At 42.0% G+C, this 70,115-nt stretch overlaps 4 protein-coding genes across 4 annotated transcripts in view; 3 read left to right on the top strand and 1 right to left on the bottom strand.

Moving 5' to 3' along the window:
• Positions 1 to 16,417, top strand: part of LOC306753204 (rap1 GTPase-activating protein 2-like) — a gene marked incomplete at both ends in the record, with an annotated part of 36,230 nt that extends 19,813 nt beyond the window's left edge. The window contains 15 exons of the mRNA XM_079237067.1: positions 1 to 48; positions 163 to 246; positions 719 to 819; positions 1,004 to 1,133; positions 1,973 to 2,128; positions 2,428 to 2,499; positions 2,576 to 2,662; positions 2,886 to 3,032; positions 3,192 to 3,296; positions 3,491 to 3,582; positions 4,719 to 4,823; positions 5,063 to 5,150; positions 5,443 to 5,500; positions 5,604 to 5,674; positions 16,409 to 16,417. The exon at positions 1 to 48 is cut by the window's left edge and continues 6 nt beyond it. Coding sequence (XP_079093193.1) covers positions 1 to 48; positions 163 to 246; positions 719 to 819; positions 1,004 to 1,133; positions 1,973 to 2,128; positions 2,428 to 2,499; positions 2,576 to 2,662; positions 2,886 to 3,032; positions 3,192 to 3,296; positions 3,491 to 3,582; positions 4,719 to 4,823; positions 5,063 to 5,150; positions 5,443 to 5,500; positions 5,604 to 5,674; positions 16,409 to 16,417 — 1,353 coding nt within the window. The remainder of the gene's footprint in view (positions 49 to 162; positions 247 to 718; positions 820 to 1,003; positions 1,134 to 1,972; positions 2,129 to 2,427; positions 2,500 to 2,575; positions 2,663 to 2,885; positions 3,033 to 3,191; positions 3,297 to 3,490; positions 3,583 to 4,718; positions 4,824 to 5,062; positions 5,151 to 5,442; positions 5,501 to 5,603; positions 5,675 to 16,408) is intronic.
• A 4,381-nt stretch (positions 16,418 to 20,798) lies between these two features.
• Positions 20,799 to 32,456, top strand: ncbp3 (nuclear cap binding subunit 3; the record flags this gene model as incomplete). Its single annotated transcript, XM_079235052.1, has 12 exons — positions 20,799 to 20,981; positions 22,071 to 22,136; positions 22,761 to 22,866; positions 23,721 to 23,846; positions 24,004 to 24,278; positions 27,591 to 27,699; positions 27,795 to 27,894; positions 27,974 to 28,080; positions 30,321 to 30,630; positions 30,741 to 30,892; positions 31,017 to 31,196; positions 32,125 to 32,456. 12 exons carry the CDS (start codon positions 20,799 to 20,801, stop codon positions 32,454 to 32,456), a joined length of 2,046 nt encoding a protein of 681 aa, XP_079091178.1.
• A 5,389-nt stretch (positions 32,457 to 37,845) lies between these two features.
• On the top strand, positions 37,846 to 48,904 carry pcf11 (PCF11 cleavage and polyadenylation factor subunit). The gene is made up of 17 exons (XM_079236836.1): positions 37,846 to 38,084; positions 40,233 to 40,358; positions 40,632 to 40,814; positions 41,670 to 41,906; positions 42,048 to 43,084; positions 43,238 to 43,412; positions 43,514 to 43,862; positions 44,013 to 44,141; positions 44,890 to 46,031; positions 46,203 to 46,269; positions 46,349 to 46,453; positions 46,536 to 46,662; positions 46,907 to 47,090; positions 47,181 to 47,336; positions 47,581 to 47,673; positions 48,194 to 48,229; positions 48,309 to 48,904. The coding sequence occupies exons 1-17, from the start codon at positions 37,857 to 37,859 to the stop codon at positions 48,522 to 48,524; spliced, it is 4,590 nt and encodes a 1,529-aa protein (XP_079092962.1). The 5' UTR covers positions 37,846 to 37,856; the 3' UTR covers positions 48,525 to 48,904.
• Positions 48,905 to 67,053: 18,149 nt separating this feature from the next.
• LOC306753198 (hepatitis A virus cellular receptor 2 homolog) overlaps positions 67,054 to 70,115 on the bottom strand; it is a gene marked incomplete at its 5' end in the record, with an annotated part of 8,617 nt that continues 5,555 nt past the window's right edge. The window contains 3 exons of the mRNA XM_079237060.1: positions 67,054 to 67,176; positions 67,851 to 67,884; positions 68,026 to 68,137. Of these exons, the coding sequence (XP_079093186.1) occupies positions 67,092 to 67,176; positions 67,851 to 67,884; positions 68,026 to 68,137 (231 nt within the window). The 3' untranslated portion in view covers positions 67,054 to 67,091. The remainder of the gene's footprint in view (positions 67,177 to 67,850; positions 67,885 to 68,025; positions 68,138 to 70,115) is intronic.

The raw sequence follows: 70,115 nt of genomic DNA, 5'->3' as shown, positions 1-70,115 counted from the left end.
AGCGACGAGGCTGCTGGTCTGCGCTTCTGCCCGGTCCTGTACCCGAAGGTGAGGCCTGTTGTGTGTGTGTGTGTGTGTGTGTGTGTGTGTGTGTGTGTGTGTGTGTGTGTGTGTGTGTGTGTGTGTGTCTGTGCGTCTCTCTGATTGTCTGTCTCTCCTCAGGCGTCTCAGCTGATCGTAAACTACGATGAGCACGAGGTCAACAACACCTTTAAGTTTGGAGTCGTTTACCAGAGATGTGGACAGGTAACAGCTGACCTTCTCATGGGACATTTGACCTTTTCAGTGGACATTTGACCTTCTCAGGAGACTTTCTGTGGGGACATTTGACCGTGACATTTGACCTTCTCAGGAGACATTTGACCTTCTCATGGGGACATTTGACCTTCTCAGGGGACATTTGATCTTCACAGGAGACCGTTGACCTTTCTGAGGGGACATTTGACCTTCTGAGGAGACATTTGACCTTCTGAGGAGACATTTTTCCTTCTCAGAGGACATGTTACCTTCTCTGGAGACATTTTACCTTCTCAGTGGACATTTGACCTTCTCAGGAGACATTTTACCTTCTCAGTGGACATTTGACCTTCCTGAGGGGACATTTGACCGTGACATTTGACCTTCTCAAGGGACATTTGTACTTCTCAGGGGACATTTGACCTTCTCAGTGGACATTTGACCTTCAGGTCCTCACATGTGGCCCCTGTCTGTCCCCCAGGTGTCTGAGGAGGAGCTGTTCCGAAACAACGAGGAGACGCCGGCCTTCACAGAGTTCCTTCAGCTGCTGGGAGACACGGTGGAGCTGCAGGACTTCAAGGGGTTTTTAATATTTAAATCAATTTAAACATCCGGGAATTTCTCTCATCCAACAAATACATGAATACTCAGTTTTACGTCATACTTTTCATACAATATTGATGTATTAATATTCATTGGAATAAGACAATAATGTGCAGAGCTGGCTTCAGTAGATGAATTCATGAACAAGAGGTAACCTCTGCAGGTTCCGGGGCGGTCTGGATGTGTCTCTCGGGCAGACGGGGTCTCAGTCCGTCTACACCGTCCACCGGCGGCAGGAGATCATGTTCCACGTCTCCACCAAGCTGCCCTTCACGGAGGGAGACACACAGCAGGTAGACGCACTCAACACACAGCAGGTAGACGCACTCAACACACAGCAGGTAGACGCACTCAACACACAGCAGGTAGACGCACTCAACACACAGCAGGTAGACACACTCAACACACAGCAGGTAGACACACTCAACACACAGCAGGTAGACGCACTCAACACACAGCAGGTAGACGCACTCAACACACAGCAGGTAGACACACACGAGTCACGATGTTAACGAGTCACAATGTTAACGAGTCATGACTTTAATGAGTCTTGACTTTAACAAGTCGTGACATTAACAAGTCTTGACTTGAATGAGTCTTGACTTTAACAAGTCTTGACTTGAATGAGTCTTGACTTTAACGAGTCATGACTTTAACAAGTCGTGACATTAACCAGTCAAGGCTTTAACGACTCGTGACATTGAACAAAGAGTCTTGACTTTAACGAGTCTTGACATTAACAAGTCTTGACTTTAACGAGTCTTGACTTTAACGAGCCGTGACTTTAATGAGTCTTTACTTTAACAAGTCGTGACATTAACGAGTCTTGACTTTAATGAGTCTTGACTTCAACGAGTCCTGACTTTAACAAGTCATGACTTTAACAAGTCAAGTCATTAACAAGTCAAGTCATTAACAAGTCAAGTCATTAACAAGTCAAGACATTAACGAGTCTTGACATTAGTCGTTAATGTCAAGACTCGCAACATTTTCAATTTGTATCAGTAACGAGTTGTGATATTAATGAGTTGTGATATTAACGAGTTGTGACTTAAATGAGTGGCTATGTGAACGAGTTGCTAAGTGACATGACACACATTATACCATAACATAACAACAAAGTTGTCTTCAGCTCCAGAGGAAACGCCACATAGGAAATGACATCGTGGCGGTGGTGTTCCAGGAAGAGGCCACGCCTTTCGTCCCCGACATGATCGCCTCCAACTTCCTGCACGCCTTCATCCTGGTGCAGGTGGAGGAGCCGTGCTCTGACCGCACCTCCTACAAGGTGAGCACCAGCATGGTGCATGTGGTCACCTGCTAGCACGTTAAATATGTATTGTATATAGATACTTAGACAAAGTCCACACAAAGAGAACTGCTGCTGTCAAGTGCTAACTTTCCAAGCAGTGTCTCTCTTTGGTTTGCCTTTTCCTGTGCTGATGTTAAAGTTGTTACTAAACATTATTGTAATAAATGCATATTGAAAGCGATTTGTGTTGAGTTGTTTCTTAGCTAAATGCTAAGTATGCAGTAATGTGCTGCTCTGCTCACATGAAACATTGACAACAGCATTATGATTGACAGGTTGCCGTCACAGCACGAGAAGACGTACCTCCGTTTGGCCCCGCCCTCCCTAATCCATCTGTTTTTAAGAAGGTGAGAGGAGGTTCGACTGCAGAGTAGAACACAAATATCAAACAATCTCAGGTAAACCTGCTCTCTGTGTGTTCAGGGTCAAGAGTTCAGAGAGTTCCTTCTCACGAAACTCATTAACGCAGAGCTGGCCTGCTACAAGAGCGACCGCTTCGCCCGGCTGGAGGTACAAACACGACACTTTGTTACTCAAGAAAAGCACAAGTACCTTACAATTGTACTGAGGTACGGTACTCAAGTATATGTACGTAGTTTTGGCGTTCCATAGGGCTCAAGTTTAGGCCCCCTGTTGTTTTCTATCTATATGCTGCTCCTGGATCACTGTGTGTGTGTGTGTGTGTGTGTGTGTGTGTGTGTGTGTGTGTGTGTGTGTGTGTGTGTGAGTGTAGGAGCGTACCCGGGCCGCCCTGCTGGACAGCCTCCATGATGAGCTATACAGACGCTCCCAGAGCATGCTGGGATTGACGTCAGGTCTGGAGGAGGAGGGGCGAGCTGAGAACGGACACGCCCACGGAGGTCTGCTGGAGTCCATCAAGGTGTGTGTGTGTGTGTGTGTGTAACTTTACACCTAGCGGGGCCAGGTACCGTTAGCGTAACAAATGCACCAGCTAACGCTAGCTTGGTCAGCAAGGGGCCTCTGTGATATTATTTGAGGTGCTAATTGTATCGTCCAACTCTCTCTCTCTCTCCACTAGAGGGCTATGCGAGGACGGAGCGTCTCAATGGAGACCATGTCGCGGGGGGGGGCAGGTCTGCCCACCAGTCTGAGCGGGGGGGGTCTGGCACACGTCAGCGCTGAGGTGAGCAGAGGTCAAAGGTCGCTGACGAGGACTGGTTTTATTTGCTGTTGTTATTTATTTGCAAACCAGTTCAACAGTATTTGAGTACCTGAAAGCAACTGCTGATTCAAAACTTTGTATTGCTAGTTTTTATTTATAAATACTGTTTCTTACTGTGATGATTATTGTTAACCACTGCCGTGTGTTGATGTCAGTGTAACGTGAAATCTCCGGTGAAGAGACGGTCCGGACTCTTTCCTCGTCTGCTGAGCGTCGACAGCCAGACAGAGAGACACAACCAGAGGAGGTGACACCACATTACCACAGGGCTCTCAAGTGTCACGCATTGAGCGTGACTGTCACGCATTTCGGTCTTAAGTCCCGCCCTCCCGCCACACATCGTATTTCTCACGCTGAAAAAAATCTCTAGGCTATTTAATGTGCCGCAGCACAAACATGACCTGGTCGCGCTGCCCTCACCATGGAGGAATCAAGCACGTCTCCCCGAATCCCCTGCCAATCAAAAAAAAGAAATGGGATACACAAATAGCCAATCAGAAAAACGTATCTGTTGTATCTGGGTGAAATGTAATTCAGCAACCAATGAAAATAAAGCTAATAATAATATGGGGGGAGGGGGGCTGGTCTGTGGGCATACGGCATGGGGGGGAGGGGGGGGGAGGAGGAGATGGAGGAGATGTCACTCTCACCTGTCTTAAAAACTTGAGAGCCCTGTTACCACTTATGCACCGGGTATATGTTATTTACCATATTCATCTATTGTTCTATATTATCTATGTTTATTGTTTTTATTATATTTTTCTATTTTCATTCTGTCTATGTTTATTGTTATCTACCTTTAACCGAGTAAAATTCCTCGTATGTTCAACGTAGCTGGCAATAAACGTTTCTGATTCTGATCAATACAATACTCCAACATATCAATCTGACAGAGTTGAGCAGTTGGAATGTGACTTTATTTGAGTTAATAGCCCTCTCTGCTTCCGTCTTTGTGCTAAGCTAGGCTAACAGTCTCTCCTGTTTCCAGGCTTTGTGCTAAGCTAGGCTAACAGTCTCTCATGCTTCCAGTCTTTGTGCTGAGCTAGGCTAAAAGCCCCAACTGCTTCCAGTCTCTGTGCTAAGCTAGGCAAACAGCTACCCTGCTTCATGTTTTTGCGCTATGCTAGGCTTACAGTCCCCCCCCCCCCCCCCCCCCCCCCCCTCAGCTTCCAGTCTTTGTGCTAAGCTAGGCTATCAGTTCCCCTCTGTTTCCAGTCTTGGTGCTAAGCTAGGCTATCAGCTTCCCTCTGTTTCCAGTCTTGGTGCTAAGCTAAGCTATCAGTTCCCCTCCGCTTCCAGTTTTTGTGCTAAGCTAGGCAATCAGTTCCCCTCCGTTTCCAGTCTTTGTGCTAAGCTAGGCTAACAGGTTCCCTCTGGCTTCAGTCTCCTCAGTGAGCAGCGGAGCTTCGATAACTGCCACCCGACACTGGAGGTGAGGGCCGAGCTGCCGTCCAATCCCAGCTCTCCAGAGGCGGGGCAACGGGACAGGTGTGTGCGTGAGACTCCTTGTTCAACATGCTAATAACACATTAACATTAGCATGTTGACATGGATCTAAACAATAAAGGGTTCAACATGAATAACAAAGACCTGACGGATGTAAATATAACTTGTGTTTGTTTTATAGAAGACTCTGGTAAGCAATAAGACAACAGAATGAAGTGGTCCAATAAAGAATCAGAGAGGAACCTGAAGATTGTTTTGTTTTGTTTGGTAATCTTTTGCAGGATTCACATGAAGAAGGAGAGCAGCAGGATTTCCAGATCGACGTCCAGCACCTGCAGCTTCAGCGTCTCTGCTGACGACTCACACCTAGTCAGTGAATATTATAATAAATATGAAATATTTAGAATGTGAGTTTGTTCTCTTGCTGAGCAATAAATCAAAACATTACCAAAAATATGAGTCACGTTGTTATGTTTAATAAAAAATATTACCTCATACAGGAAGTGGACTTGCGTAAACTGTTGTGTAATCTATAATACATACTTTATATGTACGTATATATATATATATATATATATATATATATATATATATATATATATATATATATATATATATATAGTGACCTTGAAGCGCATGTTCTTCACAGTTTGTGTCCCAGGCTGCGGCGGTTGAAGGTCAAAGTTCAAGTCCTCTGGTCGTCTGTCGGAGCCCCACAGGTTCAGTACAGCTCCATGTGTTTCATTAAAGAAATATGCACGTCATGATTTTATACATTATTATTTATTATTCAACAAAAAATGTTCCGTCTTCGTCTTTCAGAGCTAAAAAATAAAAACTCTCCCAGGTCCAACCTCAAGTTTCGTTTTGACAAGTTGAGTCACTCTGCTGCAGTAAGTCTATTAGTCTGTCTTTATAAGTCTGTCTTTATTAGTCTGTCTTTATTAGTCTGTCTTTATTAGTCTGTCTTTATAAGTCTGTCATTATTAGTATGTCTTTATTAGTCTGTCATTATTAGTCTGTCTTTATAAGTCTGTCTTTATTAGTCTGTCTTTATTAGTCTGTCTCTATTAGTCTGTCTCTATTAGTCTGTCTTTATTAGTCTGTCTCTATTAGTCTGTCTTTATTAGTCTGTCTCTATTAGTCTGTCTTTATTAGTCTGTCTTTATATGTCTGTCTTTATTAGTCTGTCTCTATTAGTCTGTCTCTATTAGTCTGTCTCTATTAGTCTGTCTTTATTAGTCTGTCTCTATTAGTCTGTCTTTATAAGTCTGTCTCTATTAGTCTGTCTTTATTAGTCTGTCTCTATTAGTCTGTCTTTATAAGTCTGTCTCTATTAGTCTGTCTTTATTAGTCTGTCTTTATATGTCTGTCTTTATTAGTCTGTCTCTATTAGTCTGTCTCTATTAGTCTGTCTCTATTAGTCTGTCTTTATTAGTCTGTCTCTATTAGTCTGTCTCTATTAGTCTGTCTTTATAAGTCTGTCACTATTAGTCTGTCTTTATTAGTCTGTCTCTATTAGTCTGTCTTTATTAGTCTGTCTCTATTAGTCTGTCTTTATAAGTCTGTCTTTATTAGTCTGTCTTTATTAGTCTGTCTTTATTAGTCTGTCATTATTAGTATGTCTCTATTAGTCTGTCATTATTAGTCTCTCTTTATTAGTCTGTCTTTATATGTCTGTCTCTATTAGTCTGTCTTTATTAGTCTGTCTTTATTCGTCTGTCTCTATTAGTCTGTCTTTATTAGTCTGTCTCTATTAGTCTGTCTTTATTAGTCTGTCTCTATTAGTCTGTCTCTATTAGTCTGTCTTTATAAGTCTGTCTCTATTAGTCTGTCTCTATTAGTCTGTCTTTATTAGTCTGTCTCTATTAGTCTGTCTCTATTAGTCTGTCTCTATTAGTCTGTCTTTATAAGTCTGTCTCTATTAGTCTGTCTCTATTAGTCTGTCTCTATTAGTCTGTCTCTATTAGTCTGTCTTTATTAGTCTGTCTCTATTAGTCTGTCTTTATTAGTCTGTCTCTATTAGTCTGTCTTTATTAGTCTGTCTTTATATGTCTGTCTTTATTAGTCTGTCTCTATTAGTCTGTCTCTATTAGTCTGTCTTTATATGTCTTTTTTTATTAGTCTGTCTCTATTAGTCTGTCTTTATTAGTCTGTCTTTATATGTCTGTCTTTATTAGTCTGTCTCTATTAGTCTGTCTTTATTAGTCTGTCTTTATATGTCTGTCTTTATTAGTCTGTCTCTATTAGTCTGTCTTTATATGTCTGTCTTTATTAGTCTGTCTCTATTAGTCTGTCTCTATTAGTCTGTCTTTATTTCCTGTCTCTATTAGTCTGTCTTTATATGTCTGTCTTTATTAGTCTGTCTTTATTAGTCTGTCTTTATTAGTCTGTCTCTATTAGTCTGTCATTATTAGTCTGTCTTTATAAGTCTGTCTCTATTAGTCTGTCATTATTAGTCTGTCTTTATTAGTCTGTCTCTATTAGTCTGTCATTATTAGTCTGTCTCTATTAGTCTGTCTCTATTAGTCTGTCTCTATTAGTCTGTCTTTATTAGTCTGTCTCTATTAGTCTGTCATTATTAGTCTGTCTTTATTAGTCTGTCTCTATTAGTCTGTCTCTATTAGTCTGTCTTTATTAGTCTGTCTTTATTAGTCTGTCTCTATTAGTCTGTCTCTATTAGTCTGTCTTTATAAGTCTGTCTCTATTAGTCTGTCTCTATTAGTCTGTCTTTATTAGTCTGTCTCTATTAGTCTGTCTCTATTAGTCTGTCTTTATAAGTCTGTCTCTATTAGTCTGTCTCTATTAGTCTGTCTTTATTAGTCTGTCTCTATTAGTCTGTCTTTATTAGTATGTCTCTATAAGTCTGTCTTTATTAGTCTGTCTCTATTAGTCTGTCTCTATTAGTCTGTCTTTATAAGTCTGTCTCTATTAGTCTGTCTCTATTAGTCTGTCTTTATATGTCTGTCTCTATTAGTCTGTCTTTATTAGTCTGTCTCTATTAGTCTGTCTCTATTAGTCTGTCTTTATTAATCTGTCTCTATTAGTCTGTCTTTATTAGTCTGTCTCTATTAGTCTGTCTTTATAAGTCTGTCTTTATTAGTCTGTCTCTATTAGTCTGTCTCTATTAGTCTGTCTCTATTAGTCTGTCTCTATTAGTCTGTCTTTATTAGTCTGTCTTTATATGTCTGTCTCTATTAGTCTGTCTCTATTAGTCTGTCTTTATAAGTCTGTCTTTATATGTCTGTCTCTATTAGTCTGTCTCTATTAGTCTGTCTCTATTAGTCTGTCTTCATAAGTCTGTCTCTATTAATCTGTCTTTATTAGTCTGTCTCTATTAGTCTGTCTTTATATGTCTGTCTCTATTAGTCTGTCTCTATTAGTCTGTCTTCATTAGTCTGTCTCTATTAGTCTGTCTCTATTAGTCTGTCTTTATTAGTCTGTCTCTATTAGTCTGTTTTTATTAGTCTGTCTCTATTAGTCTGTCTTTATTAGTCTGTCTCTATTAGTCTGTCTCTATTAGTCTGTCTTTGTTAGTCTGTCTCTATTAGTCTGTCTTTATTAGTCTGTCTCTATTAGTCTGTCTTTATTAGTCTGTCTCTATTAGTCTGTCTTTATATGTCTGTCTCTATTAGTCTGTCTTTATTAGTCTGTCTCTATTAGTCTGTCTTTATATGTCTGTCTTTATTAGTCTGTCTCTATTAGTCTGTCTTTATATGTCTGTCTTTATTAGTCTGTCTCTATTAGTCTGTCTCTATTAGTCTGTCTTTATTAGTCTGTCTCTATTAGTCTGTCTTTATATGTCTGTCTTTATTAGTCTGTCTCTATTAGTCTGTCTTAATTAGTCTGTCTTTATTAGTCTGTCTCTATTAGTCTGTCTCTATTAGTCTGTCTTTATATGTCTGTCTCTATTAGTCTGTCTCTATTAGTCTGTCTTTATTAGTCTGTCTCTATTAGTCTGTCTTTATTAGTCTGTCTCTATTAGTCTGTCTCTATTAGTCTGTCTCTATTAGTCTGTCTTTATATGTCTGTCTCTATTAGTCTGTCTTTATTAGTCTGTCTCTATTAGTCTGTCTCTATTAGTCTGTCTCTATTAGTCTGTCTTTATATGTCTGTCTCTATTAGTCTGTCTTTATATGTCTGTCTCTATTAGTCTGTCTTTATTAGTCTGTCTTTATTAGTCTGTCTCTATTAGTCTGTCTCTATTAGTCTGTCTCTATTAGTCTGTCTCTATTAGTCTATCTCTATTAGTCTGTCTTTATATGTCTGTCTCTATTAGTCTGTCTTTATTAGTCTGTCTCTATTAGTCTGTCTCTATTAGTCTGTCTTTATTAGTCTGTCTCTATTAGTCTGTCTCTATTAGTCTGTCTCTATTAGTCTGTCTTTATATGTCTGTCTCTATTAGTCTGTCTCTATTAGTCTGTCTCTATTAGTCTGTCTTTATTAGTCTGTCTCTATTAGTCTGTCTCTATTAGTCTGTCTCTATTAGTCTGTCTTTATATGTCTGTCTCTATTAGTCTGTCTTTATTCGTCTGTCTCTATTAGTCTGTCTTTATATGTCTGTCTTTATTAGTCTGTCTCTATTAGTCTGTCTTTATATGTCTGTCTTTATTAGTCTGTCTCTATTAGTCTGTTTCTATCAGTCTGTCTTTATTAGTCTGTCTCTATTAGTCTGTCTTTATATGTCTGTCTTTATTAGTCTGTCTCTATTAGTCTGTCTCTATTAGTCTGTCTTTATTAGTCTGTCTCTATTAGTCTGTCTCTATTAGTCTGTCTTTATTAGTCTGTCTCTATTAGTCTGTCTCTATTAGTCTGTCTTTATTAGTCTGTCTCTATTAGTCTGTCTCTATTAGTCTGTCTTTATATGTCTGTCTCTATTAGTCTGTCTCTATTAGTCTGTCTTTATTAGTCTGTCTCTATTAGTCTGTCTCTATTAGTCTGTCTTTATTAGTCTGTCTCTATTAGTCTGTCTCTATTAGTCTGTCTTTATATGTCTGTCTCTATTAGTCTGTCTCTATTAGTCTGTCTTTATTAGTCTGTCTCTATTAGTCTGTCTCTATTAGTCTGTCTTTATTAGTCTGTCTCTATTAGTCTGTTTTTATTAGTCTGTCTCTATTAGTCTGCCTCTATTAGTCTGTCTCTATTAGTCTGTCTTTATATGTCTGTCTCTATTAGTCTGTCTTTATTAGTCTGTCTCTATTAGTCTGTCTCTATTAGTCTGTCTTTATTAGTCTGTCTCTATTAGTCTGTCTCTATTAGTCTGTCTCTATTAGTCTGTCTTTATATGTCTGTCTCTATTAGTCTGTCTTTATTAGTCTGTCTCTATTAGTCTGTCTCTATTAGTCTGTCTTTATTAGTCTGTCTCTATTAGTCTGTCTCTATTAGTCTGTCTCTATTAGTCTGTCTTTATATGTCTGTCTCTATTCGTCTGTTTTTTTTAGTCTGTCTCTATTAGTCTGTCTTTATTAGTTTGTCTCTATTAGTCTGTCTTTATATGTCTGTCTCTATTAGTCTGTCTCTATTAGTCTGTCTCTATTAGTCTGTCTTCATTAGTCTGTCTCTATTAGTCTGTCTCTATTAGTCTGTCTCTATTAGTCTGTCTTTATTAGTCTGTCTCTATTAGTCTGTCTTTATTAGTCTGTCTCTATTAGTCTGTCTCTATTAGTCTGTCTCTATTAGTCTGTCTTTATTAGTCTGTCTCTATTAGTCTGACTCTATTAGTCTGTCTTTATATGTCTGTCTCTATTAGTCTGTCTCTATTAGTCTGTCTCTATTAGTCTGTCTTTATATGTCTGTCTCTATTAGTCTGTCTCTATTAGTCTGTCTCTATTAGTTTGTCTCTATTAGTCTGTTTTTATTAGTCTGTCTCTATTAGTCTGACTCTATTAGTCTGTCTTTATATGTCTGTCTCTATTAGTCTGTCTCTATTAGTCTGTCTCTATTAGTCTGTCTCTATTAGTCTGTCTTTATATGTCTGTCTCTATTAGTCTGTCTCTATTAGTCTGTCTTTATTAGTCTGTCTCTATTAGTCTGTCTTTATTAGTCTGTCTCTATTAGTCTGACTCTATTAGTCTGCCTCTATTAGTCTGTCTCTATTAGTCTGTCTTTATATGTCTGTCTTTATTAGTCTGTCTCTATTAGTCTGTCTCTATTAGTCTGTCTCTATTAGTCTGTCTTTATTAGTCTGTCTCTATTAGTCTGTCTTTATTAGTCTGTCTCTATTAGTCTGTCTTTATATGTCTGTCTTTATATGTCTGTCTCTATTAGTCTGTCTCTATTAGTCTGTCTCTATAAGTCTGTCTTTATTAGTCTGTCTCTATTAGTCTGTCTTTATTAGTCTGTCTCTATTAGTCTGTCTTTATATGTCTGTCTCTATTAGTCTGTCTTTATTAGTCTGTCTTTATATGTCTGTCTCTATTAGTCTGTCTTTATTAGTCTGTCTCTATTAGTCTGTCTCTATTAGTCTGTTTTTTTTAGTCTGTCTCTATTAGTCTGTCTTTATTAGTCTGTCTCTATTAGTCTGCCTCTATTAGTTTGTCTCTATTAGTCTGTCTTTATATGTCTGTCTCTATTAGTCTGTCTCTATTAGTCTGTCTCTATTAGTCTGTCTTCATATGTCTGTCTCTATTAGTCTGTCTCTATTAGTCTGTCTTTATTAGTCTGTCTCTATTAGTCTGTCTCTATTAGTCTGTCTCTATTAGTCTGTCTTTATTAGTCTGTCTCTATTAGTCTGACTCTATTAGTCTGTCTTTATATGTCTGTCTCTATTAGTCTGTCTCTATTAGTCTGTCTTTATTAGTCTGTCTCTATTAGTCTGTCTCTATTAGTCTGTCTTTATATGTCTGTCTCTATTAGTCTGTCTTTATTAGTCTGTCTCTATTAGTCTGACTCTATTAGTCTGTCTTTATATGTCTGTCTCTATTAGTCTGTCTCTATTAGTCTGTCTTTATTAGTCTGTCTCTATTAGTCTGTCTCTATTAGTCTGTCTTTATATGTCTGTCTCTATTAGTCTGTCTCTATTAGTCTGTCTCTATTAGTCTGTCTTTATTAGTCTGTCTCTATTAGTCTGTCTCTATTAGTCTGTCTTTATTAGTCTGTCTCTATTAGTCTGTCTTTATTAGTCTGTCTCTATTAGTCTGCCTCTATTAGTCTGTCTCTATTAGTTTGTCTTTATATGTCTGTCTCTATTAGTCTGTCTTTATTAGTCTGTCTCTATTAGTCTGTCTCTATTAGTCTGTCTTTATTAGTCTGTCTCTATTAGTCTGTCTCTATTAGTCTGTCTCTATTAGTCTGTCTTTATATGTCTGTCTCTATTAGTCTGTCTTTATTAGTCTGTCTCTATTAGTCTGTCTCTATTAGTCTGTCTTTATAAGTCTGTCTCTATTAGTCTGTCTCTATTAGTCTGTCTCTATTAGTCTGTCTTTATATGTCTGTCTCTATTAGTCTGTCTTTATTAGTCTGTCTCTATTAGTCTGTCTCTATTAGTCTGTTTTTTTTAGTCTGTCTCTATTAGTCTGTCTTTATTAGTCTGTCTCTATTAGTCTGTCTTTATTAGTTTGTCTCTATTAGTCTGTCTTTATATGTCTGTCTCTATTAGTCTGTCTCTATTAGTCTGTCTCTATTAGTCTGTCTTTATATGTCTGTCTCTATTAGTCTGTCTCTATTAGTCTGTCTTTATTAGTCTGTCTCTATTAGTCTGTCTCTATTAGTCTGTCTCTATTAGTCTGTCTTTATTAGTCTGTCTCTATTAGTCTGACTCTATTAGTCTGTCTTTATATGTCTGTCTCTATTAGTCTGTCTCTATTAGTCAGTCTCTATTAGTCTGTCTTTATATGTCTGTCTCTATTAGTCTGTCTCTATTAGTCTGTCTTTATTAGTCTGTCTCTATTAGTCTGTCTCTATTAGTCTGTCTCTATTAGTCTGTCTTTATTAGTCTGTCTCTATTAGTCTGACTCTATTAGTCTGTCTTTATATGTCTGTCTCTATTAGTCTGTCTCTATTAGTCTGTCTTTATTAGTCTGTCTCTATTAGTCTGTCTCTATTAGTCTGTCTTTATATGTCTGTCTCTATTAGTCTGTCTTTATTAGTCTGTCTCTATTAGTCTGTCTTTATATGTCTGTCTCTATTAGTCTGTCTCTATTAGTCTGTCTCTATTAGTCTGTCTCTATTCGTCTGTCTCTATTAGTCTGTCTCTATTAGTCTGTCTTTATGAGTCTGTCTCTATTAGTCTGACTCTATTAGTCTGTCTTTATATGTCTGTCTCTATTAGTCTGTCTCTATTAGTCTGTCTTTATTAGTCTGTCTCTATTAGTCTGTCTCTATTAGTCTGTCTCTATTAGTCTGTCTTTATTAGTCTGTCTCTATTAGTCTGACTCTATTAGTCTGTCTTTATATGTCTGTCTCTATTAGTCTGTCTCTATTAGTCTGTCTTCATTAGTCTGTCTCTATTAGTCTGTCTCTATTAGTCTGTCTTTATATGTCTGTCTCTATTAGTCTGTCTCTATTAGTCTGTCTTTATTAGTCTGTCTCTATTAGTCTGTCTTTATATGTCTGTCTCTATTAGTCTGTCTCTATTAGTCTGTCTCTATTAGTCTGTCTCTATTAGTCTGTCTCTATTCGTCTGTTTTTTTTAGTCTGTCTCTATTAGTCTGTTTTTTTTAGTCTGTCTCTATTAGTCTGTCTTTATTAGTTTGTCTCTATTAGTCTGTCTTTATATGTCTGTCTCTATTAGTCTGTCTCTATTAGTCTGTCTCTATTAGTCTGTCTTTATATGTCTGTCTCTATTAGTCTGTCTCTATTAGTCTGTCTTCATTAGTCTGTCTCTATTAGTCTGTCTCTATTAGTCTGTCTCTATTAGTCTGTCTTTATTAGTCTGTCTCTATTAGTCTGTCTTTATATGTCTGACTCTATTAGTCTGTCTTTATATGTCTGTCTCTATTAGTCTGTCTCTATTAGTCTGTCTTTATATGTCTGTCTCTATTAGTCTGTCTTTATTCGTCTGTCTCTATTAGTCTGTCTCTATTAGTCTGTCTTTATATGTCTGTCTTTATTAGTCTGTCTCTATTAGTCTGTCTTTATATGTCTGTCTCTATTAGTCTGTCTTTATTAGTCTGTCTTTATATGTCTGTCTCTATTAGTCTGTCTCTATTAGTCTGTCTTTATACGTCTGTCTTTATTAGTCTGTCTCTATTAGTCTGTCTTTATATGTCTGTCTCTATTAGTCTGTCTCTATTAGTCTGTCTCTAGTAGTCTGTCTTTATATGTCTGTCTTTATTAGTCTGTCTTTATTAGTCTGTCTCTATTAGTCTGTCTCTATTAGTCTGTCTTTATATGTCTGTCTTTATTAGTCTGTCTTTATTAGTCTGTTTCTATTAGTCTGTCTTTATATGTCTGTCTTTATTAGTCTGTCTTTATTAGTCTGTTTCTATTAGTCTGTCTTTATTAGTCTGTCTCTATTAGTCTGTCTTTATATGTCTGTCTTTATTAGTCTGTCTTTATTAGTCTTTTTCTATTAGTCTGTCTTTATGTGTCTGTCTCTATTAGTCTGTCTCTATTAGTCTGTCTCTATTAGTCTGTCTCTATTAGTCTGTCTTTATTAGTCTGTCTCTATTAGTCTGTCTTCATATGTCTGTCTCTATTAGTCTGTCTCTATTAGTCTGTCTCTATTAGTCTGTCTCTATTAGTCTGTCTTTATTCGTCTGTCTCTATTAGTCTGTCTTTATTAGTCTGTCTCTATTAGTCTGTCTTTATGTGTCTGTCTCTATTAGTCTGTCTCTATTAGTCTGTCTTTATTAGTCTGTCTCTATTAGTCTGTCTTTATGTGTCTGTCTCTATTAGTCTGTCTCTATTAGTCTGTCTTTATATGTCTGTCTTTATTTGTCTGTCTCTATTAGTCTGTCTTTATGTGTCTGTCTCTATTAGTCTGTCTCTATTAGTCTGTCTCTATTAGTCTGTCTTTATTAGTCTGTCTTTATACTTCTGTCTTTATTAGTCTGTCTCTATTAGTCTGTCTTTATTAGTCTGTCTTCATACGTCTGTCTTTATTAGTCTGTCTCTATTAGTCTGTCTCTATTAGTCTGTCTTTATTAGTCTGTCTTTATACTTCTGTCTTTATTAGTCTGTCTCTATTAGTCTGTCTTTATTAGTCTGTCTTCATACGTCTGTCTTTATTAGTCTGTCTCTATTAGTCTGTCTTTATACTTCTGTCTTTATTAGTCTGTCTCTATTAGTCTGTCTTTATACTTCTGTCTTTATTAGTCTGTCTTTATTAGTCTGTCTCTATTAGTCTGTCTTCATAAGTCTGTCTTTATTAGTCTGTCTCTATTAGTCTGTCTCTATTAGTCTGTCTTCATAAGTCTGTCTTTATTAGTCTGTCTCTATTAGTCTGTCTTCATAAGTCTGTCTTTATTAGTCTGTCTCTATTAGTCTGTCTCTATTAGTCTGTCTCTATTAGTCTGTCTCTATTAGTCTGTCTTCATAAGTTTGTCTCTATTAGTCTGTCTCTATTAGTCTGTATCTTTTAGTCTGTCTCTATTAGTCTGTCTCTATTAGTCTGTCTTTATTAGTCTGTCTTTATACTTCTGTCTTTATTAGTCTGTCTCTATTAGTCTGTCTTTATTAGTCTGTCTTTATACTTCTGTCTTTATTAGTCTGTCTCTATTAGTCTGTCTTTATTAGTCTGTCTTTATACGTCTGTCTTTATTAGTCTGTCTCTATTAGTCTGTCTTTATAAGTCCGTCTTTATTAGTCTGTCTCTATTAGTCTGTCTTTATACTTCTGTCTTTATTAGTCTGTCTTTATTAGTCTGTCTCTATTAGTCTGTCTTCATAAGTCTGTCTTTATTAGTCTGTCTCTATTAGTCTGTCTCTATTAGTCTGTCTTCATAAGTCTGTCTTTATTAGTCTGTCTCTATTAGTCTGTCTTCATAAGTCTGTCTTTATTAGTCTGTCTCTATTAGTCTGTCTCTATTAGTCTGTCTCTATTAGTCTGTCTCTATTAGTCTGTCTCTATTAGTCTGTCTTCATAAGTTTGTCTCTATTAGTCTGTCTCTATTAGTCTGTATCTTTTAGTCTGTCTCTATTAGTCTGTCTCTATTAGTCTGTCTTCATAAGTCTGTCTTTATTAGTCTGTCTCTATTAGTCTGTCTCTATTAGTCTGTCTTCATAAGTCTGTCTTTATTAGTCTGTCTCTATTAGTCTGTCTCTATTAGTCTGTCTTCATAAGTCTGTCTCTATTAGTCTGTCTCTATTAGTCTGTCTTCATAAGTCTGTCTCTATTAGTCTGTCTCTATTAGTCTGTCTTCATAAGTCTGTCTCTATTAGTCTGTCTCTATTAGTCTGTCTTCATAAGTCTGTCTCTATTAGTCTGTCTCTATTAGTCTGTCTCTATTAGTCTGTCTTCATAAGTCTGTCTTTATTAGTCTGTCTCTATTAGTCTGTCTCTATTAGTCTGTCTTCATAAGTCTGTCTCTATTAGTCTGTCTCTATTAGTCTGTCTTCATAAGTCTGTCTCTATTAGTCTGTCTCTATTAGTCTGTCTCTATTAGTCTGTCTTTATATGTCTTCAGATTCTTCTTCATCTCTATATTTCACTTCTCTTCTGATAAAACTCATGTTTTCTGTGTGCAGGGGAACTGAGGAGTAGGAAGACGAAGAAGAAGAGGAGGAGGACGAAGAAGAAGAGGAGGAGGAGGAGGAGGAGGAGGAGGAGGAGGAGGAGGAGGAGGAGGAGGAGGAGGAGGAGGATAAAACGGGAGAACACTTCGACACATTTGTCTTTCGCTGCTGCATCTTTTCTACTCAGAGGGAATCAAACCCACGAGACTGTGATGTCAACACACACACACACACACACACACACACACACACACACACTCACACACAATTAGTTTGCTTTTGTTGTGCAAATCCCTCAACGGCTTCCCACTGAACACAGCGTCCCTCCTCTGGTTGTGATGTCACGGTAGCCTCACTGTGTGTGTGTGTGTGTGTGTGTGTGTGTGTAATTTTATTTAAGTCACTTTTCATACTTAAATCGTTGCTTTTGAATGTGAGACGACTTTACACAGAATTTAGAAAATACACAAAACAACTTCATATTTTTTGGTTGTACTTGGTGGTTTACTTCCTGCAGTACACTAAGGCAGTATAAGTACACACGCTGCGTAGTATTAGTATGCAGTGTGGACACTGAGCTGAGCTGAAGGCTGATCACTGGAAACTCAAATCATGTGTAATTATTATGTAGTCAATCTAATATGTTTTCAGACTTGTTTTGTCTCTTTCAGCTGGAGATTAAAGTTAATAAAGAGGAGATGTTATTAATATTTCATGTTTTTCAACATTTTGTTATCAGACGACAAATGAGGTGAAATCTGGTTTAATTCATTAATATTTATCTGTTCATCAGAAACATCTTTAAAGCTGAAGACGTAAACGTCATTTTGGATTTAATGAATAAACGTGTTATATTCTGCCGTCAGAGAAAGCTCAAGTTATCATTATAATTATACTTATAATTATAATTATACTTATGATAATACTTATAATTATAATTGGTTTATCCATCTGCTGCTGTTCAGAATCTGAATCCACTTTATTGACGAGTTTATTCATAAACAAGAAACTAATTGAGAAAAGAAAGATGTTATACAATTTAAACATGTCAAATATAATGAAACTGTTGAGCTCTGCAGAAATGTGCTACAGATAAAAAGATGTCATGCAAAGAGATCAAAGTCCAGTAGAGTTAATTATACCATCCTGAAAAAACATATATAAGAATAAATGCTTTTCCCTCTCACTGCTTCTACGTCCAGCTTTCCTTCTTATGATCATAACACATTAAGTGTATTGCTCTTTAAGCCCCACATGGACCTATATAGGTCCTTTTTTAACATTTTAATTAAACTGTGTAAAACATTACAATAATCATGAACAAATATATTGATGCTACACATCAAATTAAACAAGAGAACCTGGGCTACAATAATCAGTCAGCCATTTCAACACAACTCAAACACCAACTAAAATAATTATTAAATTAAAATAGTTATAATTTTGTCTTGGGTCAGCCCACTCTGCATGTTTCCGGAACTTGCAGCCCGTAGCTTGGTGCTATCAGAAAAAGACAAATAGCAAAAAGCAAGACAATTCCACACAGATTCCAACTCTATTCGCCAAATCCATCTGCTGCAAAGCATCACCGAGATACGAACCAAAGAACACAGCAACATAAATCGCTGAGTCAGCACATTTTGAAACTTTATTTTTTTGTGTTGAAAAAATGCATTTCCCCCAGTACATCCACACTGATACAACTTTATTTAACACCATAAGTCATATGAAAGTGAAATATAAGGTTTGCTACATGAAACAATTAAAATGTCACAGAAAATGTCACAGCCCTTGTGGTTGCAGAAATACACCCTTTTTAGTTTTGGTATGCTATTTCGAGCTAAATCCTAAAAAAATGCCTTGGTGCTCAACGGGGCTTAAAAGGTTAAAAGTCTTAAATCTTCCGGCAGCAATAAGAACCTTTAACACTTTGCTCTGAATACGACTAAAAACTGTTGATCTCATGTATTTGTACTTTATTTACTTCTAAAAGTCTGACCTCATCTCAAGGACCGAGACTCTGACCCTGCAGGATGTTTCATGTTCAGATCCCAGACGCTGTGAGGGAACAAGAGACGCTCAGATGGATGTTTTGCACTAAGAAGATGTTATGGACATTAAATATGACTCAGCTGTAAATGTCTTCATTGCACTGGGAGCACCTGATTGCAGGTGTAAATCTATTTGTTTTTCTTTCTGTGTTCAGATTTCACCAAACTAAGATTGGTATTTTATTTTGAAAGGGTGAAAATAGAGATGTCGTTATGGTTTATTCTGCTTCCTGATGGAGATTTGATGACGTAACAGAGTTTGTTCAGGACGAGACTTTTGCACTTTGATGTGTTTCTTCTTCTGTGGTGTTTGTGTTTGTTACCTGATGAATTCAAAATAAACTGCAAAAAGGTAACAAACTTCAATAAAATATTTCTGATACGTTTCGCCTCGGAGTTCGTCCAGCTTGTTTCTAGTTGATTACTTTATTTTGTTTGCTCAAACGCAAGAAACACATGTTTACTGTGAATTCATTATGAAGTTGTAACGGGACCGGCCCTAACCTGGTCAGAACTTAAGGGGAGCGCCTACTCCTTACGCCTGCCGTGTAAGGAGGGCCCGTTTTAGAACCCTGAGGTTTCCCTCTCAATTTGCTTTCGATTACAATTTATAGAGACAATGGCGGATGTTAAAAACCCCATTCGTTCAGTTTTTCCCTGTGGCCTACCTATTTCATTGAGCCACGGTGATCCACCGAACTGTTTCTTCTAACAAGAAAGGAAGATGAACCGTTTTACACACAGTGCAACCCAAACAATTACTTACATTTGTCTGGATCTGGAAACGAGGCAGGATCGTGCTGGATTGTGTTCCCTGGCCAATGGCCTCGGCCCGGTGTTACCTTCTTCGTCTCGAAAAAACCTGGAAGTTATCTTATTCCACTAAACGGGAGTCCTCATTGAGTAGAGTTCTACACTCTTATTTGAGAGTATACATTTTATTTCAACAATAGTTATTATACACACAGTACCATAACCGAGTCTTTGTTTTACTTGGAGGATTTCCCCTCAGTAGCTAAGGGTCAGTTCACCAGGATCATATGTTTAAAAAGCTACAAGAGCAAAAGTCACATTGTAATTCATCAACCGCTTCTTTTTTTTGTCTTGGGGGAAATCCCCTCAGCGCTTAGAAGCAGTTACCAGTAATTACAATATGGGAAAATCTCAGTTTGATTTCTCAAACTGAGTGGTTCAGTCTCTGGGACAGAGTCCAAGAGGAACTGAAGAAGTGCGCAGTTATCACAGTATATTTAATGTCAAGACATAGTGGGAGTAACAAGTGCGTGTGATTACGATCTGCTTTGACCTTGGTCACACGCTCAATAGCGTGTTTGTGGTTGCAGCTGCAAAAGCTACTGAAGGTCAGCTGATGAACAGCAGGACCATATTTAGACCTGTCTTCCGTATATAACAGAATACTATCTAGTATGACCATATATAAATGTCATAAAAATGTCATAAAAAACAGTAATGTACTTAAGCGTGATAGAAGACAATTTCACTCAAAACAATTAGCATAATACAGCATGATAAAAAGACTATCTCAATCAAAACAATTAGTTATAATGCATCGTGATGAAAGACTATTTCACTCAAAACTATTTATAATGCATTGTGATATAAGACTATTTCACTGAAAGCAATTTAGTTATAATGCAGTGTGAGAGAAGACCATTTTACTCAAAACAATTTATAATGCATGGTGATATAAGACTATTTCACTCAAAGCAATTTAGTTATAATGCATCGTGAGAAAATTAAAAGAACTTAGAGAAGAAAAGAAAAGAATAAAGAAATAACTCGTATTTTACATAACCCAATGTAAGTAAATATGAAGCTATAGTTCTACATTTAAAAACAGAGCTGCCGATTACTGCAACGATTATAGTCCTCAATGCATATGTTTATTATTGATCAATTAATCATTTATTCTACAGATAGGAAAAAAACACACAAAAAACCTATTTAAATCTAAAATGGAAGGAATATTTTTTTTTCTTCTTCTTCTTTTTTTTTTTTTACTATTTTAATTAATTTGACTTATTTCTTTTTAATTAAAACATGTAATCAGATCTTGTTGTGTATTTGTTTTGTTAAGTCATCATACTATTAAATAATATTAATATAATATACTATAAAATAATATATTACAGTATAATATAAAATAATACAGTATAATATAATATAATACAGTATATAATATAATAAACACAACACCCGCCAGGTGGCGCTGATGTTCCGGCGCACCGTCCTCCCGCCACCACCGAAGAAGAAGCATGAGGACGGAACCGTTGCCGGGTTAAGAGAAAAACACTCGCAGCAGCCGTTTGTTGTGCGCGAGCTTCTACGCCATGGCCGCCGTGCGCAGCTTAATGGTGGCGGGGAAACCAGACGGCGGCTCGGACCGCTCGGACTCCGGCTCCGGCTCCGACTCGGACCGGGACGCCCGCGAGGCCGAGCCGATGGAGGTGGAGGAAGGAGAGCTGGAGCCGGAGGACGTGTCCGTGAACCGGTCCCTGAAGGAGCTGCTGCCGGTGAGGAAGGCCGCCAGACCGGGGCGCTCGCGTTCTCCGCGGCCGGCGGGAGGACGCGAGAACCGGCGTGCGGCAGCTGCAACTCCCGGAACTATCTGTTCGCCCCGTGGCCGTTACCGGACAGATGTTAGCCGCGGCTCACCGTGAACGCTGCTGGTTATACCCAGACGTGTTCACTCCGGAGCTCTTTCACTCACTTGTTGCTCTGCAGCCTCGTGCGGCCAAACTGCAGCTATGAAAGCGGAACTTTACACGCGTTCTGGGGCAGAAATGGCACTTCAAAAAATACAAATACTTTTATTTTAAAGAATCGGACGCAGGAATACTCACTATTGAATCCGGCCTAGTTGTAGGAGAGTTGTTTCCTTTAGAGCTGGTTCCTCATGCAGAGGCTCTGCAGGACTCTAGTGATCTCTGTGGTGATCTATGTGGTGATCTATGTGGTGATCTCTGTGGTGATCTCTGTGGTGATCTATGTGGTGATCTCTGTGGTGATCTCTGTGGTGATCTATGTGATGATCTCTGTAGTGATCTATGTAGTGGTGATCTCTGTGGTGATCTCTGTAGTGATCTCTGTGGTGATCTCTGTAGTGGTGATCTCTGTAGTGGTGATCTATGTAGTGGTGATCTATGTAGTGGTGATCTCTGTGGTGATCTATGTTGTGGTGATCTCTGTAGTGGTGATCTCTGTGGTGATCTCTGTAGTGATCTATGTAGTGGTGATCTCTGTGGTGATCTCTGTAGTGGTGATCTCTGTAGTGGTGATCTCTGTAGTGGTGATCTATGTAGTGGTGATCTATGTTGTGGTGATCTCTGTAGTGGTGATCTCTGTAGTGGTGATCTCTGTGGTCATGATGAGTAAACAGTCTGATGACAATAAGACACTCAGCTTCAGCTCTTATGTCAATTTAAGGGCCTCAAAGACCCACACATATCTATAAATGAGTCTTTTAATCAGTTGTGTGTTGCTTTTATGTTGACATTCATCCAGGTTTAATATTTGGTTGAGTCCGAAGCAGAAGGATGAAAAACTCCATTTGTTCCTAAACTTCCTCAAAGTCTGATCTTTGGTTTTGTTTTGTTTCTCAGGACACGAGCCGGCGCTACGAGAACAAGGGAGGAGCGTTCATCACCGGGATCGACGTCAACTCAAAGGTAAGCCCTGACTACAGGTCCTCTGATACAGGTCCTCTGAATACAGGTCCTCTGAATACAGGTCCTCTGAATACAGGTCCTCTGATACAGGTCCTCTGAATACAGGTCCTCTGATACAGGTCCTCTGATACAGGTCCTCTGAATACAGGTCCTCTGATACAGGTCCTCTGATACAGGTCCTCTGATACAGGTCCTCTGAATACATACTTTATTTATGGTGTTCTTTGTCACTAATCGGCAGAAGATGGATGAAGTAACAAAGCTATCGCACACGTTGTTATTAAAATGAGTGTTGTTACTCCTCCCGGTCAGAAAGGTGTCTTCTGGCTGAGTGAACACCTGGCCGTACCTGATGACATCACAACAGAGATTAATGTTTTTAACACTGATGAAAGTAAACAGTTTATTAGTGGAGAGGTTTTAAACGAGATTCGTAGAATGACATGCTTTGGATGACATATCAGACTTTTAAGCTTTGTTTTTGGCTTCTTTTTCTAAGGGGCGTGTTCATCGTTCATGATGTGTTCAAGGACTGTCTGAAAGATGAAACTCCAGCGGTAGCTCCTGGCTGCTATGACGCTTTAAAGAAGACGTGGTTTTGAATAGTGTTGTGTTTTTCTTCAGGAAGCGATCGAGAGGAAAGAGAAGCGAGCGAGACGCTTCCACTTCACGCCAGAAGAGAACGTGGAGCAGAGGAACGTGTTGATGGACAAAGACACCATGAAGAAGGGTGAGGCGCTACCGCTTCCTTCTTCTTCTGTGGTGCTCATGACCGCTTCCTTCTTCTTCTGTGGTGCTCATGACCGCTTCCTTCTTCTTCTGTGGTGCTCATGACCGCTTCCTTCTTCTTCTGTGGTGCTCATGACCGCTTCCTTCTTCTTCTGTGGTGCTCGTTACACTCTTCTTCTTCTTCTTCTTCTTCTTCTTCTTCTTCTTCTTCTTCTTCTTCTTCTTCTGTGGTGCTCATGACCTGTACCCTTCCTCTTCTGTGGTGCTCGTTGCACTCTTCTTCTTCTTCTTCTTCTTCTTCTTCTTCTTCTTCTTCCTCCTTCTTCTTCTGTGGTGCTCATGACCTGTACCCTTCTTCTTCTGTGGTGCTCGTTACACTCTTCTTCTTCTTCTTCTTCTTCTTCTTCTTCTTCTTCTTCTTCTTCCTCCTTCTTCTTCTGTGGTGCTCATGACCTGTACCCTTCTTCTTCTGTGGTGCTCATGACCTGTACCCTTCTTCTTCTGTGGTGCTCATGACCGCTTCCTTCTTCTTCTGTGGTGCTCATGACCGCTTCCTTCTTCTTCTGTGGTGCTCGTTACACTCTTCTTCTTCTTCTTCTTCCTCTTCCTCTGTGGTGCTCGTTACACTCTTCTTCTTCTTCTTCTTCCTCTTCCTCTGTGGTGCTCGTTACACTCTTCTTCTTCTTCTTCTTCTTCTTCTTCTTCTTCTTCTTCCTCTTTTATCTGTGGTGCTCATGACCTGTACCCTTCTTCTTCTGTGGTGCTTGTTACACTCTTCCTCTTCTTCTTCTTCTTCCTCTTCCTCTTCTTCTGTGGTGCTCATGACCTGTACCCTTCTTCTTCTGTGGTGCTCAGCGATCCCCAGCCTGCGTATGGAGGCCCTCTACATGACGGGAGTGGACGACATGAGCACTCAGGACATCTTCGGATATTTTAAAGAATATCCTCCAGCGCACATCGAGTGGATCGATGACACCTCCTGTGAGACACACACACACACACACACGCACGCATGCGCACGCATATACCATCCTGTAAACATCCTTTGTGACCAGAAGTATTCAGACCCTTTGACAGTAAAGGTTCCCGGTGAACTGACTCCAGATCAGAGCCTGAACGCCACCCGGTTGTTTCCTAGGCAACGTGGTTTGGCTCGACGATAACACGTCCGTCCGTGCGCTCGTCAACTGCAGCCGGACGCCCGACCCGGAGACGGAGGCCCCGGGGACGGAGAGCGCCGACCAGCCGGACCAACCGAGAAAAGGTCGGCGAGGGTTGGAGGAGGAGGAAGAGGAGGAGGAAGAGGAGGAGGGCGAGGTGGAGGAGGGCGAAGACGAGGCCGTGAAGAAGAGCAGCGAGGAGATCGAGGTGAAGGACGCCGACGAGCAGAAACCCAAGCAGGACGCCGTTCAGGTAGATGAAGCCACCGCACGGCAATCAGGTTATTGATTACTTGTGACTGACGGTGACGTCATCCAATGACTAGTTACAAGTAATGAATGACTAGTCACAAGTAATGAATGACTAGTCACAAGTAACCAATGACTAGTCACAAGTAATGAATAACTAGTCACAAGTAATGAATAACTAGTCACACGTAACCAATGACTAGTCACAAGTAATGAATAACTAGTCACACGTAACCAATGACTAGTCACAAGTAATGAATAACTAGTCACAAGTAACCAATGACTAGTCACAAGTAACCAATGACTAGTCACAAGTAATGAATAACTAGTCACAAGTAATGAATAACTAGTCACAAGTAACCAATGACTAGTCACAAGTAATGAATAACTAGTCACAAGTAACCAATGACTAGTCACAAGTAACCAATGACTAGTCACAAGTAATGAATAACTAGTCACAAGTAATGAATAACTAGTCACAAGTAACCAATGACTAGTTACAAGTAATGAATAACTAGTCACAAGTAACCAATGACTAGTTACAAGTAATGAATAACTAGTCACAAGTAATGAATAACTAGTCACAAGTAACCAATGACTAGTCACAAGTAATGAATGACTAGTTACAAGTAATGAATGACTAGTTACAAGTAATGAATAACTAGTCACAAGTAACCAATGACTAGTTACAAGTAATGAATAACTAGTCACAAGTAATGAATAACTAGTCACAAGTAACCAATGACTAGTCACAAGTAACCAATGACTAGTTACAAGTAATGAATAACTAGTTACAAGTAATGAATGACTAGTTACAAGTAACCAATGACCAGTTATAAGTAACCAATGACTAGTCACAAGTAATGAATAACTAGTCACAAGTAACCAATGACTAGTCACAAGTAATGAATAACTAGTCACAAGTAACCAGTATCAAGCAGGACGCCGTTCAGGTATATGAATCCACCGTACGCCGATCAGGTTATTGATTACTTGTAACTAAGTGATGACATCACTGACTGACATCACTAATGGCTGACATCACTGACGATGACATCACAGTAACCAATGACTGGTTACAAGTAATGAATAACTAGTTACAAGTAATGAATAACTAGTAACAAGTAATCAATGACTAGTTACAAGTAATGAATAACTAGTAACAAGTAACCAATGACTAGTTACAAGTAATTAATAACTAGTTACAAGTAACCAATGACTAGTTATGAGTAACCAATGACTAGTCACAAGTAACCAATGACTAGTCACAAGTAATGAATGACTAGTCACAAGTAATCAATGACTAGTTACAAGTAATGAATAACTAGTTACAAGTAACCAATGACTAGTTACAAGTAACCAATGACTAGTTACAAGTAACCAATGACTAGTTACAAGTAATGAATGACTAGTCACAAGTAATGAATGACTAGTCACAAGTAATCAATGACTAGTTACAAGTAATCAGTGACTAGTTACAAGTAATGAATAACTAGTTACAAGTAATGAATAACTAGTTACAAGTAATGAATAACTAGTTACAAGTAACCAATGACTAGTTACAAGTAACCAATGACTAGTTACAAGTAATGAGTAACTAGTTATAAGTAACCAATGACTAGTCACAAGTAATGAATGACTAGTTATAAGTAACCAATGACTAGTTATAAGTAACCAATGACTAGTTATAAGTAACCAATGACTAGTTACAAGTAATGAGTAACTAGTTATAAGTAACCAATGACTAGTCACAAGTAATGAATAACTAGTTATAAGTAACCAATGACTAGTTACAAGTAACCAATGACTAGTTACAAGTAACCAATGACTAGTTATAAGTAACCAATGACTAGTTACAAGTAATGAGTAACTAGTTACAAGTAATGAGTAACTAGTTATAAGTAACCAATGACTAGTCACAAGTAATGAATAACTAGTTATAAGTAACCAATGACTAGTCACAAGTAGTGAATAACTAGTCACAAGTAACCAGTATCAAGCAGGACGCCGTTTAGGTATATGAATCCACCGTACGCCGATCAGGTTATTGATTACTTGTAACTAAGTGATGACATCACTGACTGACATCACTAATGGCTGACATCACTGACGATGACATCACAGTAACCAATGACTGGTTACAAGTAATGAATAACTAGTTACAAGTAATGAATAACTAGTAACAAGTAACCAATGACTAGTTACAAGTAATGAATAACTAGTAACAAGTAACCAATGACTAGTTACAAGTAATGAATAACTAGTAACAAGTAACCAATGACTAGTTACAAGTAATTAATAACTAGTTACAAGTAACCAATGACTAGTTATAAGTAACCAATGACTAGTCACAAGTAACCAATGACTAGTCACAAGTAATGAATGACTAGTCACAAGTAATCAATGACTAGTTACAAGTAATGAATAACTAGTTACAAGTAATGAATAACTAGTTACAAGTAACCAATGACTAGTTACAAGTAACCAATGACTAGTTACAAGTAACCAATGACTAGTCACAAGTAATGAATGACTAGTCACAAGTAATGAATGACTAGTCACAAGTAATGAATGACTAGTCACAAGTAATCAGTGACTAGTTACAAGTAATGAATAACTAGTTACAAGTAATGAATAACTAGTTACAAGTAACCAATGACTAGTTACAAGTAACCAATGACTAGTTACAAGTAATGAATGACTAGTTATAAGTAACCAATGACTAGTTATAAGTAACCAATGACTAGTTATAAGTAACCAATGACTAGTTACAAGTAATGAGTAACTAGTTATAAGTAACCAATGACTAGTCACAAGTAATGAATGACTAGTTATAAGTAACCAATGACTAGTTATAAGTAACCAATGACTAGTTACAAGTAATGAGTAACTAGTTATAAGTAACCAATGACTAGTCACAAGTAATGAATAACTAGTTATAAGTAACCAATGACTAGTTACAAGTAACCAATGACTAGTTATAAGTAACCAATGACTAGTTATAAGTAACCAATGACTAGTTACAAGTAATGAGTAACTAGTTATAAGTAACCAATGACTAGTCACAAGTAATGAATAACTAGTTATAAGTAACCAATGACTAGTCACAAGTAGTGAATAACTAGTCACAAGTAACCAGTATCAAGCAGGACGCCGTTTAGGTATATGAATCCACCGTACGCCGATCAGGTTATTGATTACTTGTAACTAAGTGATGACATCACTGACTGACATCACTAATGGCTGACATCACTGACGATGACATCACTGACTGACATTACTAAGTGATGACATCACTGACGATGACATCACTCAGGTGGAGGACCTGACGCTGGCGGAGAGAGAGTCTCTGCTGAGGAACGACCTGCGCCCCGCGGTGAAGCCCTTCAAGGGGAACAAGCTGCTGCTGCGCTTCGCCACGCACGGTGAGTCACTCACCAGGTTTACCTTAGCGACCGCAACTAAAGCCACGAAGAAGAAGAAGAAGAAGAAGACGACTTACTCACTTCCTGTGTTTCAGACGACAAGAAGGAGCTCGGCGCCGCGCGGCGCAGCCGCTACTACATGAAGTACGGGAACCCCAACTACGGAGGCATGAAGGGGATCCTCAGCAACTCCTGGTGAGCGGCTGCTGCTGCCCCTCACTGAAGGCTCAGGTCTCATTCATGTATTCATATTCATAAAGGCTCCTCTCTGCAGGAAGAGGAGGTTTCACAACCGTCGGATTCAGACGGTCATCAAGAGCAAGAAGCCGCTGATCGGAGACAACATGGGACACACACCTCCCTACACACACCGGCACTCTGGTAACATTAATGACACACATTAATAATGATATGCATTAATAATGACACGCATTAATGACACACATTAATAATAACACACACCGGCACTCTGGTAACATTAATGACACACATTAATAATGATATGCATTAATAATGACACGCATTAATGACACACATTAATAATAACACACACTGGCACTGTGGTAACATTAATGACACATTAATAATGACACACATTTATAATAACACACATTAATGACACACATTAATAATAACACACATTAATGACATATTAATAATAACACACATTAATAATGATAATACACATTAATGACACACATTACTAACACCCACCGGCACTCTGGTAATAATAACACACATTAATAATGACACACATTAATAATAACACATTAATGGCACATATTAATAATAACACATTAATAATGATAATACACCGTGGAAGTTTACTCGCGTGAGTGAAACGAGGGTGTTCACACCAAACGCGAAAAATCACGGCGCGAAGGGGGCGTGGCTTAGCTCTGTCGCTTGCCTCTGTGAGAGACAAGCGACGAAGCTTTCATTTCCGCTATCGACCATGGAATAAATAACCACTAGTTCTGCTTTATACTTGTTGTGGAAGTCCCAAACATGTCGGAACATGAAACGCCCTCGTGTTCGGGTTCATAACATCATCCGTAGCCGCACACAGCTCGGTGAATTTCACCGACTCCTCCAGGAACTGCGTCTCGCGTATCTCCGTAAAACGATACCGATTATGCCATCCGCCATGGAAATAACCACCAGTTCTGCTTTATACTTGTTGTGTAAACTCCACATGTCGGAACATCAAACTCCATGGCGTCTGGGTTCATAATATTATCCGTAGTCCCACAACAGCGTCTCAATGAAGCCGCTGTCAGCGCTGGTTCAGGCGGAGCAGCAGCAGTTTCATTCAGAAACGGGGAGACGGCGGTGGTGACGGGCGGAGCTTCTCAACGCTGATTCTCAACGCTGATTGGCTGCCGCAACTTTGCGTCACGCGATTTCTCCGCCAGAGTTGGGAGAATTCAACTCACGCGAATTCGCGCCGCGTCCTTCGCTTTGTTCGCCCCAGGTCAAACGTTCTGTTCGCCCCAGGTCAAACGTTCTGTTCGCCCCAGGTCAAACGTTCTGTTCGCCCCAGGTCAAACGTTCTGTTCGCCCCAGGTCAAACGTTCTGTTCGCCCCAGGTCAAACGTTCTGTTCGCCCCAGGTCAAACGCGTCTATCTCGCCGCGGCGTGAATAAATCGCCAATTTGCGTCGCAGCGCGTCTGTGGATTGACTTTACATGGAATCTGGTCGCGCCGCAAATTCGCGCCGCGTCCGGTGTGAACACGGCATAATAATAACACGCATTATTAACAACACGCATTATTAACAACACACATTAATAACAACACACATTAATAATAGCACACATTAATAATAACACGCATTATTAATTACACACATTAATAACAACACACATTAATAACAGCACACATTAATAATAGCACACATTAATAATAACACGCATTAATAATGACACGCATTAATAATGACACGCATTAATAATGACACACATTAATAATAACACACATTAATGACACGTATTAATAATGATAATACACATTAATAATGATAATACACATTAATGACACACATTAATGACACACACCGACACTCTGGTAACATTAATGACACACATTAATAATAACACACATTAATAATTACACACACTAATAATTACACACATTAATAATAACACGCATTATTAATAACACACATTAATAATGACACACATTAATACATTCATAATGACACATTAATAATAACACACACCGGCACTTAATGACACTTTATAATAATAATACACATTAATAATAATAATACACATTAATGACACACATTAATAATAATAATACACATTAATGACACATTATTAATGACACACATTAATAATAACATGCATTATTAATAGCACACACTAATAATAACACACATTATTAATGACATGCATTAATAATTACACACATTAATGACACACATTAATAATTACACGCATTAATAATTACACACATTAATAATGTCACGCACCAGCACTCTGGTAACGACTGAAGAAAATAAACATTAATGACACACATTAAACAGAAATATAACATTATTCTACGATTATTTGCTGAGCAGACAAGCAGCCGTCATTATTTGGATCAGGAAGTTGAAAGGTTCTTCTTCTCTGCAGCCGACCTGGTGAACCTGCCAGAAGAGCCTATCAAGGAGGAAGAGGAGGATGAGGAGGAGGACGGGGACGAGGACATGGAGGAGGACGACCGGGTGGTGGAGTACAAGGAGCGAGGCGACCGGGCCGCAGGGGCGGGGCCAGCGGGGGCGGGGCTCCGCGGCCGGGCCGAGCGCTCTCCGTCTCCGTGGTCGGAGTCGGACGAGATGGACTACGACCTGGAGCTGAAGATGATCTCCACGCCGTCGCCGAAGAAGAGCAAGAAGATGACGATGTACGCCGACGAGCTGGACGGCCACCTGAAGAGCATCCGGTCAGAGCCCCGAGCTTTTACTTTGAAAAACCACACGTGATGCCAGTTATTCTCCTCTAACGTGATTTTATTATTATTATAATCAACTGAACTCTTTGGGCTGTGAGCAGGAACCGGGTCGGGGAGTCGGGGTCCCAGACCAGAGCCAAGTCCACGTCGCCGCCCCCCAAAGTGATGATGGACGTCCGGCAGCTGCTGGAGGAGAAGAGGAAGGGACTCTCTCTCAGACAGACGCCCCCGGTGGCCGCCAGAGGGAAGACGGGTCAGCCTCACTGCCTCTGATCGGTCATGTCCACCAGTCATACTGACTGACTGACTGACTGTCTGTCTGTCTGACTGACTGTCTGTCTGTCTGTCTGTCTGTCTGTCTGTCTGTCTGTCTGCAGACGTACGTCAGCGGTTGGGTAAGAGGCGCTACTCCCCCGACAGGGATCGCTCCCCCTCCCCCGTCTCCCCCAGAGACACGCCCCCCGCCAGAGAACCAATCAGAGACGTGCACCGCAGGCTGGGCGTGGCCAGTCAGGACAACAGGGGCGTCTCCAACTCGTCCAAAGAGAGGAAGACAGGTACCTGTCTTATAGCTCGGTGTGGCCACGCTGATGAATCTTCTTATTCTCCTTCCTAAACTTTGGCGAGTTGCCAGCACATGCGTCAAAACACATCAAAACGTGCGACCTGATCAGGAATCGTGTGCTGTGACTTTTCTAAGAGATTCGACCGGCCGTTTCCCCAAAAAGCCAGAAAAACGGCGTGAAATTGTCCCATTGACTTGAATGGGGTTTCGGCGTGAAGAGCGCAAAGAAACACTCATCTTTGCTCCCATAGTGACTCGCCATACTTTATCGTAGAGAAATGATTCAAAGTTTAAAACTATAACAAAAGTCTGGCGTGTATTTGCTCAATTGGGCTTTTTTTGATAGCTAACACAGTTTATGTAATTAGGTAACAGTTTAGGAAAATGTGGGGACCATTTCAGAGCCAACTGCCAGAGTGAGAGACAGCGACAGAAACTTGTAAAAAACAAAATGTATTTTGTCTTTACTCTTCATCCACCATTGCTGGATAAAAACAAGAGTTAGACCGGTTCACTCGTGCCCTGTCACCATGACAACCAGTGACACGCACAGGCAGGAGGAGCAAACTGACAGTTGGTCAGCTGACATCTCCGACGCCTGAAGACGCTCACATTCTAACTCTACAAACACAACAAGCATATCAGCGCGTTCGGCTGAGCCTCCACTTCCTGGTAACCCGATCACCATGGTAACCAGTGACCTGTGTCTATGAAGCAATAGCTGCTCTCAAATCCAGAAAAGTACAGAAATGACTCCTCAGTAGACTCAGTAGCACATCTCACTACTGGTAATGTCGGCTTTGTGGTTGATGAACTCTTTTGATATTTGAATATTCAACATCGATATGAACGAAGAAACCAAGAAATGAAAGATAAGCAATAGTTGTGAACAGAGCTGATGTTTGTTTGTTTGTTTACAGGCGGGCTGTGGAGCCGGCTCGGCTCCGGGGACGACGACGGCGCCGGACGTCAGGAGCGCCGATCGAGCGTCCGGCCGGCCGCCGCCTCCTCCTCTAGGAGGAGCAGCGCCGGCGAGGGCAAGACACGCGCCGCTGGAGAGGAGGAGGAAGAGGAGGAGGAGGAGGAGAAGGAGGAGGAGGAAGACGACTCGGCGCTGCAGAAGGTGTGGGGCGCCATGATCAAACAGAAGCAGGAGCGCCTGACCCACACGGTCAAGAAGAGCCGGCTGGACAACCTGCCGTCGCTGCAGATCGAGATCAGCCGCGACAGCAGCGACGACTCCGACGCCTGAAGCCAAGGAGGAGGAGGAGGGGGAGGAGGAGGGGGGAGGAATGATGGGGGAGGAATGATGGGGGGGGAGGAGGAGGAGGAGGAGGAGGAGGAGGAGGAGGAGGAGGAGGGGCCAGCCTCTGAACTTCACGTCACTCTTGTCTTCAAGTACAATGATGCAAAGATCTGACGGCAGGTCTGAGTGTCGGGTTTCTGTTTCTTTGTCTCCAGGAGGGAGGAACGGGTTCAACCATGGGCCGATCCAGGGGCCCTGAAGACGGTGTACTTTTAACTGACCGGGCATGTTGAGCCTCGTGGTGATTTATTATCTTATTTGTTTTCCTCTTTTTAAGATCTGCAAACAAATCCAATCCAACATGTATAAAGAAACCAACCAGTAACGTGTGTCGTCGTTTTAATGGAGAATATGAACTTTATAAACCGGTCCAACCAACGACAGCACCTGATGGGCCACCTGCAGAGGGGCCCCTTGAGAGGCCCTAGAGAAGGGCCCTAAGAGAAGGGCCTAGAGCGGCCCCTATAGAAGAGAGGCTGCCCCTAGAGAGACGGGACGCGACCCCCAGAGAGGCCCAACGTGGCCCCCAGAGAGGCGCGACGCGACCCCCAGAGAGGCCCAACGTAGCCCCCAGAGAGGCGGGACGCGGCCCCTAGGCGACTCCTAGAGAGGCGGGACGCGACCCCTAGAGAGGCGGGACGCGGCCCCTAGGCGACCCCTAGAGAGGCAGGACGCGGCCTCTAGGCGACCCCTAGAGAGGCGGGACGCGACCCCTAGAGAGGCGGGACGTGGCCCCTAGAGTCAGGAAAGTGGCCCCTAGACGGCCCCTAGAGAGGTGGGAAGCAATCCCTAGAGAGACGGGACGCGACCCCTAGACGACCCCTAGAGAGACGGGACGCGACCCCTAGAGAGACGGGACGCGGCCCCTAGACGACACCTAGAGAGACGGGACGCGGCCCCTAGAGAAGCGGAACGCGACCCCTAGACGGCCCCTAGAGAGGCGGGACGCGGCCCCTAGACGACCCCTAGAGAGGCGGGACGCGGCACCTAGACGACCCCTAGAGAGGCGGGACGCGGCCCCTAGACGACCCCTAGAGAGGCGGGACGCGGCCCCTAGACGACCCCTAGAGAGACGGGACGCGGCCCCTAGACAACCCCTAGAGAGACGGGACGCGGCCCCTAGACAACCCCTAGAGAGGCGGGACGTGGCCCCTAGACGACCCCTAGAGAGACGGGACGCGGCCCCTAGACGACCCCTAGAGAGGCGGGACGCGGCCCCTAGACGACCCCTAGAGAGGCAGGACGCGGCCCCTAGACGACCCCTAGAGAGGCGGGACGCGGCCCCTAGAGAGACGGGACGCGGCCCCTAGACAACCCCTAGAGAGGCGGGACGCGACCCCTAGAGAGGCGGGACGTGGCCCCTAGGCGCCCCTTAGAGAGGCGGGACGCGGCCCCTAGGCGACCCCTAGAGAGGCGGCACGCGGACCCTAGAGTCAGGAAAGTGGCCCCTAGACGGCCCCTAGAGAGGTGGGAAGCAACCCCTAGAGAGACGGGACGCGGCCCCTAGAGAAGCGGAACGCGACCCCTAGACGGCCCCTAGAGAGGCGGGACGCGACCCCTAGAGAGGCGGGACGCAGCCCCTAGACGGCCCCTAGAGAGGCGGGACGCAGCCCCTAGACGGCCCCTAGAGAGGCGGGACGCGGCCCCTAGACGGCCCCTAGAGAGGCGGGACGCGACCCCTAGAGAGGCGGGACGCGACCCCTAGGCGGCCCCTAGAGAGGCGGGACGCGGCCCCTAGACGGCCCCTAGAGAGGCGGGACGCGGCCCCTAGACGACCCCTAGAGAGGCGGGACGCGGCCCCTAGACGGCCCCTAGAGAGGCGGGACGCGGCCCCTAGACGACCCCTAGAGAGGCGGGACGCGGCCCCTAGACGGCCCCTAGAGAGGCGGGACGCGGCCCCTAGACGGCCCCTAGAGAGGCGGGACGCGACCCCTAGAGAGGCGGGACGTGGCCCCTAGGCGCCCCTTAGAGAGGCGGGACGCGGCCCCTAGGCGACCCCTAGAGAGGCGGCACGCGGACCCTAGAGTCAGGAAAGTGGCCCCTAGACGGCCCCTAGAGAGGTGGGAAGCAACCCCTAGAGAGACGGGACGCGGCCCCTAGAGAAGCGGAACGCGACCCCTAGACGGCCCCTAGAGAGGCGGGACGCGACCCCTAGAGAGGCGGGACGCAGCCCCTAGACGGCCCCTAGAGAGGCGGGACGCAGCCCCTAGACGGCCCCTAGAGAGGCGGGACGCGGCCCCTAGACGGCCCCTAGAGAGGCGGGACGCGACCCCTAGAGAGGCGGGACGCGACCCCTAGGCGGCCCCTAGAGAGGCGGGACGCGGCCCCTAGACGGCCCCTAGAGAGGCGGGACGCGGCCCCTAGACGACCCCTAGAGAGGCGGGACGCGGCCCCTAGACGGCCCCTAGAGAGGCGGGACGCGGCCCCTAGACGACCCCTAGAGAGGCGGGACGCGGCCCCTAGACGGCCCCTAGAGAGGCGGGACGCGGCCCCTAGAGAGGCGGGACGCAGCCCCTAGACGGCCCCTAGAGAGGCGGGACGCGACCCCTAGAGAGGCGGGACACGGCCCCTAGAGAGGCGGGACGCAGCCCCTAGACGGCCCCTAGAGAGGCGGGACGCAGCCCCTAGACGGCCCCTAGAGAGGCGGGACACGGCCCCTAACGTCTCCCCCTGGCCGTTGTCTCAGCCTCTCTCCTGTTGATGTGTTAAACATCTGTGTTGATTTTGAATTGTTCTTGTCAGGATGCACCAGTGCATCATGGGAAACACTCCGACTCCGTGAATCATTCCTACGTCACTCGTGTCTCCAGGAAACGAGTTCAGGTTCTACTCGTTCCCTTCGGTGTTCCCTTCGGCAGCAAAGAGAGACTTCCTGTCTGGACGTACTTCCTGTTTGTGTTTTTATTTGTGCTGGATCCTGGAGGGCCGCCGCTGTGACATCACAGATGGTCATGCGTTCATGATGAATGTTTTATTCCCCGTGGCTGCGTTGGCTTCCAGAAGGTCTGCGGGTCGTTGTGTGGAAAATAAATTCATCAGTTAATCAATTCAGATGATAAAATATGGTTGTCATTCTTCTTGTCATTCAGTTAAAATATGAATCATTCCAACCAGTAAATAAAAGAATAATATCTGCACTAATATATATCATATAAATGTATATTTATTATGTGTAATATATATGATATATTGTACACATTTGGGGCTTTTTTTTCCATTTTGACTGTCGAAATTATGAGATATTAAAGTTATCTATGTTAGTTAGGTAAAGTTATGTTATCTCATAATTATGACCGGAAATGGGCTTCCATAAAATCGGGTTCCTAATCAGTCGAAGTGAATTTCTTCTTTGAGAAAGGTTTGTTATTTTTTTCTGTTTTCCTTTTGATTCTCACAACTTTAAAAGTCTTATTTAGAGCTTTTAAACGGTCGGAGCCCAAACGCTGTTCATCAGGTGCAGAGGCCATTGTACGTAGATCATAATAAATAATATATATATTTAGAGTTAACAATGTTAATCTCTAGCAGACGAACTATAGAAAGCTTCATCACACAACTCTTCACATGAATTCTGACTTCCTTAATAAATAAATATATTTTATTTTTCATATTTTTAGTTTGATATTCAAGACGAGACAAAAATAAACATTTAAAACATTAAAGATTAAAACATAGGACTAATTTATTAAAACATAGGACATTTTTCATGTAATAATTCATATTTCTTTCTCAGAAGCTGCAGCAGTTGGCCTTGTTTCTAGAACATGAAGCTGAGACGTCGTGGCTCTGACTTTGATGCTTAAACTTTGTATATTTTGTAGTAGTGATGGTGAGGTGAAGCTTCCTGAAGCTTTGAAGCTTTCCATCCAATCGGTTCGCTCATGTACCGGAGCTTCATGGAGCTTCATGGAGCTTCATGGAGCTTCATGGAGCTTCATGGAGCTTCATGGAGCTTCATGGAGCTTCATGGAGCTTCATTTGCTCTGCTGCGCCACCAAGTGGACAATAGATGTAAAACAGGCAGAGTGATCATAACGACACCATGGCTTTGTGTGTGAAGCTTTAAATGGAATAAATTATGTTTATGACGCCAATACATCAATTATTAACTTATTAATATTGTGTCTATCTTTATGATATATTAGCGGGGTCAAAATCAAAACTCGAAACAAATTGGGAGAGGGTTGTGATGTGACTGTGGGTCAGTGGTTAGAATATGACTTTCAGTCAGAGCATCGGTGGTTCGAGCCTCAGCTCCGCTTGTTGATGTGTCCAATTTTTTTAAAGTAAGAATAAGAACTTTTCCACAGTGCTGGGCTTTTTGAGACTATTTCTCCTGCTTTATAAAATACCCTTCACAGGCACACATGAAGCTGTACAGAGAGGAAGGGAATCCATTGAGTTTCTCTGCCCCTTATATTTCAAATCTCACGGCAAACCCACGAACCATTTTCTGAATCAGTCACATGGAACGACCGGCTCAGAGGCTTCCAACGTCACCACATACGTCATCGACACAAGCCTCGATACGCTTCACCAAAATCTACCTGGTTACTCGACACGCGCATCGAAGCCTCGACACGAAAGGACTCATCACTAGTTTGTATTATGAAGTTATAAAGTTACAGGTTGAGTGTTTCCTTGTTCTGTTGCGTTATACGTCCATACATCCAGAGATAAATGCTATTATATCATGTCTTTTTGTATATATTAATAATAGTTCATTTTATCTGTATAGCTCTTTACAAGGTAGAAACAACAGAAGCACTAACTATATAAACAAGAGATTACAGCAAGAAACAAAACAAAAACACAGCATCACAGCTTGAAAGCAGATTTAAATCAATACACTTTAATATAGTACATTTTAATTATTATTTCATCATAAAAAAAGATGTGATGTTTTTGCTATATTCATTTTAAAAACCAACATCCTAAAACAGTTGACCGTGAGACGCCATGCTTCAGCCTCATGTTGCGCAACATAGATTATAATTACGCAATAATAAACTCACAGTGCTTTGATCTGATTGGCTCATTCGCCTGGCTGTTATCTCACCGAGCCAATGAAAACCAACCAACCCGGTCCGCGCGGAACGAAAACAAGCCAATGGGGGTGCGGAGCTAACGTCACGTGTGACTTATTCCGTGTGACGTATGCGGTCTTCCGCTGCAGTCGCCATCTTGTCGTCGTCGAGAAAAGAAGCGGAGCAGAGAAACAACGACAAGACGACGGCAGAAATAAACCACGAAACCGGCGTTCTTTTTTATATATTTTTATATATATCGCTGAGTCAGGGCCAGACGCGTTAACGCCACATGAGTTCACGGACTGCCTGCTGATCAATGGTCAGGCTTGTAGATAAGGCCGCCGCTGTAGGTTTTCCCGGGTCGCTCGGATCCAAGATGGCCGACGAGGCGGCTTGTGAAGACGCGTGTCGGGAGTACCAGTCCTCGCTGGAGGACCTGACATTCAACAGCAAGCCGCACATCAACATGCTGACCATCCTGGCCGAGGAAAACCTCAACTTCGCCAAGGATATCGTGGCTATTATTGAAGCGCAAATAAGCAAGGTTTTTATACATATAGAATACTTTTCAATTTCAGTTGGGGGTTTTTATGTGTCGGAGCGGGGTCTGTTTAGAGGAATCATGGCGGCCAGCGGCGGGTCACGTGGTTGTTGTTCTGGGGAGAGAGGCGCTTTAGCTCCGTGTGTGTGTTGTTGAGGTGAAAACCTCGTTTTTAAGTGATGATGATAATAATAATAAATACATATCCCTCAACGGCTCTCAATCGAAACGCGCAACGCTGAAGTGAAAGTCCACCGTAAATATGTTATGTTTAGGGATCCGGATACTACTGATAACTGAACTCGATTAATGACTAAAAAGCTGATTTTGGTGAACGTTACTTGCATGTGGACTCTGACAGTTTGTCTGTTATTTACGTTTATTTATTTAAAAATGTATTTAATTAAAATGCTATATTTTTAAATATATATTTGAGTGTGTAAATAAAATGCGAGTGACAAATTCGTTAGGATCTGTAGAAGAAAACAAACATGGCGGACGTAACCAATATAAAAGGGTTGATCAGAGTTCAGCAGCAAAGTTCAGTGAGCACGTGACCGGAAGTCCAGGTTGCGATGCAGCTAAACAACGTTGTACCGATTTAAATATATAACTGAGCATTCTTAAACGAAGCTCCTGTTTTATTTATATATGTTAGTGATTAAAGGTTTCTGAAGTAAAGAGCTCTTCTCACCTGCAGGCGGCGCTACAGGTATGTGTTTAATACAAAGACTTCCGGGTCTGGACTGTTTCTATTTAGTTAAATGAACACGTGAAAATCAAATTATCTAAATCATTACCGTTTTGTCTGATTCTTGCAGTGGGACTCCTTACCTAGTGTTAAAAAGTAGGAAATATTGAATATATGTTGTCTGAAGCTCAATGCCCTGAATCACAAACTATGGTTGACAAGTAAAGTTAAAATTAACTATTGAAGCTAATTTTGTCCTCGACTGCTTCAGAGCAGCTTTAACTCCAGAGTCATCGAGCCATACCTGCCGGACTCTGGTCCATGATAATAACAACCCTTATCTGTTAGTTTACGGTGGACTTTGACCTTTGCAGTGTTGATAGTATTGTGAGCATCCGTCACGTTGATAATCTTCTTTACATCTGGGGCCACATTGATGTTTTTCTCTACTTTATTGTTAATAAATATTGCCGGGTAGCTTTTGTTCGACATGGGAGACGTGGCCTCTTTATTATTATTATTATTATTTATTATTATTAAAGCTCCTTCCATAGTAAATTCATCTCAGTCACACACAAACGTTTCTCTGCATTAATTCACTAGTGAAATCTTGAATTACTGAAATGTGATTGAATGGTTAAAATGTTATAATAAAAAATGTGAAATGTGCTTTTTGTCATTTTTTATTTCCCAGTGTAATTTATTGGTCTGACTCTGGTTTCATTTACTGCTCGCCTCAGACCGGCTGCGCGGCGCGTCTTAGCTCACGCCGCGCAGCGCTCTGGTAACGAGTTAAACAAAAAGCTTCCAACCAAACGCCGACCGGTCCTCTAGCAGGGTTATCGGCGTTGTTTTTTTTAACAATCGACTGGGAGAGAAACTCTTTTGGGGTTAAAACACTCTCGAGGGAGTCAAACTGTCCGGGTGTGAAGTTAAAGAGCGCGTCGTCTGGGTAAAGTACAAAGAGTGGTTTCATGGAAAAAACCCTCTTTGGAGGTAATCGGCTCCCAAGGACTGCACTTTTTTTATTTTTTTTTTAAACCCATAATGCATCATGGACATGTTTTCATTTACTTTTTTTCTCCCCTAACTTGTGAGGAAGGATCAATAAGCTCCTGAGACTTCTGCAGAAACCAAACTGACTGCTTTATTATTGAAGATGACTCATTTTCCTGGTGTTTTGGATCACCGGCTGTAGCCGGGCCCTCGCTGCGACTACAGAGGAATATCGGAGTATTTTTCCTCTTTTGATTTTCCAGATGGAAGAAAAAGGGTTCGGACTGTGGGCTGAAATGTTTTTGACTTTTTTTTTTTTTTTTTTTTTTTTTTTTTTGGAGTGTTTTCCACACAGCGGGTGGTGAGGGGGACACATCTGTGATTCTGAAGCGTCTTGTTCTGAAATGTTTGGTTTTTTTAACCCCTGTTGTGTTCTAAACTTGTCGAGTTCTCTATTGCTCCAGGCCCCATCTGCAGAGAAGCTTCCAGTTTTGTACTTAGTGGATTCCATAGTGAAGAATGTTGGAGGAGAGTACCTTGCAGTGTTTGCTAAAAACCTAATCACTTCATTTATATGTGTCTTTGAAAAGGTACAGTTCTCTTTGCTGCCGTTCAAACATTTAAGCACTAAACATCTTAGCAACCCACTTCCTGTTTGTTTTGCCTGCTTCTTCTCTAATGTAAACGCAGCCCTGCTAATGAAAGAGGCTTTTCAAACATTCATTGATAACTCTAAAGTGTATACATATATAGTCCACCTCTATACTCGTAATGGACTTAGCGCTGCTTACGCTTGTAAACATTGAAGCTGCTGAAGTGTGTGGGTTTCTGGCTGTGGACCAAGTCCTGTCCTCTGTTCGTAGGTGGATGAAAACACCAGGAAGAGTTTGTTCAAGCTGCGCTCCACGTGGGACGACGTGTTTCCCCTGAAGAAGCTGTACGCGCTGGACGTGCGGGTCAACTCCGTGGACCCGGCGTGGCCAATCAAGCCGCTGCCGCCCACCGTCAACGCCAGCATCCACGTCAACCCCAAGTTCCTCAAGCAGGTGTGTGTGTGTGTGTGTGCTGCGACCCAATTAAAAGGAAGTGTTTTCAGACATCCTAAAACCAGCTGAGGGTTTGAAAAGACTTCATTTTGCTCTAAATGCTCTGTTTAACTTTGCTGCGAAACGTCCGAGTCATAACTAATAATGATCAGTTCACTGTCTTACAGTTCCACCCTAGGGCCCCCTTATTGGGTTTCTTTAAACTTATTTCCAGCATAAATATGATCAAAAGTCTGAGCAAGATTCCCCAAAAATGAGTCTTCGATTGCTCCCCAATTTTTTTTAATTGTATTGTTCGGTGCCTTCCCATCATCCCGCAGAGTAATACTGCACATCTTTAGAAGGATTACGACCTAAATCATCTACATCTCACATAATAATCACAGTAAACAAGTATTTACATGTTAGGAAACATTCAGTCCAAAAACCGGTTCAGAAATTGAAAAAGTTCCTACTTTGAACTATGAATGTTTTAGTGAAGCGTTATAATCGCTTAGACATGTTAAAGAGTTTACGGAATTATTCAAACTTAACGACTTGACTTTTTCTTAAAATGTAAAAGGACACGCCTCTTCTCACAAGGGTTAAGGTACTTTAGCAATTTAAATGAATTAAATCAGAACTGTGGTTGCTCGTTTCAAATAAATCGATAATATATATTATAGTTTGGCTATAGTGCATTTTAGGTTGCAGTCAAATAAAATCCCTCGCAGACGGACGTGAGCAAACCTTCATCCATCAGTAATCGCTCATAGTTCTGATCTCTAGTCTCCACCATGTTTAGATCGGCGTCGTTATTTTCCATATTTATGTAACGTCTGAAGTCACAGCTCGTCCTCTTCGTCGTGTCTCCAGCCCGAGGAGGCTCCCTCTTCGCTGCCGGCTCCCACTAAGCCGACCCCGGCGGCGTTGCCCGCGCCCGCGCCCAAGCCGGTCCCCGTCCCAGTGCCGGTCTCCGCCGTCACCGTCAGCCAGTCCAGCCTGACGCAGGAGCAGCTGATCCGGCAGCAGCTGCTGGCCAAACAGAAGCAGCTTCTGGAGCTTCAGCAGAAGAAGATCGAGCTGGAGCTGCAGCAGACCAACGAGCAGCTGGTAGGAGGCGCTGGTCCTGGATGAAGAGTATTGATAACTTCCTAAACCATCCTACAGGAAATAAACCAGACCAGTAACTCTTTTTCAGCAGCCGATGTATTTACATTGTTCTCAGATATAAAACGTCTCTTTGGTCCGCAGGGCGGTGGGTTCGTGATCCCGACAGCGACTCGAGTCTCGTCTCCGGCGGCGTTGAAGTCTGGCGGCCAAACGGCTCCCGCGGTCCGATCGTGGATCCCTCCTTCGACTCCGGTGGACGCCAAGCCGCCCACCAGAGACCCCCGTTTGAACCGCACCGGGCCCCCGCACAAAGAACAGCATGCTGGGAAGAAAGATGGCGGCAGCGCCACGGGAAGTCCGGCGGCGACGCCCGAGAAGTCCACCCGGCCGGACAAGGTCAAAACCCCGAGGAAGGAAGCGCCGGACGAGAAGCCGAAGTCGAAACCTCCGTCTCCGATGATCAAAGGCCTGCAGGGTAAAAACAAGATGGAGGCCGAGGTCCAGAAGTCAGCTGACGGCACCAAGAAAGACCCGCGGCTGAAGAAACGCCCGCAGGACAAGACCGGGGACGCCAAAGACGAAGAGCTGAAGAAGCGGTGCACCGACAAGAAGGACCGCGAGGAGGCGGCTCGGGTGGTGGTAGACCCCCAGAGGGTGGTAGACCCCCAGATGGTGGTGGACCCCCAAAGGATGGTGGGAGACCCCCAGAAGGTGGGAGAGAGGGTGGTAGACCCCCAGAGGGCGAGCAAGGGGAAGCTGGTGAACGGCTCGGTGGGCAAACACGACCGCGCCGAGTCCACGGAGAAGCCCGAGTTCAAGAGCGGAGGCAACGCCCGCACGCACGCCAGGAAACGCACGCGCTCGCGGTCCCGCTCGCGCTCCCCGGCCTCCGCCGCCGCCTCCTCCTCCCCGAAGAGGAAGGACCGGCGGTCTCCAAAGAGCAGAACCAGGAGCAGCTCCTTGTCCCCGTCGCCGTCTCACAAAGCCGGCAAACCCAGGAGGGTCGGACCGGAACACAAGCCCGGCCGGGGGGACCGGCCCGCGGCCAAGAAGAACCCGTCGGAGAGCCGGCGGTCCAAGAGGCCGGCGGAGGACCGGCACGCCGAGTCCCGAGACCCTCACAAGGAGGCCAAGGAGCCTCCTCACCGCTGGAGGAGCGGCTGGGAGGAGAACAAGCAGTGAGTTATGGTTTTTAATATCGATATGTTTGCTGGTTGCAGCTTCAATGTGAGGATTTAATTCTTTGACGCATGAAAGTAAACTTTGCGTTCTCTGAGACATTTTGCAAACATAATAATGACCTAAAACCCGATTCTGTGTTTGCTCTTCAGTCCGAAGCTGCCGGAAGACTCCCACGTGAAGCCGGGCCCTCAGAGGCACAAACCCTACGGGCCCCCGCCCCGGCCGCCCACGCCCCGGACCCCGAAGCATCGCCTCAGCGTGGACGCCAACCTGCAGATACCCGAAGCTCTCAACTGCGCCTCCAAGAAGGACCTGCTACGGCGGGTACGAGCAACCGATGAAAAGAAGTTGTTAAACAAGCAAACAAAATGATAGTCTGAACTTAAAGATGATGATGATGTTCTTAACCACCGGTTTCTCTGCAGGCCAGCAAGCGGCTGGAGAGCGGCGAGATCTCCCAGGAGGACTTCCTGAACATGGCGCACCAGATCAAACACTTCTTCCAGTACCAGGAGGAGAAGCAGCAGCGCTCTGACGGCTGGGACGACAACATCGCCGCCAAGAAGCTGCAGCTGCTGGGCTCGCCTCCGGCCCGCGGCGGCATGGACGCGGCCGAGCTGTCGTACCTCGCGCACAAGTTCAGCCTCAGGAAGACGCAGGTCACCCACCGGGTGGCCGGGGAGGCCTGGGAGGGCGAGGACAGTCCGGAGGAGGATGAGGACGCGAAGACGTGCGGCGGGCGGAGCGGCGTGCGCCCGAAGTACAGCCGGCAAGGTGAGTGGCGGCGGGGGAGGGGCGCCGTGAGGCTGTTGTGGCTCCTGTTGGTACTCGATTCAGGAAAATAATTCTTTAACTGAGGAAACAAATAATGTAGTCTAGAAGTTCAGAGTTTTGTTTTTTGTTCTCACGGCTTCCGACTCGCAGGTGAACGGAGGAGCAAAGAGCACGAGGAGCCGCGGCTGATCGAGGAGTACAACCACGGGAAAGAGTTCCCCGCCCTGAAGTCCCTGAAGGGCCTTCGATTCAGGAGGCGAGCCGACCCCCGAGAGCCCAGTGAGTCCAGTCTTATGTCTGAACGTGAGCTGTGACGCCAAACATTATCTGTCCCCGTCGTCTTTATCCTCAGAGGTCAGGCTCTGGAGCGGCGGGGTGCCAGGGCCTCGATCAGGGAGCCTTCAGCAGGGCTAGACTCTTCTAAAGAGATCAGCTTACACATCTAGTCCTTCATCAGGAGGTCGCAGGAGGGCGGTATGGCCAAAAATTCATATCACGATTCTGGTTTCACAGTAATTTTTTCTCACGTAAACGCATTCATTGACGCCGAAAAAGGCCGTCGTTGTTCACTGCTCGCTGGCCAACTCGCTGTTAGTACTTTGAGGGTGTTGGGAAGCTAAACAGGAGGGACTTAGGACCCAGGGGGATGCAGGTGAAAAAAGACCAGAAGGGTCTGTCTCTTCCTGTGTTTTTTTTTTTTCTTTTTTTTTTTTTTTTTATGTAGCGCTGGAGTATCTTGTTGTGATAGTGGGCGAGCTGTACCCAGCATGCAGTTCAGCTGTGTAATTTTATAAATGTACAATTATTAGTGTTATAACCATGACTAAAGTTTAGTAGCTCAGTCCGCTGCGTCCTCAGCGGTGAACAGTCGTTACGGCTATCACCGGTGTGACGGTGTATGAAACATTCATACCGTATGTAAATACCGCCCTGTGCGTAGTTCAGGGGGCAGTGGAGTTTAGGACCTTTACGTGACTCGCACAGTTCCTCAGCTGCAGCGTCTTCATGGGTCTTCCTGTGTTTCCAGGTGAGCGGGCGTGGAACTCGCCGCTGACGGAGCGGCCGCGCTTCGACGAGCGCGAGGACCCGAAGAGCGGCTACGACGCCCCGCGGGGCTACGTGGCGCTGCCGGCCGACGCCCGGAGGCCGGAGGGGCCCCCGGGGCCTGCCGGCACCGTGGTGCACCGGAACTGCCCGAGCCCGGAGGCGGCGCTGCCGGCGGCGCCCAGGTTTGAGCGCGAGCGCCTTTCGCCCCTGCACCAGAAGGACCCGGCAGAGATGAGCCCCATTCCTCGCTTCGAGAGCCCCAACAGCGAGCACTCGGACGACGGGCCCCTGAACCTGGACGCGCCGCCTCCCAAATCGATCCTGAAGGCGGCGGCGGCCCACGCGGGGCCGCTGGCAGCGGTCCGGCAGCGCGTTGACTCCCCGGGACACACGCCGCCTCACGAAGCGGTGCACCCGCCGCCCCGCTACGACGGGTCCGCACACATGGGCCCCGGCAGGCCGCACCCCGCGGGGTGGTACGAGAGCGGGGGCCCCGGTCGCTACGACGACCCGTCCCGGTTCGAAGGGCCTCACCACCAGGGCCCTGGCAGGTTCGGCGGTGGTCCGCCTCACCACAACATGCCAGAGAGGTTTGACGGGCCCCACATGCCTCACGGTCTGGGCCGGTACAACGGCCCGCCTCAGGGCCCTGGGAGGTTCGAGGGGCCGGGCCCGGGTCACTTCGAGGGCCCCATGCAGCGCTTCGACGCGCCGCGCTGCTTTGAGAACAACAACATGGCCCCCGGCTCCGGGCCGATGGGCTTCCAGCAGCAGCGGCCCATGCGCTTCGACAGCCCTCAGAACCAGATGGGCCCCATGAGGTTCGAAGGCGCCGGTCCGATGCGCTTCGAGGGTCCCGTTCAGCCGGGGCCCAGGTTTGATGCGCCCCACCAGGGCGGGCCCCCGCTTTACGAGGGGCACCCGAGGTTCCAGCGCGGCCTGCAGCCCCCCATGAGGCCCATGGCCCCGCCGCTCTACGACCCCTCCGGCCCCCAGCAGGGCTTCAACATGAACCCCCAGTTCCCCGCCGGGCCCATAGCATTCAACATGCAGCCGGCGCCGCCCTTCAGCCAGCCGGGCCCCGCCCCCTTCTACAACCCCACCGGCGGCATGCAGCAGCCGGTGAGCCGAGTGGAAACACATTTTTATGTTTGAGAGTAAAGTATAAGTTTACTGTTTGCTTTGTATTCTCATTGTTAGTTTAAATGTTTGCTCATGGACATCAGGTTAAAATGTGTATGAACCCTGTTAGCCCAGATGAAGCTCTCGGTGAACGTTCTGTGTTCTCTGCAGGTCAACATGTTGGGGAACCTCAACCAGCCCTTCCTGCCTCAGAACCCGGTGCCTTTCGGACAACAAGGTACGTTCCGTCGTGGCCGTGGATCTCGCTCATGAAGAAATGACGCGTCTCTGACCTCTCTGACCTCTGACCCCTGCAGAGAACCACTTCGGCCAGGTGGACGTCAACGACCTTCTGTCCAAACTCATCTCCAACGGCATCATCAAGCCGTCACAGCCCGACGCCGCGCCGGCCGTCAGCGCCGGTGAGTGGAGGACGCCGCGCCAACGGGGCCGGGGTTAAACGAAGCTGCTGCTGTTTAATGTTCTCTGTTTTTACGCTTCCAGAACCTACTTCCACGCCGCCAGTAGCTCCGCCCACAGTGGTGGTGGAGGAGGAGGAAGAGGAGCTGGAGGAGGAGGAAGACGACGACCTCCCAGATCTCACCAGCTTCACCGTCGACGACATGAAGCAGTGAGTTCAGTAGACTAAGTTAACCGCTAACGTACGTCACTTCAGTGACATCGTGACGCGTTCAGGCTCCGCTTAGTGAACATGAGAATCCAGATGTTTTCACATGAATATAAACGCCAAGAACGCCTATTAATATATTTTATTCATTAATCATTTGAATTGTGTTTTTATGGCTGAAACACAATAAATAAAGTAAAATGGTCGTGACTCACTTGTGTTATTTCCCCCCCTCTCCGTCTGCCAGGCGCTTTGAGGGCGTGGTGACCCGGCTGTACTCGGGGAACCAGTGCTGCCTGTGCAGCATGCGCTTCACCGCCACGCAGACCGACCTGTACGCCGACCACCTGGACTGGCACTTCAGGCAGAACCACGCCGGCAAGGTGGCCGGCAAGAAGATCACGCACCGCCGCTGGTACTACGGCCTCCGGGTGAGAGACGCGACCTGTGACGAGACCTGTGCAGCGCCCCGCAGGCAGCGCCCCGCCGCCCCGGGCTCAACTCACTGTGTTTATGTGCAGGACTGGGTGGAGTTCGAGGAGATCGCCGACCTGGAGGAGCGAGCAAAGAGCCACTTCTTTGAGAAGGAGAACGAGGTGGAGGTGCAGAAGAGCCAGCAGGCGGCCAAGGAGAAGGAGTTCATGAGCGTGAAGGCCACCAAGGACCAAGTGGGAGAGGTGGGACCTTTTACTGCGTTAAGAAGTACCTGAGCTGTGGAGTACACGTACTATGGAAATACTTTCTCTAAAGGAAGTAGAGCCGGCGTACTGGCTGGTAGTCGGAGTGTACGGTGGCCCGCAGGGACAAACTGAAATGTTTTTATTTCTTATATATTCATACTGAAGGTGAAACGATGACTTCCAATAATAAAAGTCACTAAATAAAGTTATGTTTGTTTTATGTCGTGTTTGTTTCCTGCAGCTGTGTGAAATCTGCCAGGAGCCGTTTGAGACGTACTGGGTGGAGGAGGAGGAGGACTGGTTCCTGAAGGACGCGCTCAGGGTGGACGACAAGGTACGGCCAGTGGCCAGATGAGTACCAGTAAACCAGTACGAACTATTTAGGAATTTCAGAATAAAAGTATCTCATGAATTCTGATCATATTGTCTGAAATTCCCTGAAAAATATTTTTCCTGCTGATAAAGAAAAAAATGTACAAACATATTAATAAAGTAAATAAATATAAAATTGATATTTTTAAACTGTCGCAAAAAATATTGGGAAAATGTCCAATAAATACTTAATTAAAAATATTAATAAAATGCTGAAAAAATATTAGTAATGAACTCGTCAGAGCGCTAAACATTCCCACGGACCCTGAAGGTCTCATCTGGTCGTCCTGCTTCATTAGATTAACAGAATGAATCAGATCTCATCCTTTAATCTCTTCTATTGAACTCCAGTCTGGTCGACTCTAAACCTGTTTAACGATAATTAATTAACACTTTGATAAACATCTATCATGTTTTCATAAATCTGTTTAGTTCAATATGTTGCTGATCAATAAATCAGTAAACGTGTTTTCTCCCCACAGAACTTCCATCCCGCCTGTTTTGAGGATTATAAAAACGTGAGTACCTGAACTTTAATCTTGATAATAATGATATTAATATTCATAAGTGAGACGCTGACGCATCCTGTGTCCTCAGACGTCGTCGTACCTCGACATCACGCCGTCGCCCAGCAAGCTGCTGGCCGAGCACCCGCTGGGCGCCTTCATCAAGAGCGAGGAAGACGAGGACGAGGCGGGCGCTTCCTGTGCCGCCGCCCTCAAACAGGAAGTGGAGGCGGAGGCGATGGAGCTGCCGGAGGTGAAGAAGGAGGAGGAGGAGGTTTTAACGGACTGTGCTCTGAATAAGGCGTAGCGCTCTTGGCTCCTCCCCCTTCATGAGGAGGTGTTTTTAGCTCCTCCCCCTGGTTTATAAACTTGAATACATTTTTGTATTTGGATTCTGTGCGACCGTTTCCAGGTCTCTCCGTTCCTGTGAATTAAAACGTGTTTATTTAAGAAGAAGAAATGTTTTTTGTTACTACTTTCTTTTTTTGGCGAAGAGATGTAAATGATTTAATTTATGAATTAAAGTATTTTTTGGTATCTCTGGCGTACCGGTGATTGTGTGACTGGCGGCTGCAGGTGTGGCGGGAAAGGTAAGAATCAGAGGCTCCGCCTCCTGGAGGTCCACGTTGTCTTTTCTGTTTCAATAAAGAGTCTGAAACTTGATTATATTTAGACTCATTGTGATTTAACGTTCAAAAACATAATAAAGGTTTAATGAATTTAAAGTTGTTGTTCTGGTGTTTTATTTCCTGTGAGTTGTTTATTTAATACAAAACATTGTAATCCTTAAAGATCATCTGATTACTGAGTAATTCATGAGTATTTATTATCTTCTGACCAATCACAGCGCACCTTCATGGTCACGCGGCCCTGTGGCGAACACACATGCTAGCAGGCCTTCATAGTTTAATCAGCTCTCAGTCCACAGAAACAAGTGAAATGTGATTGATGAGCTCTGTCAACCAGGTCATTAAACAGCGGCATCGCAGCACCATGAAGGAGGCTGAAGCTCAAGGCAGAGCAACAGAGGAGCTGTGACATGAGAAGATAAGCTAATAGGGAAAAATGATGATTATTTATTAATTATAAAAAAAGGAAAAACAAATCTGTTTAGGCCATCAGAAGGATTAGCAGGCCCAACACTGATAGTATAGTATATAATCGAATAGTTTATTATATATATATATATAAATAAAAATAAATGATTGTAGAGTATAGAATAGTTTATAATAATATAGTATAACATAGAATAGTATAATAGGAATATATAACCATTATTCTTCTGCCTAGCTCAGTCATGTTTCCTCCGTGATGAGCCGCCGGTCTCCGAGCAGCGCGGCGGCCGTCCTGTGAGAGCCCCGGTGTGACGTGATGACGTGTCCGTGTGTGACCACTAGTCGGCGCTGTGTGGCGGCTGCAGGGGACCGGACCAGAGAGGAAGAGCGAGAACGTGGACTTGGCCGTGCGGTTGTTGAGCTTCACTGAAGTTCAGAGAACCACAACTGTTGGACTGGTTCTGGTTCTGCTTCTGGTTCTGGTTCGTTCCGGATCGAACACCACGCCCCCTCCGCTGGTGTGACGCGTCCTCTGGTGAGTAGCTGAAGCTAACGGCTAACGCGCGCCATGCTACCCGCTAGCTTAGCTTAGCTAAAAAGGCAGCTAGCTGGTCTTTAGCGCCGTTAGCTGGTTGTTGTGTTGCTCTCCGTGTTACGGTTCGGGGGCCAGCTAAATTTCACAATATTCAAACAACTATAAAATTTAAATTCCACTGCAGTACTGTTCAGGGGGACCTCTGCTATGCCCATTAAGACGTCATATACTATTACGTAGACATTATCGAATTGATTGTCGAAATTGAGAACCGACACTTAACGGAAGTGTTTGTCTTTTTAGTCATTTTGTACAAAGATACATTAACATTAATAGTTATATTGTTAGGGTTCAGCAGGCAGGAATGCAGGCACGGAATCCTGGGCACAGGGAACAGGAGTTAGTAACAGTCAAAAACAATGTAAAGCATAGGAGTAGTCAACATACTCATTGAAATGGTGAAACAATCTGGCAACTGGAGAGCTGGACGCCAGGGGTATTTAACAGGAAGGACTTGATGAGATGACAGGTGCTGGAGATGATGTGCAGGTGTGGAGGTGAGCCCAGGTGCTGTAAGCCACGCCCACGGCACGCACAAACACACACGTAACAGACCAACAGGAGACGAGACACATGGAAAACCTAAAAAAAAATTATGAAATTTAAGCAGACTTTGAATTCAATTTTCTCCAAAACTGTACAGTAATATCTGGAGGCCATGCACATGGGCATAGCAGAGGTCATCCTAAACGAGACTGCAGTGGAATTTCAATATACACATCTAAGGATCTGTTTTTATAGTTGTTTGAATATTGTGAAATTTAGCTGGCCCCCGTACCGTAACACCTTGAATACAGGTGCATTTAGAATTGCAACTGAGGCTCACTCGGTGGATGAACCCTGTTTTACATGTCACATCACAGGTTTATAACTAGAGGTTAGGTCTATAGCTAGAGGTTTATAACTAGAGGTTTATAGCTAGAGGTTTATAACTAGAGGTTAGGTTTATAGCTAGAGGTTTATAACTAGAGGTTTATAGCTAGAGGTTTATAGCTAGAGGTTTATAACTAGAAGTTTATAACTAGAGGTTAGGTCTATAGCTAGAGGTTTATAGCTAGAGGTTTATAGCTAGAGGTTTATAACTAGAGGTTTATAGCTAGAGGTTTATAACTAGAGGTTTATAACTAGAGGTTTATAACTAGAGGTATATAGCTAGAGGTTTATAACTAGAGGTTTATAACTAGAGGTTTATAACTAGAGGTTAGGTTTATAGCTAGAGGTTTATAGCTAGAGGTTTATAGCTAAAGGTTTATAACTAGAGGTTAGGTTTATAGCTAGAGATTTATAGCTAGAGGTTTATAACTAGAGGTTTATAACTAGAGGTTTATAACTAGAGGTTAGGTTTATAGCTAGAGGTTTATAGCTAGAGGTTTATAGCTAGAGGTTTATAACTAGAGGTTTATAACTAGAGGTTAGGTTTATAGCTAGAGGTTTATAGCTAGAGGTTTATAACTAGAGGTTAGGTCTATAGCTAGAGGTTTATAGCTAGAGGTTAGGTCTATAGCTAGAGGTTTATAACTAGAGGTTTATAGCTAGAGGTTTATAACTAGAGGTTTATAACTAGAGGTTAGGTCTATAGCTAGAGGTTTATAGCTAGAGGTTAGGTCTATAGCTAGAGGTTTATAACTAGAGGTTTATAGCTAGAGGTTTATAGCTAGAGGTTTATAACTAGAGGTTTGGTCTATAGCTAGAGGTTTATAGCTAGAGGTTAGGTCTATAGCTAGAGGTTTATAACTAGAGGTTTATAGCTAGAGGTTTATAGCTAGAGGTTAGGTCTATAGCTAGAGGTTTATAACTAGAGGTTTATAGCTAGAGGTTTATAACTAGAGGTTTATAACTAGAGGTTAGGTCTATAGCTAGAGGTTTATAACTAGAGGTTTATAGCTAGAGGTTTATAGCTAGAGGTTTATAACTAGAAGTTTATAACTAGAGGTTAGGTCTATAGCTAGAGGTTTATAGCTAGAGGTTTATAACTAGAGGTTAGGTCTATAGCTAGAGGTTTATAGCTAGAGGTTTATAACTAGAGGTTAGGTCTATAGCTAGAGGTTTATAGCTAGAGGTTAGGTCTATAGCTAGAGGTTTATAACTAGAGGTTTATAGCTAGAGGTTTATAGCTAGAGGTTTATAACTAGAGGTTAGGTCTATAGCTAGAGGTTTATAGCTAGAGGTTAGGTCTATAGCTAGAGGTTTATAACTAGAGGTTTATAGCTAGAGGTTTATAGCTAGAGGTTTATAGCTAGAGGTTAGGTCTATAGCTAGAGGTTTATAGCTAGAGGTTAGGTCTATAGCTAGAGGTTTATAACTAGAGGTTTATAGCTAGAGGTTTATAACTAGAGGTTTATAACTAGAGGTTAGGTCTATAGCTAGAGGTTTATAACTAGAGGTTTATAGCTAGAGGTTTATAGCTAGAGGTTTATAACTAGAAGTTTATAACTAGAGGTTAGGTCTATAGCTAGAGGTTTATAGCTAGAGGTTTATAGCTAGAGGTTTATAACTAGAGGTTTATAACTAGAGGTATATAGCTAGAGGTTTATAGCTAGAGGTTAGGTCTATAGCTAGAGGTTTATAACTAGAGGTTTATAACTAGAGGTATATAGCTTGAGGTTTATAGCTAGAGGTTAGGTCTATAGCTAGAGGTTTATAACTAGAGGTTTATAACTAGAGGTATATAACTAGAGGTTTATAACTAGAGGTTAGGTCTATAGCTAGAGGTTTATAGCTAGAGGTTTATAACTAGATGTATATAGCTAGAGGTTTATAGCTAGAGGTTTATAACTAGAGGTATATAGCTAGAGGTTTATAGCTAGAGGTTTATAGCTAGAGGTTTATAACTAGAGGTTAGGTCTATAGCTAGAGGTTTATAGCTAGAGGTTTATAACTAGAGGTACATAGCTAGAGGTTTATAGCTAGAGGTTCATAACTAGAGGTATATAGCTAGAGGTTTATAGCTAGAGGTTTATAACTAGAGGTTTATAGCTAGAGGTTTATAACTAGAGGTTTATAACTAGAGGTTAGGTTTATAGCTAGAGGTTTATAGCTAGAGGTTTATAACTAGAGGTTTATAACTAGAGGTTAGGTTTATAGCTAGAGGTTTATAGCTAGAGGTTTATAACTAGAGGTTTATAACTAGAGGTTTATAACTAGAGGTTTATAACTAGAGGTTAGGTTTATAGCTAGAGGTTTATAGCTAGAGGTTTATAACTAGAGGTTTATAACTAGAGGTTAGGTTTATAGCTAGAGGTTCATAGCTAGAGGTTTATAGCTAGAGGTTTATAGCTAGAGGTTTATAACTAGAGGTTTATAACTAGAGGTTAGGTTTATAGCTAGAGGTTTATAGCTAGAGGTTTATAGCTACAGGTTTATAGCTAGAGGTTTATAGCTAGAGGTTTATAACTAGAGGTTTATAACTAGAGGTTAGGTTTATAGCTAGAGGTTTATAACTAGAGGTTAGGTTTATAGCTAGAGGTTTATAGCTAGAGGTTTATAACTAGAGGTTTATAACTAGAGGTTAGGTTCATAGCTAGAGGTTTATAGCTAGAGGTTTATAGCTAGAGGTTTATAACTAGAGGTTTATAACTAGAGGTTAGGTTTATAGCTAGAGGTTTATAGCTAGAGGTTTATAACTAGAGGTTAGGTTTATAGCTAGAGGTTTATAGCTAGAGGTTTATAGCTAGAGGTTTATAACTAGATGTATATAGCTAGAGGTTTATAGCTAGAGGTTTATAACTAGAGGTATATAGCTAGAGGTTTATAGCTAGAGGTTTATAGCTAGAGGTTTATAACTAGAGGTTAGGTCTATAGCTAGAGGTTTATAGCTAGAGGTTTATAACTAGAGGTATATAGCTAGAGGTTTATAGCTAGAGGTTTATAACTAGAGGTATATAGCTAGAGGTTTATAGCTAGAGGTTTATAGCTAGAGGTTTATAGCTAGAGGTTTATAGCTAGAGGTTTATAACTAGAGGTTTATAACTAGAGGTTAGGTTTATAGCTAGAGGTTTATAGCTAGAGGTTTATAACTAGAGGTTTATAACTAGAGGTTAGGTTTATAGCTAGAGGTTTATAGCTAGAGGTTTATAACTAGAGGTTTATAACTAGAGGTTAGGTTCATAGCTAGAGGTTTATAGCTAGAGGTTTATAGCTAGAGGTTTATAACTAGAGGTTAGGTTTATAGCTAGAGGTTTATAGCTAGAGGTTTATAGCTAGAGGTTTATAACTAGAGGTTTATAACTAGAGGTTAGGTTTATAGTTAGAGGTTTATAGCTAGAGGTTTATAACTAGAGGTTTATAACTAGAGGTTAGGTTTATAGCTAGAGGTTTATAGCTAGAGGTTTATAGCTACAGGTTTATAGCTAGAGGTTTATAGCTAGAGGTTTATAACTAGAGGTTTATAACTAGAGGTTAGGTTTATAGCTAGAGGTTTATAACTAGAGGTTTATAACTAGAGGTTAGGTTTATAGCTAGAGGTTTATAGCTAGAGGTTTATAACTAGAGGTTTATAACTAGAGGTTAGGTTCATAGCTAGAGGTTTATAGCTAGAGGTTTATAGCTAGAGGTTTATAACTAGAGGTTAGGTTTATAGCTAGAGGTTTATAGCTAGAGGTTTATAGCTAGAGGTTTATAACTAGAGGTTTATAACTAGAGGTTAGGTTTATAGCTAGAGGTTTATAGCTAGAGGTTTATAACTAGAGGTTTATAACTAGAGGTTAGGTTTATAGCTAGAGGTTTATAGCTAGAGGTTTATAGCTACAGGTTTATAGCTAGAGGTTTATAACTAGAGGTTTATAACTAGAGGTTTATAGCTAGAGGTTTATAACTAGAGGTTTATAACTAGAGGTTAGGTCTATAGCTAGAGGTTTATAACTAGAGGTTTATAACTAGAGGTTAGGTCTATAGCTAGAGGTTTATAACTAGAGGTTAGGTCTATAGCTAGAGGTTTATAACTAGAGGTTTATAACTAGAGGTTTATAACTAGAGGTTAGGTCTATAGCTAGAGGTTTATAGCTAGAGGTTTATAGCTAGAGGTTAATAGCTAGAGGTTTATAACTAGAGGTTTATAACTAGAGGTTTGGTCTATAGCTAGAGGTTTATAACTAGAGGTTAGGTCTATAGCTAGAGGTTTATAACTAGAGGTTTATAACTAGAGGTTAGGTCTATAGCTAGAGGTTTATAACTAGAGGTTTATAACTAGAGGTTAGGTCTATAGCTAGAGGTTTATAGCTAGAGGTTTATAGCTAGAGGTTAGGTCTATAGCTAGAGGTTTATAGCTAGAGGTTAGGTCTATAGATAGAGGTTTATAACTAGAGGTTAGGTCTATAGCTAGAGGTTTATAGCTAGAGGTTTATAGCTAGAGGTTTATAACTAGAGGTTCATAACTAGAGGTTAGGTCTATAGCTAGAGGTTTATAACTAGAGGTTAGGTCTATAGCTAGAGGTTTATAGCTAGAGGTTTATAACTAGAGGTTTGGTCTATAGCTAGAGGTTTGGTCTATAGCTAGAGGTTTATAGCTAGAGGTTTATAACTAGAGGTTTATAACTAGAGGTTTGGTCTATAGCTAGAGGTTTATAACTAGAGGTTTATAACTAGAGGTTTGGTCTATAGCTAGAGGTTTATAACTAGAGGTTAGGTCTATAGCTAGAGGTTTATAACTAGAGGTTTATAACTAGAGGTTAGGTTTATAGCTAGAGGTTTATAGCTAGAGGTTTATAACTAGAGGTTTATAACTAGAGGTTAGGTCTATAGCTAGAGGTTTACAGCTAGAGGTTTATAGCTAGAGGTTTACAGCTAGAGGTTTATAACTAGAGGTTTACAGCTAGAGGTTTATAACTAGAGGTTTACAGCTAGAGGTTTACAGCTAGAGGTTTACAGCTAGAGGTTTACAGCTAGAGGTTTATAACTAGAGGTTTACAGCTAGAGGTTTACAGCTAGAGGTTTACAGCTAGAGGTTTACAACTAGAGGTTTACAACTAGAGGTTTACAGCTAGAGGTTTACAACTAGAGGTTTACAGCTAGAGGTTTACAGCTAGAGGTTTACAACTAGAGGTTTACAGCTAGAGGTTTATAACTAGATTGTTACAGCTAGATTGTTACAGCTAGAGGTTTACAGCTAGAGGTTTACAGCTAGAGGTTTATAGCTCGAGGTTAGGTTTATAGCTCGAGGTTAGGTCTATAGCTAGAGGTCTATAGCTAGAGGTCTATAGCTAGCGGTTTATAACTAGAGGTTTATAGCTAGAGGTTTATAGCTAGAGGTTAGGTTTATAACTAGAGGTATACAGCTAGAGGTTTACAGCTAGAGGTTTATAACTAGAGGTTTACAGCTAGAGGTTAGGTTTATAGCTAGAGGTTTATAACTAGAGGTTAGGTTTATAGCTAGAGGTTTATAGCTAGAGGTTTATAACTAGAGGTTTATAACTAGAGGTTAGGTTCATAGCTAGAGGTTTATAGCTAGAGGTTTATAGCTAGAGGTTTATAACTAGAGGTTTATAACTAGAGGTTAGGTTTATAGCTAGAGGTTTATAGCTAGAGGTTTATAACTAGAGGTTAGGTTTATAGCTAGAGGTTTATAGCTAGAGGTTTATAGCTAGAGGTTTATAACTAGATGTATATAGCTAGAGGTTTATAACTAGAGGTATATAGCTAGAGGTTTATAGCTAGAGGTTTATAGCTAGAGGTTTATAACTAGAGGTTAGGTCTATAGCTAGAGGTTTATAGCTAGAGGTTTATAACTAGAGGTATATAGCTAGAGGTTTATAGCTAGAGGTTTATAACTAGAGGTATATAGCTAGAGGTTTATAGCTAGAGGTTTATAACTAGAGGTTTATAGCTAGAGGTTTATAGCTAGAGGTTTATAACTAGAGGTTTATAACTAGAGGTTAGGTTTATAGCTAGAGGTTTATAGCTAGAGGTTTATAACTAGAGGTTTATAACTAGAGGTTAGGTTTATAGCTAGAGGTTTATAGCTAGAGGTTTATAACTAGAGGTTTATAACTAGAGGTTAGGTTCATAGCTAGAGGTTTATAGCTAGAGGTTTATAGCTAGAGGTTTATAACTAGAGGTTAGGTTTATAGCTAGAGGTTTATAGCTAGAGGTTTATAGCTAGAGGTTTATAACTAGAGGTTTATAACTAGAGGTTAGGTTTATAGTTAGAGGTTTATAGCTAGAGGTTTATAACTAGAGGTTTATAACTAGAGGTTAGGTTTATAGCTAGAGGTTTATAGCTAGAGGTTTATAGCTACAGGTTTATAGCTAGAGGTTTATAGCTAGAGGTTTATAACTAGAGGTTTATAACTAGAGGTTAGGTTTATAGCTAGAGGTTTATAACTAGAGGTTTATAACTAGAGGTTAGGTTTATAGCTAGAGGTTTATAGCTAGAGGTTTATAACTAGAGGTTTATAACTAGAGGTTAGGTTCATAGCTAGAGGTTTATAGCTAGAGGTTTATAGCTAGAGGTTTATAACTAGAGGTTTATAACTAGAGGTTAGGTTTATAGCTAGAGGTTTATAGCTAGAGGTTTATAACTAGAGGTTAGGTTTATAGCTAGAGGTTTATAGCTAGAGGTTTATAACTAGAGGTTTATAACTAGAGGTTAGGTTCATAGCTAGAGGTTTATAGCTAGAGGTTTATAGCTAGAGGTTTATAACTAGAGGTTAGGTTTATAGCTAGAGGTTTATAGCTAGAGGTTTATAGCTAGAGGTTTATAACTAGAGGTTTATAACTAGAGGTTAGGTTTATAGCTAGAGGTTTATAGCTAGAGGTTTATAACTAGAGGTTTATAACTAGAGGTTAGGTTTATAGCTAGAGGTTTATAGCTAGAGGTTTATAGCTACAGGTTTATAGCTAGAGGTTTATAACTAGAGGTTTATAACTAGAGGTTTATAGCTAGAGGTTTATAACTAGAGGTTTATAACTAGAGGTTAGGTCTATAGCTAGAGGTTTATAACTAGAGGTTTATAACTAGAGGTTAGGTCTATAGCTAGAGGTTTATAACTAGAGGTTAGGTCTATAGCTAGAGGTTTATAACTAGAGGTTTATAACTAGAGGTTTATAACTAGAGGTTTGGTCTATAGCTAGAGGTTTATAGCTAGAGGTTTATAGCTAGAGGTTAATAGCTAGAGGTTTATAACTAGAGGTTTATAACTAGAGGTTTGGTCTATAGCTAGAGGTTTATAACTAGAGGTTAGGTCTATAGCTAGAGGTTTATAACTAGAGGTTTATAACTAGAGGTTAGGTCTATAGCTAGAGGTTTATAGCTAGAGGTTTATAGCTAGAGGTTTATAACTAGAGGTTTATAACTAGAGGTTAGGTCTATAGCTAGAGGTTTATAACTAGAGGTTAGGTTTATAGCTAGAGGTTTATAACTAGAGGTTTATAACTAGAGGTTAGGTCTATAGCTAGAGGTTTATAACTAGAGGTTTATCACTAGAGGTTAGGTTTATAGCTAGAGGTTTATAACTAGAGGTTTATAACTAGAGGTTAGGTCTATAGCTAGAGGTTTATAACTAGAGGTCTATAGCTAGAGGTTTATAACTAGAGGTTTATAACTAGAGGTTTATAACTAGAGGTTTATAACTAGAGGTTCGGTCTATAGCTAGAGGTTTATAACTAGAGGTATATAGCTAGAGGTTTATTGCTAGAGGTTTATAACTAGAGGTTTATAGCTAGAGGTTTATAACTAGAGGTTTATAGCTAGAGGTTTATAACTAGAGGTTAGGTCTATAGCTAGAGGTTTATAACTAGAGGTTTATAACTAGAGGTTAGGTCTATAGCTAGAGGTTTATAACTAGAGGTTTATAACTAGAGGTTAGGTCTATAGCTAGAGGTTTATAGCTAGAGGTTTATAGCTAGAGGTTAGGTCTATAGCTAGAGGTTTATAGCTAGAGGTTAGGTCTATAGCTAGAGGTTTATAACTAGAGGTTAGGTCTATAGCTAGAGGTTTATAGCTAGAGGTTTATAGCTAGAGGTTTATAACTAGAGGTTCATAACTAGAGGTTAGGTCTATAGCTAGAGGTTTATAACTAGAGGTTAGGTCTATAGCTAGAGGTTTATAGCTAGAGGTTTATAACTAGAGGTTTGGTCTATAGCTAGAGGTTTGGTCTATAGCTAGAGGTTTATAGCTAGAGGTTTATAACTAGAGGTTTATAACTAGAGGTTTGGTCTATAGCTAGAGGTTTATAACTAGAGGTTTATAACTAGAGGTTTGGTCTATAGCTAGAGGTTTATAACTAGAGGTTAGGTCTATAGCTAGAGGTTTATAACTAGAGGTTTATAACTAGAGGTTAGGTTTATAGCTAGAGGTTTATAGCTAGAGGTTTATAACTAGAGGTTTATAACTAGAGGTTAGGTCTATAGCTAGAGGTTTACAGCTAGAGGTTTATAGCTAGAGGTTTACAGCTAGAGGTTTATAACTAGAGGTTTACAGCTAGAGGTTTATAACTAGAGGTTTACAGCTAGAGGTTTACAGCTAGAGGTTTACAGCTAGAGGTTTACAGCTAGAGGTTTATAACTAGAGGTTTGCAGCTAGAGGTTTACAGCTAGAGGTTTACAGCTAGAGGTTTACAACTAGAGGTTTACAACTAGAGGTTTACAGCTAGAGGTTTACAACTAGAGGTTTACAGCTAGAGGTTTACAGCTAGAGGTTTACAACTAGAGGTTTACAGCTAGAGGTTTATAACTAGATTGTTACAGCTAGATTGTTACAGCTAGAGGTTTACAGCTAGAGGTTTACAGCTAGAGGTTTATAGCTCGAGGTTAGGTTTATAGCTCGAGGTTAGGTCTATAGCTAGAGGTCTATAGCTAGAGGTCTATAGCTAGCGGTTTATAACTAGAGGTTTATAGCTAGAGGTTTATAGCTAGAGGTTAGGTTTATAACTAGAGGTATACAGCTAGAGGTTTGCAGCTAGAGGTTTATAACTAGAGGTTTACAGCTAGAGGTTAGGTTTATAGCTAGAGGTTTATAACTAGAGGTTAGGTTCATAACTAGAGGTTTACAGCTAGAGGTTTATAACTAGAGGTTAGGTTTATAACTAGAGGTTTACAGCTAGAGGTTTACAGCTAGAGGTTTACAACTAGAGGTTTACAGCTAGAGGTTTTCAGCTAGAGGTTTATTACTAGAGGTTTACAGCTAGAGGGTTACAGCTAGAGGTTTATACCTAGAGGTTTGGTTTATAGCTAGAGGTTTACAGCTAGAGGTTTATAACTCGAGGTTAGGTTCATAGCTAGAGGTTTACAGCTAGAGGTTTATAACTAGAGGTTAGGTTTATAACTAGAGGTTAACAGCTAGAGGTTTATAGCTAGAGGTTTATAACTAGAGGTTTACAGCTAGAGGTTTATAGCTAGAGGTGTATAACTAGAGGTTTGGTTTACAGCTAGAGGTTTATAACTAGAGGTTTGGTTTACAGCTAGAGGTTTATAGCTAGAGGTTAGGTCTATAGCTAGAGGTCTATAGCTAGAGGTCTATAGCTAGAGGTTTATAGCTAGAGGTTTATAGCTTGTGGTATATAACGAGAGGTTTATAGCTAGAGGTTTATAGCTAGTGGTTTATAACGAGAGGTTTATAACTAGAGGTTTGGTTTTTAGCTAGAGGTTTATAACTAGAGGTTAGGTTTATAGCTAGAGGTTTACAGCTAGAGGTCGATAACTAGAGGTTTATAACTAGAGGTTAGGTTTACAGCTAGAGGTTTATAGCTAGAGGTTTGGTTTATAGCTAGAGTTCTATAGCTAGAGGTTTATAGCTAGAGGTCTATAGCTAGAGGTTTATAGCTAGAGGTTAGGTTTATAACTAGAGGTTTACGGCTAGAGGTTTATAACTGGAGTAGGGCTACAACAACGAATCGATAAAATCGATAAAAATCGATTATCAAAAGTGTTGGCAACGAATTTCATTATCGATTCGTTGTGTCGCGCGATTATTACGCCAGGCAATATGTCGCGGAGAAGAAGAAAAAGAGCGGAGCAGAGCAACTGGCCAGCCAGCGTTTCTGAGATTGGAGTGAGACACGAGAAAAGCTGAGGTTGTGATGTTCTCAAAAATAGAAGATCTTTGACAAGTCGAGTCTTGGCCAATCAGCGTCTTCGTGTTCCTCCAACTTGTTTCTAATGGAAGCTAGTCAGCTTGCTATCGCGTTAGCTAACGTGTTTGGGTTGTGTATTGTCGTTAAAGTTGCGTTATGTTCCGTTACAGTTCAGTCTTGCTTGTAAAAAAACGTAACGTGATGAAACATGCCGTCACCCCCCGGTCTGGTTCAGTTCACGCTGTCACTTGTTTACGTTAAACCGGCACACCGGCGGATCTGGCTGCAGGTTTTTTTAAATTTTTTTACTCAAAGTAGAATGAAGCAAATCACGTAGTTGGGCTTAGCCAACAACGTGACGTCGTGGTCATAAGAGACCCAGAATGAAAGAGTTTAAGGAAGAGGACTCTCTATATGTAGCAGTACAGCTTCCCTCTGTCCCAGTATTTCATATATATTGATCAAACAGGGTATGTTAAATGCAGCCTCTGGAGGGATCAATTACAGTAAAAAGGGCTCACATTTGGCAGATGTAAAGCATAGATGGGTATGTTTTTAGTGTTAGTCCATTTTGTTGTTTTAATTAACAGCTCAGGGATGTTCAAGGAGCAACCTGTTTGTGCACTTTCTGAAGATGTTTTGCACTGTCACTTCTGTTTTTGAATAAAGGGTTGGAAATGAACGCTTTTTTGATAAAAACATTTTTTTATCCGATTCATCGATTAATCGAAAAAATAATCAACCGATTAATCGATTATTAAAATAATCGTTAGTTGCAGCCTTAAACTAGAGGTTAGGTTTATAGCTAGAGGTTTACAGCTAGAGGTTTACAACTAGAGGTTCATAACTAGAGGTTAGGTTTATAACTAGAGGTTTATAGCTAGAGGTTAGGTCTATAGCTAGAGGTCTATAGCTAGAGGTCTATAGCTAGAGGTTTATAGCTAGCGGTTTACAACGAGAGGTTTATAACTAGAGGTCTATAGCTAAAGGTCAGGTTTATAAACCCATCAACGCAGCTCTGTCCTTCACAATAAGATGTCAGCTTCAACAGCTCAAACTATGCAATAAAAGCTCCTGAGTTCCCTCAGTGTACAGCACCACCTGCTGGAGGTTTTGATGAACTCTTCTCATGTCGTCACTTGCTAAACAGCAGCTTATGCATGGACTGAACAATTATGCACACATGTAGTAAATAACTATTACTATCATAACACGCAGAGTAAAAGTTATCTTATGAATACAAAACATAAAAGTAGTCAGGTTTGAAAAGCTACGTTGTTAAAGCAATAGACAAATTACTCGTGTAAATCATTAAAAACATGATGCAAACATTTTTTTGTCTACAAACGAGACAAAAAACATGAAATGAAAATATAATAAAAACAATAAACGTAGTGCAATAATATGTAAATATGGTAAAGTACAAACGGATAGATAAATGGATATATAGATATACAGATTGACGCAGCAGTTCACACAGTTTCCGTAGTGTAGTGGTTATCACGTTCGCCTAACACGCGAAAGGTCCCCGGTTCGAGACCGGGCGGAAACAGGTTTTATATTTTATTATTAGTTGAGATGTATTTATATGTTATCTCCCCGGAGACAGTAGATAGAGAGATAGCGAGATAGATATATCGATAGATAATCCTTTATTGGTCCCGCAGTGAGGAAATTGCAGGATTTCAGCAGCATTGCACACAGAGACACATAGTAAATAAAACAAAATCAAGTAATATAAAAAACTGTAAAGAATAATACAATAGCAATATTAAATATACATATGAAATTAAAAAAAGTACATGAAAGTACTTAAATGTATTTATATCGCATCAGATGAATGTGATTAAAGTGTTTGTTTACTGTGAGTAAATTGCAAAGAGACGTTCTTAATTCCTACTCTTTCATTTATTTTATTTTTCGTAACACAGTAAAGAGGGTTTATGTGAACTATTCGTGGACAAGATATAATTACAAGATAAATGTGATGTGTTTAGTGTTGTGGAAAGATCTGTCCTCTCACTGCTTCTATGTCTCAACAGACGCACCACTAGCATACAGTTTCCGTAGTGTAGTGGTTATCACGTTCGCCTCACACGCGAAAGGTCCCCGGTTCGAAACCGGGCGGAAACACTTATTGCCTTTTTTCTTTCTTTTTTAAAATATTGCAGCTTTAATTATTTCATGTACTCTCCTATAATAACAGTTCATTATGTAGTTTATTATATGTGTTAGTAATCTCTGTAACTAAATTAATCTAGTTTACAACCTCTGAGACGTAGTGGAGTATGAAGCTGCATGAAATGGCAATAATCAAGTAAAGGACAAGTATCTCAGACATGGATATAAAAATAATATTAATATTAATAATAATAAAAATAATTAATAATGCATTTGATTTATATAGCGATTTTCATAGTAATCAAAGACACTCTAGAAACATTTGTTTAAATCATCATGAAAGTGATGCAATAAACACAAGTAAATGTCGTTAAAACAGTGTTTTCTCATCGTCAGACGTTGTGATTGATGTTTATTCCGCTTGTTTGGAGGCATTCAGGCTCAATAATCACAGGAAACGCTCATGAGAGACGTTTCACAGCAGCGTCCTGCTCAGCCAGCGGACAGAAAGCGTCTCAGCACAATGCATCAGTGTGTAAAACCACAAGAGTCTCACACACTTTGTCCCCTCGAAATTAAAATGATGCATCTTCAAATGTGCCTTAAGCGTCCATCTGGACTGGAGGATGACTTGGCTGGACTTGGGGTTAAAGTCTGAGGTCATCGGGACTTTTTATGATAAGTTCACATTTCTAATAGGATACAAAATGAATCACAAGAACAGAATTCTATGAACTTGTTTTACTTCCATTTCTTCTGTATTTCTGTATTCATTGCGTTCCGTCTACCGTGTCACCGTATGTTCCTGAACACATCATCGCCGCCAAAGTCCCCTAGTGGCCATAAATATATGACACCCGCAGTGATAAGAACTACCATAGAGAATGAATGGAGAAAGTTCAGGAGGAGGCGCCAATGAGGTCTAATAATGTATTTAAAATAATGTCTTCATCTGTTTATTTTTTCACTAGTAACTGGGTACATTTACTGAAGTTCAATGCCAAGGTACTTTTACTTTACTTGAGTATTTATTTAATAACTAAGTCATTTGCAGATTCTGATTAAAACTTAATAAATTAAAAAAGATAATGTATTTATATGAATTAAAAGCAATATCTACAGTCATTAAAATGATCTTCGTCTTCATCACCTGCAACATTAAGTGATGAAGATATTAATAAAGCTGGAGCTAATTTGAACTACTCTTTATTCACGGTATATTTGGGCTATTTGCGATTTAATAATACATCGTAGTTTATTAGTTGATTTTGAGGAAGTTATATTAAATGGAAATACTCAAGTAAAGTACTTCACAATGATAGTTAAGTACTAGAGTAAATGTGTTTAAAAACATCAGCAGCCAAACAACGCGTAGGATCAGAGTGATTTAATATTTATATTTAACTTTATTGAAATGAAGCTGAACCAGGTCTAGTCCAGAGTTAGATGTTCTCCTGGACCGGGTCTAGTCTAGTCCAGAGTGTAGATGTCCTCCTGGCCCGGGTCTAGTGTAGATGTTCTCCTGGACCGGGTCGGGTCTAGTCCAGAGTGTAGATGTTCTCCTGAACCGGGTCTAGTCCAGAGTGTAGATGTTCTCCTGGACCGGGTCTAGTGTAGTCCAGAGTGTAGATGTCCTCCTGAACCGGGTCTAGTCCAGAGTGTAGATGTCCTCCTGGCCCGGGTCTAGTGTAGATGTTCTCCTGGACCGGGTCGGGTCTAGTCCAGAGTGTAGATGTTCTCCTGGACCGGGTCGGGTCTAGTCCAGAGTGTAGATGTTCTCCTGGACCGGGTCTAGTCTAGTTCAGAGTGTAGATGTCTTCCTGGCCCGGGTCTAGTGTAGATGTTCTCCTGGACCGGGTCGGGTCTAGTCCAGAGTGTAGATGTTCTCCTGAACCTGGTCTAGTCCAGAGTGTAGATGTTCTCCTGGACCGGGTCGGGTCTAGTCCAGAGTGTAGATGTTCTCCTGGACCGGGTCTAGTGTAGATGTTCTCCTGGACCGGGTCTAGTCCAGAGTGTAGATGTTCTCCTGGACTGGGTCTAGTCTAGTCCAGAGTGTAGATGTTCTCCTGGACCGGGTCTAGTCTAGTCCAGAGTGTAGATGTTCTCCTGGACCGGGTCTAGTCTAGTTCAGAGTTTAGATGTTCTCCTGGTCTAGTCTAGTCCAGAGTGTAGATGTTTTTCTGGACCGGGTCTAGTCTAGTTCCGAGTGTAGATGTTCTCCTGGACCGGGTCTAGTCTAGTTCAGAGTGTAGATGTTCTCCTGGACCGGGTCTAGTGTAGTCCAGAGTGTAGATGTCCTCCTGAACCGGGTCTAGTCCAGAGTGTAGATGTCCTCCTGGCCCGGGTCTAGTGTAGATGTTCTCCTGGACCGGGTCGGGTCTAGTCCAGAGTGTAGATGTTCTCCTGGACCGGGTCGGGTCTAGTCCAGAGTGTAGATGTTCTCCTGGACCGGGTCTAGTCTAGTTCAGAGTGTAGATGTCTTCCTGGCCCGGGTCTAGTGTAGATGTTCTCCTGGACCGGGTCGGGTCTAGTCCAGAGTGTAGATGTTCTCCTGAACCTGGTCTAGTCCAGAGTGTAGATGTTCTCCTGGACCGGGTCGGGTCTAGTCCAGAGTGTAGATGTTCTCCTGGACCGGGTCTAGTGTAGATGTTCTCCTGGACCGGGTCTAGTCCAGAGTGTAGATGTTCTCCTGGACTGGGTCTAGTCTAGTCCAGAGTGTAGATGTTCTCCTGGACCGGGTCTAGTCTAGTCCAGAGTGTAGATGTTCTCCTGGACCGGGTCTAGTCCAGAGTGTAGATGTTCTCCTGGTCTAGACTAGTCCAGAGTGTAGATGTTCACCTGGGTCGAGTCTAGTCCAGAGTGTAGATGTTCTCCTGGACCGGCCTCCTCATCCGAATCTTGTAGATGATGTGAGGAGGTTCCTCAGAGGAGAAGCTGCAGGAGAGAGTTTGAGTTTTAAACAGCAGCTCACTTTTTTTAATTTTAACTACTCTTTATTCACGGTATATTTGGGCTATTTGCGATTTAATAATACATCGTAGTTTATTAGTTGATTTTGAGGAAGTTATATTAAATGGAAATACTCAAGTAAAGTACTTCACAATGATACTTAAGTACTAGAGTAAATGTGTTTAAAAACATCAACAGCCAAACAACGCGTAGGATCAGAGTGATTTAATATTTATATTTAACTTCATTGAAATGAAGCTGAACCAGGTCTAGTCCAGAGTTAGATGTTCTCCTGGACCGGGTCTAGTGTAGATGTCCTCCTGGCCCGGGTCTAGTGTAGATGTTCTCCTGGACCAGGTCGGGTCTAGTACATAGTGTAGATGTTCTCCTGAACCGGGTCTAGTCCAGAGTGTAGATGTTCTCCTGGACCGGGTCTAGTGTAGATGTTCTACTGGACCGGGTCGGGTCTAGTCCATAGTGTAGATGTTCTCCTGAACCGGGTCTAGTCCAGAGTGTAGATGTTCTCCTGGACCGGGTCTAGTGTAGATGTTCTCCTGGACCGGGTCGGGTCTAGTCCAGAGTGTAGATGTTCTCCTGAACCGGGTCTAGTCCAGAGTGTAGATGTTCTCCTGGACCGGGTCTAGTCTAGTCCAGAGTGTAGATGTTCTCCTGGACCGGGTCTAGTGTAGATGTTCTGGACCGGGTCTAGTCCAGAGTGTAGATGTTCTCCTGGACCGGGTCTAGTCTAGTCCAGAGAGTAGATGTTCTCCTGGACCGGGTCTAGTCTAGTCCAGAGTGTAGATGTTCTCCTGGACCGGGTCTAGTCTAGTCCAGAGTGTAGATGTTCTCTTGGACCGGGTCTAGTCCAGAGTGTAGATGTTCTCCTGGTCTAGTCTAGTCCAGAGTGTAGATGTTCTCTTGGACCGGGTCTAGTCCAGAGTGTAGATGTTCTCCTGGACCGGGTCTAGTCTAGTCCAGAGTGTAGATGTTCTCCTGGACCTTGTCTAGTCCAGAGTGTAGATGTTCTCCTGGACCGGGTCTAGTCTAGTTCAGAGTGTAGATGTTCTCCTGGACCGGGTCTAGTCCAGAGTGTAGATGTTCTCCTGGTCTAGTCTAGTCCAGAGTGTAGATGTTCTCCTGGGTCGAGTCTAGTCCAGAGTGTAGATGTTCTCCTGGACCGGCCTCCTCATCCGGATCTCGTAGATGATGTGAGGAGGTTCCTCAGAGGAGAAGCTGCAGGAGAGAGTTTGAGTTTTAAACAGCAGCTCACTTCAAGAGAACTTCCAGGTTCTGATCCAGAAGAAATGCATCGTTCTTCATTCAAACCTTCAGTTTCATTTCAATGTTCATTTTAGCAGAATCAAGAACATAAAACAAAATTAATTCTATCTTTGTAGAAATCTGCATCATCATGTTATTTCGGCATCATTTTGATCTGTTTATTACAATTCCCATATTTTCAGATTTATTAGAAGACACCATTTTAACAACAATTATTATCAGTAATATACTTTTTTTTCTAAAATAAGAAAATTGTAAATACAAAAATATAATTTTATAAAATACCTTGTCCGGTTAGCATCATAGCTAGGCTAACGTTAGCAGTTAGCAGCCTATTAGCCAATCCGAGCAGAGTATAGGGTCGGTCTTCACATTCTGGTAATTATGGTACTTCTTAAGTACCATATGGTAATTCTTTTAATTTGTTAAAAACTAAAATTCTGTTCAGATCTCACACATTGTACAATTTTAAGTAAAAGATCTGAACACTTTCTGCTTCTTTAACTTAATCTTTAACCGTCTCCTCTGATAGTCTCACTGTCTTGCACGGCTTTTTGCTGCGATGCTCCTAAACTTTCCCACAATGCATCCCTCGTCATAGCTCATACTGTAAGCGTTTAACTCACCAGCCGGTTTTTAAGACTCTTCTGTATATTCCTCCTGGAAACGGAAACAAGATTTTAGTGTGTTTATCTTAAAAGACTTGCATCATATTTAGTTTGACGCAAAGCACAGAAACAACCAATATTCTGTCTTATTTTGTGTAAATCTTCAACTGAAGGAACAGAAGAGAAAACGTACGTTTGAAGGCCAGTAAGAGAAAACCTGCGGCCAAGACCAACAACACACTGAGGGAGAGAGAGAGGACGGGAACGTTGATTTGAAGGGAGAGAGACGGCAGAGAGTCCTCCACCTGAGAGAGAGAGAGAGAGAGAGAGAGAGAGAGAAAAAAAAATAGAAATTTAGACTCAACATCACGTCCAATATGATGACGGAAAGATTTAAAGCCATCTGGAGTAAATAAAATGTCAACCATTCATAAGAAAACATGAATTTGACGGAAGAACAACAACGTTCCAATAATCATTACGATCAAAGACAGTAATTCAATGAAGTAATGAACCTTCCTTCATCTGTAATGATGACAGTCCGCCTGCTCATTTTTGTCTTTATCAATAAATGTGTCCTAAACATTATTTTCCCCCTTTTTTTCAGGAGAAATGTAAGTTTCAAAATCTGGCAAGTATTTGTCATTATGTTTATAAAAACTTAAAACAGTGTTTTAAAAAGTAAAGAAAAGTATTGTAATTTGTATCATATTTCTCTTCTAAACAATTGAAAATGAACATGACCAAAGCTTTTGAGATTACAGAAATGAAATGTAATGTATATTTTACATCTTCTCAAACAGTTTTGTTTGCACAAAGCATTCAGTGTCCATGTCACAGGCTTTTATGTGTCCATGTTGCAGGTTGTTACATGTGTCCATGTTACAGGTTGTTACATGTGTCCATGTTGCAGGTTGTTACATGTGTCCATGTTACAGGTTGTTACATGTGTCCATGTTGCAGGTTGTTACATGTGTCCATGTTACAGGTTGTTACATGTGTCCATGTTGCAGGTTGTTACATGTGTCCATGTTACAGGTTGTTACATGTGTCCATGTTACAGGTTGTTACATGTGTCCATGTTGCAGGTTGTTACATGTGTCCATGTTACAGGTTGTTACATGTGTCCGTGTTACAGGTTGTTACATGTGTCCATGTTACAGGTTGTTACATGTGTCCGTGTTACAGGTTGTTACATGTGTCCGTGTTACAGGTTGTTACATGTGTCCATGTTGCAGGTTGTTATATGTGTCTGTGTTACAGGCCGTTACATGTGTCCGTGTTACAGGTTGTTACATGTGTTACAGGTTGTTACATGTGTTACAGGTTGTTACATGTGTCCATGTTACAGGTTGTTACATGTGTCCGTGTTACAGGTTGTTACATGTGTTACAGGTTGTTACATGTGTCCGTGTTACAGGCCATTACATGTGTCCGTGTTATAGGTTGTTACATGTGTCCGTGTTGCAGGCCGTTACATGTGTCCGTGTTACAGGTTGTTACATGTGTCCATGTTACAGGTTGTTACATGTGTCCATGTTACAGGTTGTTACATGTGTCCGTGTTACAGGTTGTTACATGTGTCCATGTTGCAGGTTGTTACATGTGTCCATGTTACATGTTGTTACATGTGTCCGTGTTACAGGTTGTTACATGTGTCCATGTTGCAGGTTGTTATATGTGTCCGTGTTACAGGCCGTTACATGTGTCCGTGTTACAGGTTGTTACATGTGTTACAGGTTGTTACATGTGTTACAGGTTGTTACATGTGTTACAGGTTGTTACATGTGTCCATGTTACAGGTTGTTACATGTGTCCATGTTACAGGTTGTTACAGGTGTCCATGTTACAGGTTGTTACATGTGTCCGTGTTACAGGTTGTTACATGTGTCCGTGTTGCAGGCCGTTACATGTGTCCGTGTTACAGGTTGTTACATGTGTCCATGTTACAGGTTGTTACATGTGTCCGTGTTACAGGTTTCTACATGTGTCCATGTTGCAGGTTGTTACATGTGTCCATGTTACAGGTTGTTACATGTGTCCGTGTTACAGGTTGTTACATGTGTTACAGGTTGTTACATGTGTCCGTGTTACAGGCCGTTACATGTGTCCATGTTACAGGTTGTTACATGTGTCCGTGTTACAGGTTGTTACATGTGTTACAGGTTGTTGCATGTGTCCGTGTTACAGGTTGTTACATGTGTCCGTGTTACAGGTTGTTACATGTGTCCATGTTACAGGTTGTTACATGTGTCCATGTTACAGGTTGTTACATGTGTCCGT

This window comes from Taurulus bubalis (assembly GCF_910589615.1).
Source record: "Taurulus bubalis genome assembly, chromosome: 2".
Classification (NCBI taxonomy): domain Eukaryota; kingdom Metazoa; phylum Chordata; class Actinopteri; order Perciformes; family Cottidae; genus Taurulus; species Taurulus bubalis.
Note: the sequence above shows the minus strand (reverse complement) of the source record. Positions and strands in the feature narration are given on the sequence as shown.

Coding starts and splice junctions, on each gene's coding strand:
- pcf11 (XM_079236836.1), top strand. CDS start 37,857: ATGGTCAGGCTTGTAGATAAGGCCGCCGCTGTAGGTTTTCCCGGGTCG. Junction 40,815..41,669: donor ACCCCAAGTTCCTCAAGCAG/GTGTGTGTGTGT, acceptor TCGTGTCTCCAG/CCCGAGGAGGCTCCCTCTTC. Junction 46,454..46,535: donor CGCGCCGGCCGTCAGCGCCG/GTGAGTGGAGGA, acceptor TTACGCTTCCAG/AACCTACTTCCACGCCGCCA.